Here is a 51939-nt window from a genome sequence, read left to right on the forward strand (position 1 = left end):
GCTATTAAATAATTTTTATGTAGTATCGGAGTGGCTTTTAGGTAATAAATAGGACTGGGTGTAGAATTCAAAGCAAATCACTTTAAATTACATTTTGCCTCTTTATCTGTTTGCGAATGACTCACAAACAACTGAAAATTTTGTCTTTGTCCCAAATTATTCACCAGGTAATTCCTACAAATAACTGTTTGATTGTAAATTGTTTCTGAACAGTTTGTGTTGTGTAGCAGGTCAGACTAAATAATCATAATGCTCTCTTCTGTTCTTAAATTCTATGACTCTATGAAACATCAACAGAAGAGCAGAAAAACCCCTATAAAATATTTTTAAAGGAATTTTAAAATAAATCTGACATATTGAAAGGGTGCTTTATCGGAAACTGTAATTTAAAAAAAATGAATTAATTTAAAACAAATTAGTTAACAGAGTTACTTTATATTACTTTTTTTTTGGGGGGGGTGGATTTTAGGTGGAGATTGAGCTCCTCCTACAGTTGAGGTTCCCATAATCAGTGTCAGAAATGAAGGCCTGCAGCTGAGCCTGGGACTAGCTAGCTCAGTCTCCAGGCAGACGAATGAACACAGATGGCTGAAGGGAACCAGCAGATGAGCTCTTAAACCCAGCAGCATGAGCATGTTGCTGGCTGCTCAGTGCTTACGCCTGCAGCTGTGATTATTCCTGTGCCTGCCTTGTTCCCAGACTTGCTCTGCTTCTGACTCTGGCTCTGAGCCTTGGCTCCGCTCTCTGTCTTCTCATTCTGGCTCTGACCCTTTGCTCCAATTACTGATTCCTGGCTCAGCTCCAACCTTTGTCTCTGATTAATGACTTCTGACTCTGGCTGTGACTCTTGGATCCAACTCCTCGCCCTGGGTCTGACCACTAGCCCAGACTCCAGCTCTAACCAATAAGTCAGACTGCTCACATCCCAGTTGCTGACAATAAGATCTTGCTTTCAGTTCCTTATAACTTTGTCAGATTTAAACAGTTCAGGCTGAAATTTCCCAGCTGGGTATTTGTGTCAGGTTGATGCATTTTTTTTTTAAGTATGTATCAATTTTTTGGAAATGACTACAAATAAATGGAGAAGTTTAAGGCAAATGGACATGTGTCAAACAACAAAAAGGCAAAGACTAATAAAAACAAATGGATAAACTAGGCAAGAGAAAAACCACTCCGCCACTGTTAGGGTCCTGGGCTGGGTTGTGGTGGAATTGAGCGGGCCCGTGTCCCCCGTCACCCCACCTCTTGGGTGGCAGTACTCACCTCTTCTTAGGCCAGGAGGCCTGCGCTCCTCACTAACCCTTACCTGAGCCCCATAGATTGCGTGGCGTGCTCACCCTTACTTGAGCCCCATAGAGTGGGCTGGTGCTGCAGCTCTGCCTGATTACAGGGCTGATGTTGTTGATCTGAAGCTGAGCAACAGATGTTGAAAGATGATATGAGGATGTTGCCAGAAGTCCCACCAAAGCAATTCTGCAGCCTGTATCCAATTACTCAAAAAAAAAAAAAATCCTAGTCCAATTGTTTTATTTTGCTTAGAATAAATTATTCAGTAAATTACTGTCTCCTGGTTGATTTCTGTTCAGACTCTTCTCGTGTTCTCTCTCAGTATTCTTCTCCCTATATTTTGTTACAAATAAATTCACAATTCTCCATCCTGCCTTTTCATTCTCCTGCTCTGAGACCTGATATTTGCAATTTTATTCTCTTTTGTCCATTTTTTTTCTTTTCTTTCCTTCTCCTTCGCCTCCTGCCAGGAGCAGCATGTTCACTCTGCTGTTCTGCTGGGAGCAGACCATTCATTCAACAGGCTGTTTGTGTGGTTCCCCATGGGATCAGCCACTCTGCTCTGCCATCTCGAGAAGGGGCAGCACTAACATTTTTCCATACCACAGCGGATGATCCTCTCCACTCCCCCATCTCCCTGCCTGTCCATCCTCCTGTCCCACCCGGAGAACTGCCTGTCACTCTCCCATCCCTCCAGGGAGCAGCCAGTCTGGTCTTCTCATGAGACAAAAATACAGCTCTACCCCGATATAACGTGACCTGATATAACATGAATTCGGATATAACAAGGTAAAGCAGCGCTCTGGAGGGCAGGTCTGTGCTCTCCGGCGGATCAGCGCGTCAGTGTGTCTGGCTCCAACACGCTGCTCTGAGCGGTGTGTTAAGGGTGCCGGGCCGGGGCCGAGGGGTTGGATAAGGGGCAGAGGGTCTCGGGGGATGGTCAGGGGACAGGGAGCAGGGCGGGTTGGATGGTTTGGAGGTTCTGGGGACGGGGGCGTTGGATAGGGCATGGGAGTCCTGGGGGGCCTGTCAGGCGGCGGGGCTGTTGATAGGGGTCGGGGCAGTCAGGGTACAGGGAGCAGGGGGTTGGGTAGGGGGTGGGGTCCTGGGAGTGATTAGGGACGGGAATAATCCAGCTTTGGATGGGAAGCAAGATCCTCCAGGGAAAGGAGAGAAGAGCCTCTAAGGGATGTCTAGGCAGTGGGGCTCAAGTTGGTCTGTACCAGTGGGATAAACCATCTTTTCTTCATTGAGATAGGGGAGTTGGAAGCACTGCAGCCAGTACTTCATGTTGTGATTCTCTGGTGGGCCAAGGTACCTCAGCAATCACCATTATACATGCTGCCCGCTTGCCTTTTGATACCACTTGTGTTTGAATTCAGCAAGCTACCAGGAAGCTACTGATAAGTCTTAAAATGTAATGTTTGTATTTCCCGATTTTTTTTTTCTCTACCTGCTGCAGATATGTATTGGTGGAAGAGGAAGACTGAAAACAGAACATTTCCCTGAACGCAGTTTAATTTGCCCATATGGAAATGCATTTTATTCATTTACTTTATTTGTTGCAGAAGAGTAATTTCTTCTTCAAGTAGTGTCTCTGTGAGTGCTCCACTGTAGGTGTGTCTGTGTCCCTGTACTGCTGATTGGAGAATTCAGTAGCACTGTTTGCGAGGCCCGCACAGGTGCTGTCTCTCCTCATGCACCATGAGGCTAGTCAGCTGACATGGGCTAACCATCCTCAGATCCTTCTCAACCACCACTGGCTAGAGACAGAGCTTTAGCTGCCTGTTTGTGGATTGTTAACGCTCTTACATTTGCTAACCTTTAGTTTCCTTTGAAGCCTCTCTTGTTTCTTTTCTCATTCTACTGTTTATTTGGCCATTTTCTTAAAAAAACCCCACACAAATAAAAAAAGAAGAAGAAAGGAGTTTGTTCTTTTGTCAATCCCCATGGGTGGGGGGAAGGGGGGAGGAAGCTGGGCAAGGGTGTGCCTGGCTCTTTGGGTTTCAAGAAGTGCCGCACTTGCAATGAGGCAATCACGGTTGTGGACAAGCATTTCCAGTGCATCCGCTGCCTCAGCAAGGGCCAAATCCCACAGAACTGTTCCCCTTTGCCAGCAGCTCTGGCCAAGATCCCGCAAGGACAGACAGCTTTGCCAAAAGAATCATCTTTATGGAGGCAGCTCTCCAAATCCAATCTTCGGCAGGCATGAGTCTTCCCCTCAACATTTGACTTCGAAGGGTAGAGGGTTGAAGAAATGGGCTGGGGACGCCTCTCACAAGTCAGAAAAGAGAGCGGGAAGTCCCCTCAGTGAGCCCAGGACTAGCCAAATGCAATTGTTATCTCGCTGGGTATCCTCAGCACCGCCAGCACTGAGACGACAATCTGGCACCCACGCTTCATGGCGACCGTCAGTATCCAGTCCCTCTGATAGCACAGGCCCCAGCTTTTCCCTTTGCCCGGGGGTGCTCAACCCCTGCTCAGCTGCACTCTTTCCCTCCTTGAAAATTGCTCTTCCAATCAATGAAGCCATCTTAGATCCAGTTAGAACAGTGTGGCAAACTCTGGCATCAGCAGCCCTGACGTGTAAGCATGCGGCCAAGAAATATTATGTCCCCACAAAGGAATCAGAGTTCCTTTTTTTCTCCCATCCGCCACCCAATTCCATCATAGTGGATGCTGTAAACTCTTGTGGCTGACAATATCATTCCAGGGCAACGCCCTATGACAGGGACTGGACGCGCCTCAATCTCTTTGGCAGGAAGGCATATTCCTCAGTCACCTTACAGTTTCATATTGCCAATTACCAGGTGCTCACAGTGAAATATGACCACATGAATTCCAACAAACTGCATGACTTTACTGATAAGCTGCCAGGGGGTCATCGAGAATCCTTCAAGACCAGCATTTAGGAGGGACAACTGGTGGTAAAAACATTGCTGCAACTGACCCTTAATGCCGCTGACACACCAGCTAGATCCATCTCCACGGCTGTGATGAGGAGATGGACATCATGACTTCACCTGTTGGGATTCCCGAAGAAGGTGCAAACATCAGTGGAGGACCTCTCCTTCGAGGGTGTGAAGCTCTTCACTGAGAAGGGCCTTCCTCCACACCTTGAAGGATTCAAGGGCCATCATCAGGTCGCTGGGAATATACATCCTGAAACAAAAGAGGCATTTTATCCCCCAATCCCAACACAGGCCTTACTCATCTCAATTCCAATCACAGAGAAAAAAGGGAAAATGTATGAAACGTAAACTGTCCAGTCCACAATCTTCGACCCAGCCCCCAGTCTATAAGCATCACTTTTGACGGGCAGATTGAGGTATCGCAAGACTACTCCCCACCACTGTCTATGATCATGCACCCATTTGACCACTGTTTGGCAGTGTTCTGCAGTGCCTGGGAACACATAACATCAGACTGATCAGTCCTAGATTTTGTCTGATCTGGATACTCCATCCACTTCACCTCCCTACCTCCTCCACAACACCCTTCTCTTTCCTTTTTCAGGGACCCTTCTCACAAGAGTCTACTATGACAGGAGATAGATCAACTCCTGCAATTAGGAGCAACAGAACCAGTACCTCAACATCTACAAGGCAAGGGATTCTGCTCGTTACTTCCTAATACCGAAAAGGAAGGGAGGTTGGAGACCCATTCAGGACCTCAAATCTCTCAAACAAGTTTGTCAAGGCTCAGAAATTCAAGATGGTCATCTTATCGATGATCATTCTATCACTGGAACAAGACGACTGGTTTTCGGCCCTTAAACTACAGGACACCTACTGTCATATTTCAATACTACTGGCTCATAGGCGTTTCCTCAGATTCACTGTGGGACATGACCATTATCAATACAGAGTCTTTCCCATTGGACTCTTGTCAGCCACGAGTGTATTTTCCAAAGTTCTCTCAGTGGTAGCCACTCATCTACGCTCGCAAGGGATAATGATCTACCTTTATCTGACACATTGTCTCCTCAGAGCCTGGTTGCTTCAGGAGGTTTGTCAAGCTACCGACACCACGATGCACTTGCTTACAGAACTGGACTTGCAGATCAACATTCAGAAGTCGACTCTCATGCCAGTGCAATGCCTGGAGTTCATAGGAGCTGACCCGGATGCTCTACAGGCCAAAGCCTTCCTACCTCAACACAGGTTCCTATCCCTGATCTCACTCAGACATGGCTCAATGCAGTCCTCAAGTACGAGCCAGACTCTGCTTTCAACTGCTGGGACATAGACTCATAGACTTTAAGGTCAGAAGGGACCATTATGATCGTCTGGTCCAGGGGTCTCAAACTCAAATGACCACGAGGGCCACATGAGGACTAGTGCACTGGCCTGAGGGCTGCATCACTGACACCCCACCCTTGCTGCCCCGCCCCCATTCCACCCCTTTCATGAGGCCCCGCCCCTGCCCCGCCTCTTCCCACCCCTCCCCGCCCCCATTCCAACCCATTCCCCGAAGTCCCCACCCCAACCCCGCCCCTACAGGGAGCAGGAGGGGTGCAGGGTATGGTGGGGGCTCAGGGCAGGGAGTTGGGGTGTGGGGTGCAGGAGGGGTGCGGCAGGGGGCTCAGGGCAGGGGGTGCAGGAGGTGTGCAGGGTGGCTCAGGGCAGGGAGTTGGGGTGTAGGGTGCAGGAGGGGTGAGAGGTGCAGGGAGCTGGGGTGCAGGGTGTGGCAGAGGGCTCAGGGCAGGGAGTTGGGGTGCGGGGTGCAGGCTCCGGCCCAGCGCCACTTACCTAGAGTGGCTCTGGGGTGGTAGCGGCGCGGACCGGGGCCAGGGCAGGTTTGCTGCCTGCCAGCCCTGGCCCCTTGCCCAGCGTCGCTCTGCTCTGCTCCAGGAAGCAGCCAGAAACACGTCCCTGGAGGTTGGGTGGGTGGGGGGGCACACGGCTCTGTGTGGTGCTCTTGCTGGTCCTCCATGTACCTCCCCGAAGCTCCCATTGGCCATGGTTCCCCGTCCCCGGACAGCGGGAGCTGCGGGGGGCGGTGCCTGGAAGTGAGAGTAACGCATGGAGCCCTCTCCCCCCCCCACCCCAGGGCCGCAGGGGCATGGTTCCAGCTGCTTCAGGGAGCAGCGCAGGGTTTGCAGTGCCACGGGGTACACAGAGGGGCATGCGGGAAGGGGGGCGCAGGGAGCTTGGCGGGTTGCACGAAAGAACCCAACTGGCCGTGTGTTTGAGACCCCTGGTCTAGTCTGACCTCCTGCACAACGCAGGCCACAGAATCTCACCCACCCACTCTTGTAACAAACCCCTGACCTATGTCTGAGCTATTGAAGCCTTCAACTCATGGTTTAAAGACTTCAAGGTGCAGAGAATCCTCCAGCAAGTGACCCGTGCCCCATGCTGCAGAGGAAGGTGAAAAACCCCCAGGGCCTCTGCCAATCTGCCCTGGAGGAAAATTCCTTCCCGACCCCAAATATGGCAATCATCTAAACCCTGAGCTTGTGGGCAAGACTCACCAGCCAGACACCCAGGAAAGAATTCTCTGTAGTAACTCAGATCCCACCCCATCTAACATCCCATCACAGGCCATTAGGCATATTTACCTCTAATAGTCAAAGATCAATTAATTGCCAAAATTAGGCTATCCCATCATACCATCCCCTCCATAAACTTATCAAGCTTAGTCTTGAAGCCAGATATGTCTTTTGCCTCCACTGCTCCCCTTGGAAGGCCATTCCAGAACTTCACTGCTCAGATGGTTAGAAACCTTCATCTAATTTCAAGTCTAAACTTCCTGATGGCCAGTTTATATCCATTTGTTCTTGTGTCCACATTGGTACTGAGCTTAAATAATTCCTCTCCATCCCTGATATTTATCCCTCTGATATATTTATAGAGAGAAATCATATCTTCCCTCAGCCTTCTTTTGGTAAGGCTAAACAAGCCAAGCTCTTTGAGTCTCCTTTCATAAGACAGGTTTTCCATTCCTCGGATCATCCTAGTAGTCCTTCTCTGTACCTGTTCCAGTTTGAATTCATCCTTCTTAAACATGGGAGACCAGAACTGCATAAATATTCCAGATGAGGTCTCACCAGTGCCTTGTATAATGGTACTAACACCTCCTTATCTCTACTGGAAATACCTCGCCTGATGCATCGCAAGACTGCATTAGCTTTTTTCACAGCCATATCACATTGGCGGCTCATAGTCATCCTGTGATCAACCAATACTCTGAGGTCCTTCTCTTCCTCTGTTACTTCCAAGTGATGCATCCCCAGTTTATAACAAAAATTCTTGTTATTAATCCCTAAATGCATAACCTTGCACTTTTCACTATTAAATTTCATCCTATTACTATTACTCCAGTTTACAAGGTCATGCAGATCTTCCTGTACGATATCCCGGTCTTCCTCTGTATTGGCAATACCTCCCAGCTTCGTGTCATCTGCGAACTTTATTAGCACATTCCCACTTTTTGTGCCAAGGTCAGTAATAAAAAGATTAAATAAGATTGGTCCCCAAACCGATCCCTGAGGAACTACATTAGTAACCTCCTTCCAGCCTGACAGTTCACCTTTCAGTGTGACCCGCTGTAGTCTCCCCTTTAACCAGTTCCTTATCCACCTTTCAATGTTCATATTGATCCCCATCTTTTCCAATTTAGCTAATAATTCCCCCATGTGGAACTATATCAAATGCCTTACTGAAATCGTGGTAAATTAGATCCACTGCATTCCCTTTGTCTAAAAAATCTGTTACCTTCTCAAAAAAGGAGATCAGGTTGGCTTGGCACAATCTACCTTTCGTAAAACCATGTTGTATTTTGTCCCAATTACCATTGACCTCAATGTCCTTAACTACTTTCTCCTTCAAAATTTTTTCCAAGACCTTGCATACTACAGATGTCAAACTAACAGGCCTGTAGTTACCCAGATCACTTTTTTTTCCTTTCTTAAAAATAGGAACTATATTAGCAATTCTCCAGTCATACGGTACAACCCCTGAGTTTTCAGATTCATTAAAAATTCTTGCTAATGGGTTTGCCATTTCATGTGCTAGTTCCTTTAATATTCTTGGATGAAGATTATCTGGGCCGCCTGATTTAGTCTCCTTAAGCTGTTCGAGTTTGGCTTCTACCTCGGATGTGGTAATATCTACCTCCATATCCTCATTCCCATTTGTCATCCTACCATTATCCCTAAGCTCCTCATTAAAGACTGAGACAAAGTATTTGTTTAGATATTGGGCCATGCCTAAATTATCCTTAACTTCCACTCCATCCTCCATGTTTAGCGCTCCCACTTCTTCTTTCTTTGTTTTCTTCTTATTTATATGGCTATAGAACCTTTTACTGTTGGTTTTAATTCCCTTTGCAAGGTCCACCTCTACATGGCTTTTGGCCTTTCTCACTTTATCCCTACATATTCTGACCTCAATAAGGTAGCTTTCCTTGCTGATCCCTCCCATCTTTCACTCCTTGTAGGCTTTCTGCTTTTTCTTAATCTCCTCTCTGAGATGCTTGCTCATCCAGCTTGGTCTACAACTCCTGCCTATGAGTTTTTTCCCCTTTCTTGGGATTCAGGCTTCTGATAGTTTCTGCAACCTTGACTTGAAGTAATTACAGGCCTCCTCCACCTTTAGATCCACAAGTTCTTCAGTCCAATCCACTTCCCTAACTAATTTCCTTAATTTTTTAAAGTTAGCCCTTTTGAAATAAAAAACCCTAGTCACAGATCTATTTTTGTTTATCCTTGGCAAGGTTCCTTACCCACTCTGCACTCTAGGGTACAGATGTGGGGACCTGCATGAAAGACCCCCTAAGCTTATTCTTACCAGCTTACGTTAAACTCTGCCACCACCAAAGTGTCTAACAATAACAACAGGGGAAGTGGCCACTTGGAAACGTCTCCCCCACAAAATCCCCCCAAGCACTACACCCCCTTTCCTGAGGAAGGCTTGATAAAAATCCTCACCAATTTGTATAGGTGAACACAGACCCAAACCCTTGGATCTTAAGAACAATGAAAAGCAATCAGGTTCTTAAAAGAAGAATTTTAATTAAAGAAAAAGTAAAAGAATCACCTCTGTAAAATCAGGAGGGTAAATACCTTACAGGGTAATCAGATTCAAAACATAGAAAATCCCTCTAGGCAAAACCGTATGTTACAAAAAGATACAAAAACAGGAATCCCTCTAGGCAAAACCGTATGTTACAAAAAGATACAAAAACAGGAATCTCCTTCCTTAGAGGTTTTTAAGGTCAGGCTTGACAAAGCCCTGGCTGGGATGATTTAACTGGGAATTGGTCCTGCTTCGAGCAGGGGGTTGGACTAGATGACCTTCTGGGGTCCCTTCCAACCCTTATATTCTATGATTCTATGAATATACATTCCATTCAACACAACTTATTTTATCAGCCATTTAAACAAAACAGAATCTAACGCATATCTAACTAGATTGTTTACTGACTTTTTACAGGAGTTCTGACCTGCATTCCTGCTCTGGTCCCGGCAAAAGCAACACACACACAGAGAAGACCTTTGTTTCTCCCCCCCTCTCCAGCTTTGAAAGTATCTTGTCTCCTCATTGGTCATTTTGGTCAGGTGCCAGCAAGGTTATCCTAGCTTCTTAACCCTTTACAGGTGAAAGGGTTTTTCCTCTGGCCAGGAGGGATTTAAAGGTGTTTACCCTTCCCTTTATATTTATGACAATCCTTCCATTTAGTCTGAACTGAATTAGCTCATGATTGCTCGAACCAAGGTTGTCCCCTACAACCATTTCTTCTATGAGATTCTCACTACTCACCAAAACCAAATCTAAAATGGCATCCCCTCTTGTTGGTTCAGCAACTACTTGGTGAAGGAATCCATCAGCTATCACATCTAGAAAAATCTGAGCCGTATTATTATTACTAGCACTTGTCCTCCAGTCTATATCTGGGAAGTTAAAGTCTCCCACGATCACACAATTCCCATTAGTATTTACTTAATTGAAAACATTAAAGAGGTCTCTATCCATATCCAAATCGGATCCCAGCGGTCTATAGCACACCCCAAGCACTGTCCCAGGGGAGGCTCTAGTAACTTTCTTCCCCAATGTGATTTTTGCCCAGACAGACTCTGTCTTATCCATTCCATCACTTCTTATTTCTTTACAGTCTACCTCATCAATGATATACAGTACTACTCCACCACCTTTGCTTTTATTTCTGTTTTTCCTAAACAGCACATACTCTTCAATCCCTGTACTCCAGTCATGACTACTATTCCACCATGTTTCCGTTATCCCTATAATATCTGGTTTCACTTCCTGCACCAATAGCTGTAGTTCCTCCATTTTGTTACCTAGGCTCCTTGCATTAGTGTACAAACTTCTTAATTTTTGCTGTTTGGCTTCTCTCACATTCTTTACCCGATTCGGCACAGACATTCTATCGCCAGTATCACTGATTAGACTGGTATCTACACTACCCTTCCTCTTTATGTCCAGTCTCCTACCCATGGCTGTATCCTTTCTTACTTCATTTTCTTCCCTCTCAATGTTAAAATCTGGCGTGGCGACTACCTGGGCATCTCCCAACCATATCCCCCAAATTCCTAGTTTAAAGCTCTCAATCAATTGTGCAGCCTTCACCCTAGAAGTCTATTTACCTCTCTACTCAGGTGAAGTCCATCCTGAGAGAACAGTCCTCTGTCCATGAATGCTTCCCAGTGGCCATACATCCCAAAGCCCTCCTTACAGCACCACTGCCTAAGCCATCTGTTGATCATCAGAATCTTGTCACACCTTTGTTGCTCTTCTCTAGGAACAGGCAGAATCCCACCGAAGATCACCTGAGCCTCGATTTCCTTAAGCGTCTTCCCCAGTCTGGAATAGTCTCCTTTGATACGTTCCAGCAAGAATCTAGCTGTATCATTTGTTCCCACATGAAAGACAATCAGTGGATTCTTTCCTGCTCCCTTTAACATCCTCTTCAGCCTCAGGTTCACATCCCGTATGTTAGGACCTGGCGGACAGCACACCCTTCTGTTCTCTGGATCAGCTCTGGTTACAGGCCTGTCTATTCTTCTCAGTAAGGAGTCCCCAATCACATAGACCTGCCTTTTCCTGGTTACGGTGCTATTCCCCAGTCTATCCCCTGTTCCCTCTGGCTGCAAGTCCTCTCAATTCCTATTGTCCCTTGCAATCCTCTGCAACCCATCCCGTATCCTCCTGGGGCTCATATTTGGTGTTATCTCCATTGACTCTTTCCTATAGGACTTGCCCTCCCACCTTCAGTGACCACCTGCTGTGCCCCTTCTTCATTTTCCAACTCTGCAAACCTGTTCCTGAGCTCTATTTCTCCTTCACTAGCCCGTCATTTCCTCTGCCTGGTTCTCTTAGTCACACGCATCCACTGTCCACTTTCCTCAGCAGTCTCCCCTCAAGAGTTCTTTGATCCTGCTTCCATCTGCAAGTCTGAGCTTTCCCTTCAGCCTCCTCATGTCTTTGCTCCATCATCTGCTTGATCCCCCTTCTGAACTCAACCAGAGTTTCCACCTGCATCTCCAATCCTCAGATCTTTTCTTCCATCAGTTCTAACAGGCGGCACTTCATGCAGATGAAACTCTTTTCAGGTACCCCCTCCAGGATCATGTACATGCCGCAGCTTCCACATCCAGTCATCTTCATTGAGTCTTCCACTGCTGGGTCACTATCACTGCTGCCTCTGTGTCTGTCATAGCCTTCTCACCTAAGTCCTGTTAGTCCGGGAAACACAAACCGAACAAAACACCACCACCCCCAGCAAAACAAACCCCCAACGAGCACCTAAACACTGCCAGGCCACCACACACTCCCTTCACTACCCTGTCTGTTCCTCTGCCTGGCTCTCTTAGTCTTCCCCCAAACTCCCCTTGCAAACTCCCACTCAAACGCCCTGTTTACAGCTCTGTTTGCTGGCTCCTGTGCCGCTGCAGCTGTCTATGCTGCTGCCTGGCTACCTTTATAGGACCCCTAGTTAGAGAAGCCCCACCCCCTAATCAGGGCTCAGCTTCTCTCCCAGCAAATGTGGCAGTGAGCACAGCTGTGATACCACAGGTCAGACTCCACATGCAAGGCCTCCAACTATGCTTTAGCTTGGTTTACAGATTGAACAGAGACTGTCTGGACCAGTGGTTCTCAACTTATTTACCACTGTGGGCTGCATCCAATACTACCTCTATGGCCCCGAGGAAGTCACATGGGCCACGACTGTGTGCTGATTGGGCCAGAATCAGCCCATGGGCTGCAGGTTGAGAACCACTGGACTATGGACAAATCCCTGTCACGACCCACTTGGGTGAGACAGACCTGGTACCCTTACCTGACACAGCTTGCGCTATGCCCTCCACTCTCCTTTCTGACCTCCTGAGTGGTTCTACCACCTAGAAAGCTCATGCTCAAAGGAAGTGAAAAAGGTTCTACGACACAGTAGAAATTTCTCCACATGACTTACTTACCTGCAAAAAGGTTTCAGATTTGGTTCATGTCCCAACAAACCTCTCCAATGTCTGCAACTCTTTCCCATATTCTGGAATATGCTCTGACCCTTAAAAAATTAGGGTTATCCCTGAGTTCTCTTAGGGTCCACCTCGCACGTATTACAGTTTTTCACCAGCCATAGATGGATACTCAATACTATCGCACTCAACCTCTACAAGCTTCCTTCAGGGTATAATAAACCTCTTCCCTCAACCTTGACTCCCTACCCTTTCATGGGCCCTAAACCCTGGTACAGAAAGGGTTGACTAGGCCCCTCTTTGAACCCATGACCACCTGTTCGCTAATGTACCGATCAACGAAAACAGCCTTTCTGATAGCAATTAACTTGGCTAGAAGAATAGGGGAGATAGCAGATTTCATAGGCATTGACTTTGTGTGTGCTCCAAGGCTGGAGCTCCCACGGGGAAAAAATGGTGGGTGCTGAACACCTACTGACAGCCAGCTCCCTGCCCTCCCCTGCAGTGCCTCCTGCCTGCCAGTGGCCCTGCCAATCAGCACCTCCACCTCCCTCCCAGTGCCTCCAGCCCGCAGCAGATCGGCTGTTCTGTGGTGTGCAGGAGGTGCTGGGGGCAGGGGCGGAGTGAGGGCAGGAAGAGATGGGGGTGGAGCAGGGTCGGAGTGTGGGCGGGAAGAGATGGGGCAGGGTGGGGGTTGAGGGGAAAGGGTGGAATGAGGGCAGGGCAAGGGCAGAGCTGGTGGGTTGAGCACCCCCAAGCAGATTAGAAAGTCATCGCCGCTGGCAGCTTTGGTGGCGTATCCCCCCTACACAGCATTCTTTCCTGACAAGGTTACACTCAGGCCGCATCCAAGGTTCATCTCTAAGGTAACCTCCCCTTTTCATATGAGTCAGTCAATCCATCTTCCCATTTTCTACCCCAAGCCTCTCCAAGACAACAGGGAGGCTATACTGCACACCTTAGATGTTAGGGGAGCCCTAGCATTCTACCTCAATAGGACAAAAGCCTTTCAGAAGTCCCTGAAACTTTTCCTCTCTATGGCGGAAAGATCCAAGGGGTCAGCAATATCAGCCCAAAAACTCTCTAAATGGGTCTAGAATTGCATCAGACAGTGCTACCAAATTCGTAACATGACCTGCTCCTGCCTTGATCCGTACACTTTCCACAAGATCAGTCTCATCTGTTGCCTTCCTTAAGGATGTCCCTATCACAGAGATCTGCAGAGCAGTGACATGGGCATCAGTCCACACCTTCGCAGAATACTATGCAATCACTGGGGACTCTGCTTCTGATGCCATCTTCAGCTCCACAGTGCTGTCATCTGTAACAGACTCAACTCCTAAGCCCAGCCGTCAAGAAGAGGTACTGCTCGGGAGTCACCTATCATGGAACAACCATAGGGACACTACTTGAAGAAGAGGTTACTCAACTTGTGCAGTAATGATGGTTGTTCAAGATGTGTCCCCCTGTGAGTGCTCCACAACCTACCCCCTCCCTTCTACTTTGGGGTTCTCGTTTATGACTATGCAGTAGAGAAGGAATTGAGGATGGTTAGCCCGGACAAGCTGACTAGCCTCGTGGCACAGCGGATACTGCTACCAAAGTTCTCCAATCAGCAGCGCAGGGACACAGACACACCTAGAATAAAAAGAATGAGGAGTACTTGTGGCACCTTAGAAACTAACCAATTTATTTGAGCATAAGTTTTCGTGGGCTAAAACCCACTTCATCGGATGCATGCAGTGGAAAATACAGTAGGAAGAGATAGCTTATGCTCAAATAAATTTGTTAGTTTCTAAGGCACCACAAGTACTCCTGTTCTTTTTGCTGATACAGACTAACACTCATGGAGCAGGTCCTCAAAGAATCAATCCTGAAGCACTTACATGAGAGGAAAGTGATCAGGAACAGTCAGCATGGATTCACCAAGGGAAGGTCATGCCTGACTAATCTAATCGCCTTCTATGATGAGATTACTGGTTCTGTGGATGAAGGGAAAGCAGTGGATGTATTGTATCTTGACTTTAGCAAAGCTTTTGACACAGTCTCCCAAAGTATTCTTGTCATCAAGTTAAAGAAGTATGGGCTGGATGAATGCACTATAAGGTGGGTAGAAAGTTGGCTAGATTGTCGGCCTCAACGGGTAGTGATCAATGGCTCCATGTCTAGTTGGCAGCCGGTGTCAAGTGGAGTGCCCCAGGGGTCGGTCCTGGGGCCGGTTTTGTTCAATATCTTCATAAATGATCTGGAGGATGGTGTGGATTGCACTCTCAGCAAATTTGCGGATGATACTAAACTGGGAGGAGTGGTAGATATGCTGGAGGGCAGGGATAGGATACAGAGGGACCTAGACAAATTGGAGGATTGGGCCAAAAGAAATCTGATGAGGTTCAATAAGGATAAGTGCAGGGTCCTGCACTTAGGACGGAAGAACCCAATGCACAGCTACAGGCTAGGGACCGAATGGCTAGGCAGCAGTTCTGCGGAAAAGGACCTAGGGGTCACAGTGGACGAGAAGCTGGATATGAGTCAGCAGTGTGCCCTTGTTGCCAAGAAGGCCAATGGCATTTTGGGATGTATAAGTAGGGGCATAGCGAGCAGATCGAGGGACGTGATCGTCCCCCTCTATTCGACATTGGTGAGGCCTCATCTGGAGTACTGTGTCCAGTTTTGGGCCCCACACTACAAGAAGGATATGGATAAATTGGAGAGAGTCCAGCGAAGGGCAACAAAAATGATTAGGGGTCTGGAACACATGACTTATGAGGAGAGGCTGAGGGAACTGGGATTGTTTAGTCTGCAGAAGAGAAGAATGAGGGGGGATTTGATAGCTGCTTTCAACTACCTGAGAGGTGGTTCCAGAGAGGATGGTTCTAGACTATTCTCAGTGGTGGAAGAGGACAGGACAAGGAGTAATGGTCTCAAGTTGCAGTGGGGGAGGTTTAGGTTGGATATTAGGAAAAACTTTTTCACTAGGAGGGTGGTGAAACACTGGAATGCGTTGCCTAGGGAGGTGGTGGAATCTCCTTCCTTAGAAGTTTTTAAGGTCAGGCTTGACAAAGCCTTGGCTGGGATGATTTAATTGGGGATGGGTCCTGCTTTTGAGCAGGGGGTTGGACTAGATGACCTCCTGAGGTCCCTTCCAACCCTGATATTCTATGATTCTATGAACACGGCTACCACTCTGAAACCTGACACCTAGAGTAGAGCACCCATAGGGGGACACATCTCAAAGAACCATCGTTACTGCACAAAGTGAGTAACTTCTTCATGCACTAAAATCACCACTGAAAAATTGAGAAATTATGGTTTGAAGTGTCTGCTTGCCTCCTTGTCTGTATTCAGTCATGTTTGTTAACTCTAGAACATGATCCAGGTCCCACTGAAGTCAATGGAAAGACTCCCATTGACTTCAATGGCTTCATATTAACTTCACCTGAGCAGGCCACAGGTGACAAATATATACAGTAATGTTTATTATGTTCATTAATCCTGCAGAACCAAAACAGCTTATGGAGAGTGAGCTGGATTCTGTTCTCTCTTATGCCTCATCAACAGCATTGCTTACTAAGCACCAATCAGTTACATCTATGCACGCACCAAAGGCAATTGGGTTGTGTATGTGTGACAGGCAGAACCTACTGTTGAAAAGGTCAGAGAAGGAAAGAACAGAGCTTGATTCTTAGCATCCTGATTGAGTTTACTGGGCTGGAAGCTAGAAAAAAAAAACACACCAAATTTTTTACTTGTAAAAAGTTGAGCACTTTTATTGCAGAAATGATTCAAGAGACAAACACGGAACCTTACAATGCCATTTTTCAGAGCAGAATTGCACCTGAAGGGGAATCTCCATACTCTATGTAATAGGTGGGTACAGTGTTTGAGAACTGTGGTTCATTCATATCAGGAGTTATTACAGCTATGGTAATGGAAGATCATGTGTCTGAAAGCTTTGTAAATGTACTGATTCTGGGTACAAATGAAACCACCACTTCTCCAAGCCTGTTGAGGAGCACGGTTTAAGTCTCCAATGCACGTCCACAGATCTTCATATCTCCAGGAAACACACCATTTAGAATGATCATAATAGGAATGGAAAGTGGAATTCCCTGGTGTCTTAATGAGGTTTATGTTGTAGACGTGGTGTTGGAGAGAGCAGTTTGAGGGAAGCTCCTGTCCATCATGCTGCCAGGATTCTGCTAACAAATCTGTCTGCAACTGTTGAGCCATCCAGGCTACGTAGATATCTGTGTAATTTCAGAAGATGTAGGAAAATGATGTTTAACAAAGACAACTGAACAAAAGTAGTTTGAAACAGTCTGACTAATATTCCCTTCCCCTCTCATTTTCTCAGCTCTCAATCTCTTAGTTTTTGAGATGTCAGTAGTCCTCCAACCACCTTAGAGTCTTCCAGAGAAGAGACAGCCTGAATCTCTAATGCAAGGAATAAGCAGGGAAAAGCAAGCAACCAACCAAACACACACTGGAAAAGAAATCGTTCATACCTTCTTTGTACATGCTGAAGCAGCAAAAAAGAAATACACAAGCCCATCTTTTTCCTTTGAGTAGTAAAAGTAGAGTAGTTTTAAGAAGATCCCTATACTGAACACCTTACAATACAAAGTGCCAAGCAGCTTTTCTCTTTGCTCTGTCTTGCTACTAGTATATCTCCTATTTTGTGTATTTGTTAGTGGTTTCCAAAAGTGTCAGTATTATGATGCAACAATGTTCCCTACCCACTGTTATGTTCCTGTCTGTGGTTGAACTTGTTTCCCTCCAAGAAAATGCTTTGTTTGTTTCCCAAGAACGTGTATTTGATAAGGACAGTTTTTCTTACCATCAACAAAAAAGCGTGATTTAGCAAAGTGGAGGAAGTTTTCTCCCTGGGCTGACTGGAGTTTGGAGAGGTGGCGCCAAGGGACTAGAGGCAGTGCAGAACCTACACAGAGCTTTTGCAGATTTGGGAGGTCAAGCTGAAAGATGTCAGGGATGGAGCAGTTGTAGATGTTTGGATTGTAGCATAACAACTGTTTGTCTGAACAAAACCAAAGACATTAACAAGTACAAGATTAGGAAATATTAAAGATAAGCGATTAAGTTCTAAAGTACGGTTCTAACCTGACAAGTGTAACTATAAATTTGGTGCCTTTTCACTCCTCACATCCTGTCTCTTTAGTATGTTCAAGGTCAGATTTACTGACTTTAGTGACAAAAAATATTTCTCCTGCTTTTTATTCCTATTAGCCCTGCAGGTCAACACAGCTGAGAGCGTAAGCTGGGTTCTATTTCCTCTTGTGCATCACTGACAGAACAGTGAGTGAAGGCCTCAGTCCTGCAGACACTTCACACACACAAGCAGGTCACATGTGTAAAGTTAAGCAAAGGCATGTCTGCAGGATCAGGTTCCAGTCATTCCACCTGTGAAACCCCTTTCCCAGCAATAGGGCTGCAGAAGGGTCACTGTGGGTAGATCCACAAAAAGATGTAAGTGTCTAACTCCCACTGTAGGTGCCTAAATTCAAAATTTAAATCCTCAAAACCCCTGCTTTGCTGCTGCCTTATACTGTAGGTACCTATGTTTCTACTGGTAAAGTCTTCTAGGTGCCTAATTTCTGTTGGTGAGCATGCGCAAAACCCCCTTGGCCTGGTGCCCAGCATCTAGCTCATGCATAAGCCCCAGCAGGATCCTCAGGTTGGCATTTCCCCACCTACCGGATCAGCACCAAAACACAGCTGGAGGCGGTGCAGCTCTTTTACCAAACAGCCAGAGCATTCACGCAGGATGTGGTCGATCCAGTTTCCCCTGCCGGATGTGGGGCAGGGACTTGAACTCAGGTCTCTTACTATCCAGGGGAGTTCCTTAATCAGTGGGCTATGGGGCAGTGGTGGGCCGCCGCTTCCTGCAGCTCCCATTGGCAGGGTACGGCGAACCGCGGCCACTGGGAATTGCGGGCGGCCGTGCCTGCAGACAGTCAATGTAAACAAACTGTCTCACGGCCTGCCAGCAGATTACCCTGACTTGGTCACATGCAGCCCACAGGTTGCCCACCACTGCTATGGGGTATCTGGGCTAGATGTTTCTCAGACCTTCCTGTTGAAGTTTGTACAAAATACTTACATATACATTGGGCCAGGGAAAAAGGGAGAATGGCTCTGTAGCCCAGTGGTTAGGGCACTCACCTGGGAGACTGAGGTTCCAGTCCCTGCTCCAGTGATGCTGGGCTTAAGGGCACCACCAGTGGTTTTTGCAAGAAAGGACTAACCTGGCTTAGACACTTAAATCTAGGAGAGTGAATCCCATGTAGCAGGACGTGCCTCCTGTTAGCTGCCTAGCTCTCTTTGAGGAACAGGACATAAACCCCACCCATCTCCTCAGCATTTCCTATTTGCTAATTTATATAGTTTCTCCACTCCAACATGTTGGTTTTTGTGAATCCCATTCTTAGGTGCCTATCCCTCCCAAGCATTGTACAGGGAGCCTGGGCACCTAACTCAGGGCTGTGGATTCCAATAACTGGCAGGGCACCTAAAATTCAGGGCATTGAGACACTGAGTTTATGTCCACCTTTGTGGATCCTTCTGCAGCCCTGTTGCTGGGAAAAGGGTTTCACAGGTGTAACTGATTAGAACTTAGACTGTGATCCAGGGATGTAATGTGGCCTGCAGCATCTTTATCACTGAAGATGTGTGATCAGGAAAGAACAGAATTTGACTTTCAGAATCCAGGTTGAGTTTGCAGCGCTGGTAATTCAGTGAGTCATCTCTTGACTTGTAAACCGAGCACACATGATATGAAAAGCATTGAGGGACAATGAACATTGCATCCCACAATGCTTTTTACAGTCACTTTTCAGCGCAGAATTACATTCTGAGATACCTGCCAGTAATCAAAAGAATTATTTCCATTTGTGTTAGTATTGATATTTTATGTGACAAAAGGTCCTCATATAAATTCCTGTCTTCCCACCCCTGCTATTACTACATGCCATATTTTACCTGGAGAAGAGCTCAATGTAGGTCGAAAACTTGTCTCTTTCACTGACAGAAGTTGGTCCAATAAAGGAAATTACCTCACCCAGTTTCGTCTCTCTGATACCTTGGGACAAACACGACTACAACATTGCAACATATTTCTGATGTATCAGTGCTGTTACTCCAGCTCCAACAACGCCCAGTGATGTTTTAAATCATGAAGAAAGTTTAAATTATTATTATTATTAATGACCATTATGCATTTTTACAAAGCTTTACATTTTCAAAGCCCTTTACACACAAACTGAGGAGGAGGTTGTCATACCTATTTCTGCAAACTGGTTATATCTGAACGTTATACAGATGGCCATCTGTGCATTTTGCTTTCCGGTTGGTGGATATCCATAACCCTCCTCAGGAAATGGAGGGAACAGAGGGATGCTGTGAATCCCCCAGAAACCTTGTGATTTGTCCAAGAGCAGAAATCCTGTCAAAGTACAGTTATTGCAGATAAATTAAGAAACCCATCTAGGAAATACAGAAGAACATTGTACTGTTCTAATACCAGAGGGCAATACAATTCAAGTTGGATGGTAATGTCCTATTTTAACTTTATTTATGCTACTATTATATATTACCTTAATAGATAATAAGTCAACAACAACACTTTGCACACCTACGGTGCCTCCCATTCAAGGATCTCTAAACTTTTCACAAATATTATTGCATTAATCCTTGTACCTCTTTTTGACCTTCGTACCTCTTTTAGACCCATTTTATAAATGTGGACTCCAAGGCATAGAGAGGGTAAGTGACTTGTCCATGGTGTCCCAGAAAGTTTGTGGCAGAGCTAGAAATACAACCCAGCTATTTTAGTTCCCATTGTATTGCCTTTCTACAGCATATTTTTTTCAAAGGATCCCAAAGCACTTTACAAACTATAAATACAGGAATCAGTTTACCTATCACCAAAGTGCAGCCATCTCTATGGAACAGAATCACTGATTCATGACAATGCTACATTACATGCTAGGAAAGAAAATGATTAATACATTCGCCAGTGGAACCTGACTGGAGCTGATCCCCTACTTCGGAAAAACACCATGGGATCTTTAACGAGCGCAAAGGCCAACACCTCCTTTCTACTTCCCATCCAAATTATATTTAGAAATCTAACAGCATAAGAATAATGGCATTGACTCTGTCTCCACATCATAGCACCTGATCCTCAGCCAGCCTGAAAGGGATTCATCATGTAAGAGAAAACTCACAATGTCAACATGGTGTCCACCACCATTGAGCAAATCCCTCCCCAAGCGGGGCTTAGAGGAGGCAGCAGGTGGGGGGAGAAATTGGTCTCACAGCAGGCATACTGCCGTGGAGGCAGAGAAGAGACAAGGTTTCCAGGGACCTCATCACATCTGCAATCTGAAGATTTAGGGGAGTCAAAGACTCTGCTCATTCTACAGGGAGTCTGACCAAATCTGGCCCCCTTCCTCCTTGGAACAATTAGAAATTCACTGAGTCCCCAATTCAGAAACCACATAAGCATGTGTTTAACTTTAAGCATGTGCTTAAGTCCCAGTGACTTCAGTGGGACTTAACCACATGCTTAAGTCATTTCCTGAATCGTGGGCTCAGTTCCTTAACTTCCTATGGAATTTTCCATCGGTAGAGCAGAATTTGGGGGTTTGTATTTCTCATTCTGTCACATAGGATAGTTGAAAAGCTGTTGCTGTCCCAGCCAGTGTTGCTGGCAGCACAATGCGCAACTGGGCAAAGGGCAGAGTGTGGCTTTCTCCTTGCAAAAAGTGAGGAATATCAATTTCAGCGCCTGTGAGAAGGGTGTAAGGGCACTACAGATGTGGAGCTGCTCTATAGCACAGATGCCGTGAAGAGAAATCCAAAAAAAGTAGATACAGCATTGGCATGTGTTAATATTACCCACACCACAAACACTACCACACAAACCGCTCTTTCGCTTTGGCCTAAACAGGGGTTTCATTTTCAATATATAGAGCCAGATAAAGACAGAAATTCTCATCCATAAAGAAAAAAACAGAGAACAGAACTATCCCTGTACCTTTAGTGTGTCCTTGTTTCCAGCTGTAATGCTTTGAGTGAGGGACATCATCATTGTATATCACATAGACAGTGCTGTCGTTCTGCAGAGAAATATCCAATTTGTGACACATTAAATTCGATGAAAGGAAAGAGTATTTCTATTTGTAACAGAATAAAGAACTTCAGAGATGGAAGACTTTGGGACAAATTCTCCTCTCACACTGCTGCAACCTCATTGATTGTAATGGGGTTAGCACTGGAATAAATTAGAACAGAATACAGCTTTGAGATTTTGATTCTTTCATGTAATATGAAATGCAACCAAAAAATGCATGTTCTCCTGAACAGTAGAAGAGGCCTTCCCAGAGAGATGGCTAGGTCAGATATGTGCAACAACACGATTTGTAAGCACTTTATTGGGTAACAACCTGCAGTGCAGCTTTTTCTTTTTCTTTGCAATCTGTTGTTGATTTACAACCAGATGTTGGAAAAGTGTTTATCAAATGCTTGTTTAGGAAATGCAGCCATGCCAACTGTTCTTCTTTAGGAGGAACAGTCCTAACTTTAACAAGGCACACATATTCCATCCTGTCCTTCCTAAAAGTTCTCTTTGCCTAATCCAGTGGTTCTCAAATGACGGCCCACAGGCCGCTTGCGGCCCAATCAGCACACAGCTGCGCCTGATGTAACATCCTCAGGGCCATACAGGTAGTATATACTATGTAGATGAGGGCCGCATAACACACAGAGAGCTTCATATGCAGCCCACAATGGTAAATAGGTTGAGAACCACTGGCCTAATAGTTTTCAGTAGAGTTTAGAGGTGTTTTTCTCCCCATATCTTGGCAGAACTGAAAGATTAGTAACTATTGGCTACATTCTGGGATTGTAAACAGCATCTTCCCCTTACAAAGCACAAGGATAATGCAAATATTTGATTGACTTCTTGAAATCTCTCCCATACACAAATTCAAATAAACTAAAAATGTTAAAATAATGTTACTGGTCTAATCTGAACCCACAAGAAAAATGCAAAGACATAGCCAAGATTAACACTCAGTGTCTAATTCACCCCTTTGTGACCAGAGATGGGGAAAAGTGATGGTACATTCTCTAGATTATGGACAGTTGTGAAGTTACTCAGAATTGTAGGACTAAGAACCACTGTGCTCAGAAAAGTAAGGAGGAAAATGTACATACTAGATTATATGGACAGCAAACAATAGTTACACACATAAAGCTTAATTCTGCCACCTGTATTCAGGTTGAGCTTGATTCTCCACTTCCTTGTACCTTGTATAGTCATTTATATCTGTATATAGTGGGTGTAAGATGTTTGGATCTAATACCATTTTCAACCACTTTGCGCAAGTCTAAATGACTATGCAAGGTGTGGAACAGTGGAATATCAGGCTCATCAAACAGTATGTTGCATTGCAAGTAGCCATATTGATTTCAGTGGGAGTACATGAAGATTCAAATACTGCTCAGCATGAGTAAGGATGACAAGACAGGACCCATAGGGACAGTGTAATAATCTGAATTTTGAATATCTTTTCTATTGGCAATATATTATTTATCATAATTCTTTAGTATTTGTATTGCGGTAGCACCTAGAAACCCATCATGGACAAGGAAACCATTGCACCAGGTGCTGTACAAATACAGTCCAAAAGACTTTTCCTGCCTGGAACTGGGCTCCCAGGAGAGCCAGCTGAGGTCACTCAATTAGGGTGAACTGCAAAGAATGGGGCAGACAATCCTCAAAACTGGTGGATATTCCAATACTTAGATTTAGTAAGCCAGCCCAAATTAGCTTCTGCTATACTTCACGGGTTACTCAGAAGTCCATAACACAGTTCCCTTAAAGTAATCCAGCCTCAAGCCTACACCTAGTTACCCAAATCAGATATAATGAGGATTAATAAAAATCTTATTTAATCATATAAGAGAAAAGGTTCTACCAATCCCAAAGGATTGGACACATTACCTCCCAGGTTAATGAACATTCCAGATCTCACCCAAATACAAGTTTACAGACAATTCTTATTAACTAAACTAAAATTTATTAAAAAAGAGAGAGTATGGTTGAAAGATCAATATACATACAGACATGAGTTCAATTCTTGAGATTCATATTCATAGCAGAGATGGTGAACTTCGTAGTTGCAAAGAGTTCTTTTAGAATTTAGTCCATAGGTTACAGTCCAATATCCAATATTATATTCAGGGTGTACCAGCTTAACTGGGATTTCAATCTTATGACTCAAACTTCCCCTGAGGTAGCTTAAGGAGATCTGAGATAAAAAGGATTGGGACCCAAGGGTCTTTTATACAGTTTTCTAGCAGCCACTTGACTGTACAGTCCTGGGTAAACAATAGGCTTTTGATGTAACCTTCTGTTTCCTAAGCACCACCAGTAATTAGTTACACAAATTAACATAAGGCAATTTATCCATTAGTTAGTCTATCACAAACTTCAAAGAGACATATAGACACTGACATTATTTCACGCAAGATTCATCTAAATATTAATATTCCATTTTGATTTCTGAATTAATAAGTGACAGACAGGAACTGTTTGTTTACACGGCTAACGTTTATGAGTACACACAGACAATTAGTATCACTTCTAACAATATTAGTTTGCATTTCAAAGTTCTAGCCAATCTAACATTGAATGGCCCTCATTACCATTCGCATACTTTCTAATATGACTTTAAAGGTTGGCTTTGGGTCATTCAGCCTGCAAACTGTTTGACCCTTTCTGGCCGTGTATTATACTTTGTATAAGATTTGTTGCAATTATATAACAGTGGTAGCAATAATGATTTGCATGATTATATTTTAATTAGACAATGTCACACTGTCCCAAAAAGCTTACAGTCTAAGGAATCCTTAGCAATATTTAAACTGTGAAAGGTTTTACAACCCAGAACTTGCTCAAATACATAGGGCCTTCCAGTAAACCTGCAAGCAATCTGCCCTCCTCTATGAATGTTTTCAGACCTGTGTTGGTGCAGATCAGTCAATGTATTCCTCTTTTTTATTAATATGAAATATTTTAGTTGAACCTCATCCATCAGGTCACACAATGCTTATAAACACTTATTTTGGCTCAGTCACTGGTTTCATTTCATTTACATTTTAGAAGTGTTTTTTAAACTATAATATAAAGAAAATGTGTTAAAATGATAATAAAATATGCCTTGCCTTGGATTTATGAGCTTCATAAAGTTGGTTTAATGTTTGCCCCAGGGCACTCTGTGTCATATTGATCAGGAATTTACTCAATTGCCAAGCTTGCGTCAAAGAATCCATGTAAATGTACTCCAGTCCAGTCCCGGGACTCTCTTTTCTGATATACTTTGGTAACTTGTAAAGAAGAAACCTGAAACAATGAAGGATTATTAGTAATTATAAATCAGTCCATTGGGATGGATAAGCCATAGCCCCTTCTGCCTTGTGTCACATGAGAGATTTGAGTCAACAGGGCCTCCCGCAGAGAGAACTGTATCCATGAAAATAAACTTCAACTGAAAACATTTTAAAAGTATGTTCCAAAAATATGTAAAACAGAAACATATCCACAGCGTGAGTCAGTGTTCTGTGATTGCCATTGTGGATGGCAGACTTACACAGCTTTGCTTCAGCGGAAACAAAAGCCTTAGGCAACACTCAGCCCTAATGTAAGTGTGTGTAATTCCATTGAAGTTAAGGGAGTTAAATCCACTTACAGTGCGCCTGACTTTGGCCCTTAGTATTCTAGACACCCTGAAGCACATCCATTGCTATTTAGAATAGTTTGCAGTGTAATTCTACACTGAAAATTGACACTGTCTTATTCAACAATTCTGCTCTCTGTTTGTGTCACATCTGGTGACAGAAAATCTTTTTTATTGCTTTTTACATGTTAGCCCTTCAGAGCCCTAACACAGCTAAAACAGAATGAGCAAGATTCTATTCCTCTTTGTGGTTCATAAACAGAACTGTTCAGTAAGTTTCAATCAGTTACACCTGTGAAAAGGTGCAGAAGGCAATGGGGTTTCACAGATGTTGCTAGGAGTCTAAGGCTATTTCTACACTTGCAGAGTTTTTGCACTGTAAGTTTCATCAGTGATAGGGAACCGGTGAAAGTAAAGCACTGGTTTGTGTACTCACTTAATTCCTCAGGCGTCAGAGAGCACTTCCATTACTGATGAGAACAGCACTCTAGGGCAGCTATTCCACAGTGCAGCTCTCTCCAGTTTGAAGATGGGTCTTGTGGGAAGGGGTGTGTGTGTGATCACGGCGCATCCTGGGTCCCTGCACAACCTCCTCTCCCCAAAGACTGATCAGCTCCAGTAGCTCAACATTGCTCCAAGCAGGAGATCGTTTGCTCCCTGGAACAGGCATTGTCACCTGGCCAGATAAGTGAGGACTTGCCAAGAAAACAGGAAGGGGAGTTCCAGGGGCTTTACTGGGGGAGGGGTGGATGTCTGTTTACCGGGCATCAGAGCAGCAGAGCTGCCAGCCAGAGTGGTCGCCTAGGCACTGGGGGAGATCCTCCGGAGGCTAAAAGCTGTGTAAATAGGAAGAATGTGTCTTCACTTGCACATCACTGCAAAAGCATCACCGGTAAGAGCTGTATGCCTCTCGTGGAGGTGGTTTTCTTTTTGTGGTGAAACTTCTGAGTTTCACTGCAAAAAGTCATTGGCAAGTGTAGATGCTCCCATGGTTTTTGCGCAAAAAAGGGACTTTTCCCACTTTAAATGGCAAAGTTATTGCCTGTGACTGAATTTTGAGTTAATAGAATTAATGTCTCCGCTCTTAACATTTTTTAGTGTGCTACTTACAAACTGAATATTTTAAATTACCATGTCCTTTGTTTGGACAATTATCAAGATACTGCCTAACCTTGGCTGCATCCTGGAGATGCTGAGTGCCTTCTGTGAGGTGCTGAGGGTCCCCAAATTCCGTTGACTTCAGTGGCCTTCAGGACACTAGCACCTTGAAACAGGAAATCAGCATCTTACATAATTTAACACCTTAGGTCCTGTTCCTATGAAAAGATTCCAGGCAGTATTCAAATGAATGAAGAAGAGGCACATTCTGCCCTCATTACAGATTACTGATTTTACAATCCTTTGTGCAGATTAAACTTTTATTGAGTACAGAGCAAGTTTTACACAAGTAAAGATTACAAGATTAGCTCCTAAATGTAATGTAAATACCTGGGGACATTTGACAACTTGTTCCCTTGAGACAGAGTTTATTCCAGATGAGTCTTGGGAACATAATTGTTGCCACAGTAAATCAGACAAGTGATCCATCTAGTTTAGTATGAAATGCTACAGAGGAAGGTGCAAGAATGCCAAAAATAAGCAACTATGGAATATTGTAGAATGAAACCAAAGATATTGAATACTCAATTCACCCTGCTGCTAACTGAATACTGTAATTAGAATTCAGTACAATTTGTTCTATAGCACGCAATTGTCTTTTGTGTGATAGGAAATTTTATGCAACAGTTTCACTTCTGCTCCTCATTGCTACTTCATACCACACAAAATCGGAATCAAGTAACCCTTGAATATTTTTTTAGCAACAGGCCTGAATTACCAAAAAAGTGAAGCGTGTGGCCTTCTTGGTCAAGGAGCCATACTTCAAAAGAAATTTCCCACTTTTCCCCCCTTAAAAACTTGATTCTTTGTATCTTTGGACCCAAACTTGTAAACTGATCTACACGGGTTCACACTGATGCAGGAGTCCACCTTCACAGATCATTTTGCAGGGTTGGGGCCTTAGCTACTTGTCTCTGAACATTTAAAATGTCTTAAATTGTCATAGAATCATTTCATTGCTAACACCCATGATTGTGTAATATAAACAATATAATTGAATAGCAAAAATGTACAGGCCTAAGGGATATGATGTCTCATAAATCTTTAATAACAAGCACAGGAGAGGAATTTTCCTGAGCATCTGGACTCTGTAAGTTTATGTGTTTAGACATGTACAAATCCTACGCTGAAGGGAATGAAAAGTGATGTTGTCTTTACCGTGTTGACAGGCTGTGCTAAGGATCTGACCCTGCAAACATTAATTATTATTTTAATTATTGTAGCACCTAGGATGAGAGCCCATTGTGCTAAGCAAACACAGAACAAAGACAGTCTTATGAACTATGAAGCATTGACTTCAACGGCACTAGTCATGTGCCGAAAGTAAAGCATGTGCTCATGTGTTAGCAGGATCAGGGCCTAATTTTACAAGTATGTTACTTGTATCAATCTGTAAGAAATGACTCTTTTCTTTCTAAAATTGGTTGATGTTTATCGTTGGTGATCAGTGTTTCTAACAGTACTTGTTCCATTGCTAAGACCTGTGATTAGATTTATGAATAATAATAATAGTTAACACTTTTCATGGTCAAGGTGCATTATCTAATTAATCAGTTTAGTGATTTAACACTGTAAGCACATTGCTGCCAGTTACTGCTGCCAGTTCTAGTACTGGCATTTCTGGAGACTGACTGCCCCAAGTGACCTACAGTCCCAGAAGATGACATAGAATCATAGAATATCAGGGTTGGAAGGGACCTCAGGAGGCCATCTAGTCCAACCCCCTGCTCAAAGCAGGACCAATCCCCAACTAAATCATCCCAGCCAGGGCTTTGTCAAGCCTGACCTTTAAAACTTCTAAAGAAGGAGATTCCACCACCTCCCTAGGTAATACATTCCAGTGTTTCACACCCTCCTAGTGAAAAAGCTTTTCCTAATATCCAACCTAAACCTCCCCCACTGCAACTTGAGACCATTACTCCTCGTTCTGTCATCTGCTACCACTGAGAACAGTCTAGATCCATCCTCTTTGGAACCCCCTTTCAGGTAGTTGAAAGCAGCTATCAAATCCCTCCTCATTCTTCTCTTCCGCAGACTAAACAATCCCAGTTCCCTCAGCCTCTCCTCATAAGTCATGTGTTCCAGTCCCCTAATCATTTTTGTTGCCCTCCGCTGGACTCTTTCCAATTTTTCCACATCCTTCTTGTAGTGTGGGGCCCAAAACTGGACACAGTACTCCAGATGAGGCCTGGACACAGTATTCCAGATGAGGCCTCACCAATGTCGAATAGAGTGGAACGATCACGTCCCTTGATCTGCTGGCAATGCCCCTACTTATACATCCCAAAATGCCATTGGCCTTCTTGGCAACAAGGGCACACTGTTGACTCATATCCAGCTTCTCGTCCACTGTAACCTCTAGGTCCTTTTCTGCAGAACTGCTGCCGAGCCATTCGGTCCCTAGTCCGTAGCGGTGCATGGGATTCTTCCATCCTAAGTGCAGGACTCTGCACTTGTCCTTGTTGAACCTCATCAGATTTCTTTTGGCCCAATCCTTTAATTTGTCTAGGTCCCTCTGTATCCTATCCCTATCCTCCAGTGTATCTACCTCTCCTCCCAGTTTAGTGTCATCTGCAAACTTGCTGAGGGCGCAATCCACAACATCCTACAGATCATTTATGAAGATATTGAACAAAATCGGCCCCAGGACCGACCCTTGGGGCACTCCACTTGATACCGGCTGCCAACTAGACATGGAGCCATTGATCACTACCCATTGAGCCCGACAATCTAGCCAACTTTCTATCCACCTTATAGTCCATTCATCCAGCCCATACTTCTTTAACTTGCTGGCAAGAATAATGTGGGAGACCGTGTCAAAAGCTTTGCTAAAGTCAAGGAACAACACGTCCACTGCTTTCCCCTCATCCACAGAGCCAGTTATCTTGTCCTAGAAGGCAATTAGCTTAGTCAGGCATGACTTGCCCTTGGTGAATCCATGCTGACTGTTCCTGATCACTTTCCTCTCCTCTAAGTGCTTCAGAATTGATTCCTTGAGGACCTGCTCCATGATATTTCCGGAGACTGAGGTGAGGCTGACTTGCCTGTAGTTCCCAGGATCCTCCTCCTTCCCTTTTTTAAAGGTGGGCACTACATTAGCCCATCCTCTCTTTAATCACAGAATAGCACTTTCCCACACTCTGCTTGCCAATATGCCTCAGCCTGGATCCATCTGGAGAGGGTTCAGTTTTATTTTTCAATCAATTCTTGGCCACTGAGCTGATATGGCTACGGAAGGGGGTCAATTCACGCCAATGTTTTGTTATGATACAGACACCTATGAGGACTGGCCTAAGACTGAGATAATAACAAAGAGTCCCAACTTTCCTACTTTCAACCAAGTTTCCTAGCAGTGAAAAGCCACTTTCGCAACAACTCACTGTAATCTGGGTCCTACCAATGTTGCTTGAAATGCACCTGACTCCCAGAGGCTTGCCATAAGAACACAGCTTGCATGCTCACTTTGATCATAGGAAATTAGGTTTTTTTTGTCAACCAATGATCATTTTGTAGTTAGTCATAATGCAATGATGAATTAGTTACAATGAAATTCAATCAGATTTCAGTAATCTACATTTCACTCGCCAGACATGGTTCAAAGGCTACCTCCAAAGTAAAAGAGACGGAGACACAAATTTATATGCATTACAGTTCTCTGATCCATCTACTTAATGATTTTACATTCCAAAACTTCTCCATACATGTTCTTTACCTACCAATCAACCGGGTCACCATCTTCACTTCTGCAGGAAATTTCAGCTGCCCACAGGGACCTGATGGAACAAAATAACAGCAAAAAAGCACAACTCCATAAAGATCTTGCAGTCATTTCTGGTCTCAGCTCTACAGAATGAGCAAACTGTAGATTTTAAAAGGAGAAGTTGTTTTGTGAAGTGCATTTCTCTTGTTTGATTCAGTTTCAACCCCGTCAGCCCTCAACACAATGTTTCACAGCAATAAAAACACATTTCCCAACCAGCTGCAGTGCTGCAAAGCACTAGTGTTCTTATGAGATGCTAAGCTATGGGGTCGTTCCCTTTTCCAGTACTATTTCTGCATACAGAGCATTGGCTCTCTCATCTGGTATTTGGTGCACAAAATGTGGATAATACATATTTTACATTTTGAAGAGATTGTTAGGTTTGGCTGACCTCTCCTATTGTGAATCTTTTTTGCATTTGATTGGACCGGACCCCCTGGATTCTGTAGCCCTAACTTTGGTTCCTGATCACTTGGTAGAAGTATGAATTCAGTTCTGGATCTGAACTTTGAAACTTGGGTCCCTCTTAAATTTTCTGGTGGAGTCTTTTGTCTGACAAAGCCAAAGCTGTTCTCACACCTGTCTGCAAGTACCTTTGTGGTAGGACAGCTGTGCACTGTTTCAGAATATAATAAATAATAAATAATAATACTTAGCTCTTATATAATTCTTTTAATCAGTAGATCTCAAAGAGCTTTATAAAGAAATATTGTTACAGCCATTTTACTTTTATCAGCTATTCTTTTACTCTACCAATTTCATATAGCCTAATTATGCCACACTGTGGACCAAATTCTCAGTCTCATTAATGAAACCTCATCTTTAGCCTTCTTCAGATCTTATTGTTCAATCAGACCAGCCACCAGGAGAGTTTTGACATTATGTCTTCTAACGGTCAAGTTACAGTAGTGGTTTTTCTCAATTCAGTGATTTTTGCTTGCCCTGTCCTTTTCTTGGTGTGAGTGCTATTATACCTAAGACTGTGTCTACGGTACAGAAACTACACCACCATTGCTATGTTGGCATAGCTATGCTGGCATAAACCCATAGTGTAGATGCAGCCTAGACCAATGGAAGGGGTTTTTCCATCCCTGTGGGAACACTACCGCTCAGAACAAAGTCTATATTGACAGAAGCACTTTTCTTTAGACAAAGCTACTAACTGGGGGTTAGCTGTGCCTACGGTGATCAGGGGTGTGGTACTGTCAACCTAACTTTTAAGTATAGGTCAAGCCTCAAGGATGAGTCCCTGATAAATGTGACTCTTTAGTTATTGTCACTTACTGTGCATGCTGACTAGGTGTTTAGAATGACAGAGCTAGAATTCAGTGACATCCACATCATCCATAAAATCCATTTTCATACAAAACATTTACGCTAAAAAGGACAAACTGTGCATGTTGTATTCTGTATGCCAATGTACATTATCATGTTATTTGTCTTCTTAAATCAAAACTATAGAACAATTTACTCTGGATATCTGCAAACACTTTATTTCATCATCTTGTCATGTGGTAAATGTCAAGACGTATTGTGGTAGCATCTAGAAAAAGACTAGTATAATGCAGCATATTTATTCTGGATAAATTTGTTTCTTTCTCAGTTCATTTTTTAAAAGTCACACTACAATGCACTGCAGTTTTATTTACAAATGTGCTTTTGATTTATAGAATGGAGTTCCCCATCTCCATTAATTTATCTTTGTTCCTGAAGGAATTCGCTTTTGTGAAGTCAAACAGAGTCAGTATGGTGAGCAAATTATAAATCATTTTCCAGCAGCATCATTACTACTTCCTTAATGTCTCTATTGATTAAAGACAAAGACAGGTTTAGAAATGGTTACAGGAGTTAATGCATTTAGAACAGGGGTCTCGAAGTCCCTTCTTGCAAGCCATCTGCGGCCCGAGAACCTCCTCACTGTGGCCCATGGAGGAGAGACCCATGCAGCCGTGCTGCTGGCTCTGTCTGCTGCAGGTGCCGCCCCCCACAGCTCCCATTGGCTGGGGGAGAGGGACAGAGATACCAATACTAGTCTCTGGGCAGAGTCAGCCGTGGAGGCAGCGTCACTTTTTTCCACAATGAATATAAATAAGTCAAAATACCGAACACAACTATCTGATGCCCACCTTGCTGCAATCCTGAAGGTTTCAACTACTCAGTCACTGAGGCCAAACATCAACAAACTGACAGAACTGAAGCGTTGCCAGGTGTCTGGCAAACACTAAAAACTCTATGGCAGGCGAAGAATTGTATAAAGTTGTATGACAGTTTTATTATTTCTAAGAAATTCAAAATAAAAAATGCAATATAAATGTTTTCTTTTCTGAACACCATCTTCAGTGACATTATTGGCCCGCTGGGAGGATTTGAGGACTGGCACTGGCCCTAAGGTAAATTGAGTTTGAGACCCCTGATTTAGAACACAATCTTAGGGTCACCATAGCTCTAAAACAAAGAAGGGGGTGGGCATTCAACATTTTTAATCTAAGTCTGATTCTGCATCCTTGTCCACTAAATCATGAGTGAACAAGTAAGGCAGGATCCAGCTTATGTATTTGTATAGTTTTCCAAAACACAAAACAATTACAATTGTACACAAAGCACTACAACTACAGAAACACAAGATTTAACTGTCTTCTGAAAATGACCTGCTCAGATTAATACATTGTAGTATAGCCAATGACTATCAGTATTACTGTAACAGTAATTACACTTCCAAAGACATTTTAAGTCCAACTGCCTAGTTTACACTAATACTGCAAAACTCCATGGATATGCCTTGGCTTTATTTCTAACAAGACAAAAATTCAATATGACAAATCAGGCCAGAAGAACCTCAACCTAACCTCAAAAATTTCACCCATATCTTCATGCAAGCAATTTTTCATATGTAAACACTCAAATGTGTGTGTGCAAATTCTGCATTCCTTGAATAACCAAAACTCACACTGACTTCAGTGAGAGTTTTGTGGGTGCTCAAGAAATGCAGAATTTCAGGCTATATTTACATATGTAAATTAGGGTGTTATTTCTCTAGATACCAATTTAAAAATACATATTCCAATAAGGGCTGTCAAGCAATTAAAAAAATTAATCATGATTAATTGTGCAATTAAAAAAATTAATCGTGATTAATCGTGCTGTTAAACAATAATAGAATACCATTTTTTAAAATATTTTTGGGTGTTTTCTACACTTTAAATATATTGATTTAAATTACAACACAGAATACAAAGTGTACAGTGCTCACTTTATATTATTATTTTTATTTCAAATATTTGTACTGTAAAAAACAAAAGAAATAGTATTTTTCAGTTCACCTAATACAAGTACTGTAGTGCAATCTCTTTACCATGAAAGTTGAACTTACAAATGTAGCTTTATGTACAAAAAATAACTGCATTCAAAAATAAAAAAATCTTAAACTTTAGAGCCTACAAATCCACTCAGTCCTACTTCAGCCAATTGCTCAGACAAAATAAGTTTGGTTACACTTTGCAGGAAATAATGCTGTCCGCTTCTTGCTTACAATGTCACCTGAAAGTGAGAACAGGTGTTCGCATGGCCAGTGTCACAAGATATTTATGTGCCAGATGCGCTAAAGATTAATATGTCCCTTCATGCGTCAATCACCATTCCAGAGGACATGCGTCCGTGCTGATGATGGGTTCTGCTTGATAATGATCCAAAGCAGAGCGGACCAACACATGTTCATTTTCATCATCTGAGTCAGATGCCACCAGCAGAAGGTTGATTTTCTTTTTTGGTGGTTTGGGTTCTGTAGTTTCCGCATTGGAGTGTTGCTCTTTTAAGACTTCTGAAAGCATGTGCCACACCTCATCCCTCTCTGATTTTGGACAGCACTTCAGATTCTTAAACCTGGGGTCGAGTGCTGTAGCTATCTTTAGAAATCTCATATTGGTACCTTTTTTGCGTTTTGTCAAATCTGCTGTGAAAGTGTTCTTAAAATGAACATGTGCTGGGTCATCATCCGAGCCTACTAACACATGAAATATATGGCAGAATGCGGGTAAAACAGAGCAGGGGATATACAATTTTCCCCCAAGGAGTTCAGTCACAAATTTAATTAATTCATTATTTTTTTTAACAAGCATCATCTTCATGGAAGCATGTCCTCTGGAATGGTGGCCGAAGCATGAAGGGGCATATGAATGTTTAGCATAACTGGCACGTAAATACCTTGCAATGCTGGCTACAAAAGGTCCTGTGAACGCCTGTTCTCACCTTCTCGTATTATAAATAAGAAGCAGGCAGCAGTATCTCCCGTAAACGTAAACAGACTTGTTTGTCTTAGCGATTAGCTGAACAAGAAATAGGACCGAGTGGACTTGTGGTCTCTACAGTTTTACATTATTTTGTTTTTGAGTGCAATTATGTAACAAAAAAAATCTACATTTGTAAGTTACACTTTCACAATAAAGAGATTGTACTACAATACTTGTATAAGGTGAACTGAAAAATACTTTTATCATTTTTTACAGTGAAAATATTTGTAATAAAAATAATAATATAAAGTGAGCGCTGTACACTTTGTATTCTGTGTTGTAAAAGAAATCAGTGTATTTGAAAATGTAGAAAAACATCCAACATATTTAATAAATTTCAATTGGTATTCTATTTTTTAACAGTGCGATTAATCACGATTAATTTTTTTAAGTTAATCGCGTGAGTTAACTGTGATTAATTGGCAGCCCTAATTCAAATTCATTGCTGTGACTGCCAACAAGAGTGCCCGTTAGATCCAAATGTGTTGGTGTTTTATGTGACATGGGCATGTAACTATTGGGAATTGGACTGAGATCACTACAGTGTTAAGCACAATGGGACTCAAAGTTCTAGGCAATGCTGCAATGCAAACGACAACAAAAAAAACTCATTAGCTACTGAACAGCCAACAGATAGTAACAACTTTTAATTGCTACTGGTTGAGGCTGGATTCAAACTCATAACCTAAAGATTAAAGACTTTGTAGTGCATTACTAATCCTATGACCCAACCAGTCTATTGCCTAGTTTACAGCCTTGTTAGAACTGGAAGGGACCTCTATGGGTTATGTAGCACATCCCCTTGCATCTTGACAGGATCAGTTTCATTTCTGAACAACTTTAAAAGGCTCATTCGGATTGCTTTTCTTGTATTTCTACCAGTAGAAAAGGCAGAATCAGATACAAATTTCTAGTGAATTATGACCTTGATTTTCTATGGAAAGAGATGTTTAAAATTAATAAAGACATTTAACTATTGCCACAAAGGAATCCTACAAAAAGGGGAAACATGGACAAATTGCTAAGGATGAGTACAAAAGATTTGAATAGCAAGGAAAGCAAAAAGGCTAGGGCCAAAGTGAGTTACTCATAGCAAGGAATATAAAGGGCAATAAAAAGAGGTCCTATAAATAAATTATGAAGAAGAGAAAGATGAAGGAAAGTGTAAGTCCTCTACTTAGTGCGGACAGAAGAACTAATAATGGATAACATCAAGAAGGCTTCAGTCTTCACTCTTTTGCTCCAGTCTCCAATAAAAAAGTAAATTGTAACAATAGACTTAACATAATTAATATTAACAACAAGAAGGAAGACATACAAGTCAAAAGAGGGGAAAAAGAGTTTAAAGACTGTTTAGAAGTTAAATGTAGTATAGTCATCAGGTCCTGATGACATTCATCATAGGGTACTTAAGGAACTAATTGAAGCACTCTTGGAACTGTTAGCAATTACTGTTGAGAACTCATGAAGGATAGATGAAGTCCCAATGGACTGGAGAAGGGCAAACATAGAACCAGTCTTTAATAAGGGGAATAAAGAGAACCTTAGAGAACTACAGACAAGTCAGCCTAACTTCAATACCTGGAAAGATACTGGAACAAATTACTAAACAATTGATTTGTAAGCATCTAGAAGATAATAGAGTTATAAGTAATAGCCAACATTGATTTGTCAAGAATGAATAATGCCAAACTAACCTAATTTCCTTTTTGACAGGGTTACTGGCCTAATGGATAGGAGGGAAGCTGTAGATATGATATATCTTGATTTTAGTAAGGCTTTTGGCACAGTCCCACAGGACATTCTCATAAACAAACTAGGGAAATGTGGTCTAGATGAAATGACTATAAGGAGGATGCAAAACTGATCGAAAGACCATACTCAAAGAGTAGTTATCAATGGTTCACTGTCAAACTAGGAGGAAATATCTAGTTGGGTCTGTCTTGGGACCAATACTATTCAATATTTTCATTAATGACTCAGATAATGTAGAGGAAAGTATGTTTATAAAATGTGTGGATGACACCAAGCTGGGAGGGATTTCTGGCACTTTGGAGGACAGGATTAGTCTTCAAAATGACCTTGACAAATTGGAAAATTGGTCTGAAATCAATAAGTTGAAATTCATTAAAGCCTAGTGCAAAGTACTACCACTCAAGAAGGAAAAGTCAAATGCACAACTAGAAAATGGGGAATAACTTGCTAAGCAGCAATACTTCAGAAAAGGGTTATAGTGGATCACAAATCGAATATGAGTCAAAATATGATGCAATTGTGAAAAAGGCTAATGTCATGCAGGGATATATCATTTTGCATGTAAGAGACAGGAGGTAATTGTCCCGGTCTACTTGGCACTGGTGAGACCTGAGATGGAATACTGTGTTCAGTTCTGGGCACTGCACTTTAAGAAAATTGTGGAGAAATTGGAGAAAGTCCACAGAAGAGCAACAAAAATGATAAGAGGTTTAGAAAACCTGACCTATGAGGAAAGGTTAAAAAACCTGGGCACGTTTAGTCTTGAGAAAAGAAGACTGAGGGGGGAACCTGATAACAATCTTCATATATGTTAAGGGCTGTTATAAAGAGGATGGTGATCCATTGTTCTCAGTGTCTACTGAAAGCAGAACAAGAAGTAAGGGGCAACAAGGTAGATGTAGGTTAGATATTAGGGGGAAAAATTCTAACAATAAGTATAGTTAGGCACTGGAATAGGCTTCCAAGGGAGGTTGTGGAATCCCTGTCATTGGCGGTGTTTAAGAATAGGTCGGAAAAACACCTGTCATGGATGGTCCAGGTATATGTGGTGGTGGTGGGGGGGTGGATTAGATGACCTCTTGACGTCCTTTCTAGCCCTACGATTTTGATTCTATTTTTTGGCAGCATGAACAGCATTGACTTTGGGTTCCTCATCCTTCTGGGAAAATTCCTTTTTGAACTTCCTTGCAAAAGCTAAGAAGGAAACCTTAATGAAATTAAAGAATTTATACCATTTTCTGGAAAAGCTCCTGGTTTTAATACACTGATAGGATTTCAGTTTTCAATGTCTAAAGACTCACTGCAACATGTATAAAAGCTAAAAATGTTAGCAAGCAAAGAACATGTACCCCAAGTCACCAGAATGACTTACCTTTTATTCTCAGTCTTGCTATCATGCAGCCCTTTAATAGATTTTTGGGGCTTACTGCACAGGTGAGGAGTAACGTATGCCATCATGTGCCAGCAATGCCCTTCTGCCATGTACATTGGTCAAACTGGACAGTCTCTACGTAAAAGAATAAATGGACACAAATCAGATATCAAGAATTATAACATTCATAAACCAGTCGGAGAACACTTCAATCTCTCTGGTCACGTGATTAAAGACATGAAAGTTGCAATATTACAAGAAAAAAACTTCAAATCCAGACTCCAGTGAGAAACTGTTGAATTGGAATTCATTTGCAAATTGGATACAATTACCTTAGGCTTGAATAGAGACTGGGAGTGGCTAAGTCATTATGCAAGGTAACCTATTTCCCCTTGCTTTTTCTACCCTCCCCCGAGGTTGTTAAACCCTGGATTTGTGCTGGAAATGGCCCACCTTGATTATCATGCGCATTGTAAGGAGAGTGGTCACTTTAGATAAGCTATTAGCAGCAGGAGAGTGGGTTTGTGTGTGTGTGGGGGTGTGTGTGTGAGAAAACCTGGATTTGTGCTGGAAATGGCCCAACTTGATTATCATACACATTGTAAGGAGAGTGATCACTTTAGATAAGCTATTACCAGCAGGAGAGTGGGGTGGGGGGAGGTATTTTTTCATGCTTTGTGTGTATAAAAAGATCTTCTACACTTTCCACAGTATGCATCCGATGAAGTGAGCTGTAGCTCACAAAAGCTTATGCTCAAATAAATTGGTTAGTCTCTAAGGTGCCACAGGTACTTCTTTACTTTTTGCGAATACAGACTAACACGGCTGTTACTCTGAAACCTAGAAAGGGTTTATAACCACTTCCTTTTTTCTTGCAAATAATTCTCTCTATCAAAATGTTCCTCCTACACAGCTTTGAAATTTACCTCTCAGTCAACGCTACATTTTACCTTTTCACTCTGCTAGTAAAAATGAGCTCTGTGAAAATTATTATAATCATAATTTTATTTCATTGCCAACACATCAAATGTTAAAACGCACAAAGCTTTTCATGTGCCAAAGAAAAGTCATGATTAAGTTAATTAATTCAAAATCTAACATGGGATGGCATAAAATAGGGGATTTTATCTTTTGATAAACATTTCATAGGTGCTCAGACAGAATTGTAATAAGCTTAAGATAAGATAAGATAAGATAAGATAAGATAAGATAAGATAAAAGAAATGCCCCTGGTAGCAGAGGAGCTGCTTAAATTGAGGCAGTGATACTTTACAGTAAGGAACATAAACTACATAAGAATGGCCATACTGGGTCAGACCAAAGGTCCATCTAGCCCAGCATTCTGTCTTCCACAGCAGCCAATGTCAGATGCCCCAGAGGGAACAGAACAGGTAATCATCAAGTGATCCATCCCCTGTCACCCATTCCCAGTTTCTGGCAAACAGAGGCTAGGGACACCATCCCTGCCCATCCTGGTTAATAGCCAGTGATGGACCTATCCTCCATGAATTTATCTAGTTCTTTTTTTACCCCTGTTTTAGTCTTGGCCTTCACAACATCCTCTGGCAACGAGTTCCACAGGTTGACTGTGCGTTGTGTGAATAAATACTTCCTTTTGTTTGTTTTAAACCTGCTGCCTATTAATTTCATTTGGTGACCCCTAGTTCTTATGTTATCAGAAGAAGTAAAGAATACCTCCTTATTTACTTTCTGCACACCAGTCATGATTTTAAAGACCTCTATCATATCACCCATTAGTCATCTCTTTTCTAAACTGAAAAGTCCCAATCTTATTAATATCTCCTCATATGGAAGCTGTTCCATACCCCTAATAATTTTCATTGCCCTTTTCTGAATCTTTTCGAATTCCAATATATCTTTTTTGAGATGAGGGCGACTACATCTGCATGCAGTATTCAAGATGTGGGCATACCATGGATCTATATAGAGGCAATATGATATTTTCTGTCTCATTATCTATCCCTTTCTTAATGATTCCGAACATTCTGTTTGCTTTTTTGACTGCTGCTGCACATTGAGTGGATGTTTTCAGAGAACTATCCACAATGACTCCAAGATCTCTTTCTTGAGTGTTAACAGACAATTTAGACCCCATCATTTTATATGCTAGGCATATGAAACAAGCAGTTTCATTGCTCGTACCTGCAATGCATGACTATTTGCATAGCACTGTCTAAACTCCTTCAGTCCTGTCCATGCATGCACAGGGCTCTCCTTGGAAATATTATCTGAGGGCAGTCTTTTCTTTAGTTGCTCCAAAGTCCTGGTAAGAAATGGAGTAAATTATAGGAAATTATAGATAGAACTCCTTAGACAAGACTAAAACAGTAACAAAAATAATGCAAAGAATAAAAATTAGAATGTTATATGCAAAATAAAATATGATTATTCAGATGAGATAACAATCCATTTTAATATCTTATACACAAAGTGGCCAATATTTCAAAAGTAAAAAATTCCATTACAGTCTTTTTTTTTAAATTTAGTCTTACAAAGGCAAGAGCTACTACAGCTAAGAGATAGTGATTCGGACACAGCTTGACTTTTAGAGCCTATACAGAGCTGGAGTTAGGACTGTTCAAATGTAGTTTTGAAAATCACTGACAGAGAATAAATATCATGATTGGAGCTGGTCAGGAAATTGGTTTTCTTCTAAAAAAAGTCAAATTTTACTAAAAAAAATATTTGGGTTTTAGTAAAAAAATTTCAACAAAAACATTTTATGTGGAAAGCAGACATTTTTCATGAAAAATTTTGTTTTGTCAAAAATCCTATTTTCTATAAAAAACAGTTTTGATAGAAAACCTTAAACCATCCCTATTCATGATGCCATTTTTACACAATCATTTTTCAGAATACAAGCACCCTGGAAAAAATTATATCCCACTACCAATCCCTTGAGTCATCCAGTCCCTATCAGCAGAAAGAAGTTTATCTGTGTCTGGTTTAGAAGAGTAGACTCCTTTTTGGACCTGTATAGCCTCAGTTTTGGAGACATCTGGATGTAGTTACACGGCTGATTTCACATGCTGTACATACATCGTATAGATATGTGTTTCTCCAGTGCTTAGAAAATGAAATACTACTCAACTGTCACTAGTGATAACTCTTAAGTATCTTAATAGAAAGATTTGTGACACATCAACCATTAAGGAATTCCACCATGATTTCAACAACTTCCATCCCATCATCAACCTCAGCCTGGTCCAGTCCACACAAGAGATCCACTTCCTGGACACTACAGTGCTAATAAACAATGGTCACATAAACACCACCCTATACGGAAACCTACTGACCGCTATTCCTACCTACATGCCTCCAGCTTTCACCCTGACCACACCACACGATCCATCGTCTACAGCCAAGCTCTGCGATACAACCGCATTTGCTCCAACCCCTCAGACAGAGACAAACACCTACAAGATCTCTGTCAAGCTTTCTTACAACTACAATACCCACCTGCGGAAGTGAAGAAACAGATTGATAGAGCCAGAAGAGTTCCCAGAAGTCTCCTACTCCAGGACAGGCCTAACAAAGAAAATAACAGAACGCCACTAGCCGTCACCTTCAGCCCCCAACTAAAACCCCTCCAATGCATTATTAAGGATCTACAACCTATCCTGAAGGATGACCCAACACTCTCACAAATCTTGGGAGACAGGCCAGTCCTTGCCTACAGACAGCCCCGCAACCTGAAGCAAATACTCACCAACAACCACATACCACACAACAGAACCACTAACCCAGGAACTTATCCTTGCAACAAAGCCCGTTGCCAACTGTGCCCACATATCTATTCAGGGGACACCATCACAGGGCCTAATAACATCAGCCACACTATCAGAGGCTCGTTCACCTGCACATCCACCAATGTGATATATGCCATCATGTGCCAGCAATGCCCCTCTGCCATGTACATTGGTCAAACTGGACAGTCTCTACGTAAAAGAATAAATGGATACAAATCAGACATCAAGAATGATAACATTCATAAACCAGTCGGAGAACACTTCAATCTCTCTGGTCACGCAATCACAGACACGAAGGTCGCTATCTTAAAACAAAAAAACTTCAAATCCAGACTCCAGCGAGAAACTGCTGAATTGGAATTCATTTGCAAATTGGATACTATTAATTTAGGCTTAAATAGAGACTGGGAGTGGCTAAGTCATTATGCAAGGTAGCCTATTTCCCCTTGTTTTTTCCTACCCCACCCCCCAGACGTTCTGGTTAAACTTGGATTTAAACTTGGAGAGTGGTCAGTTTGGATGAGCTATTGCCAGCAGGAGAGTGAGTTTGTGTGTGTGTGTGTGTGTGTGTGTGTGTGTCCCCGGGAAAAAAAAGGGGGGGGGGGGTGAGAAAGCCTGGATTTGTGCTGGACATGGCCCACCTTGATTACCATGCACATTGTAGGGAGAGTGGTCACTTTGGATGAGCTATTACCAGCAGGAGAGTGAGTTTGTGTGTGTATGGGGGTGGGAGGGTGAGAAAACCTGGATTTGTGCTGGAAATGGCCCACCTTGATTATCATGCACATTGTAGGGAGAGTGGTCACTTTGGATGAGCTATTACCAGCAGGATAGTGAATTTGTGTGTGTGTTTTTTGGAGAGGGGTGAGGGGGTGAGAGAACCTGGATTTGTGCAGGAAATGGCCCAACTTGATTATCATACACATTGTGTAGAGAGTTGTCACTTTGGATGGGCTATTACCAGCAGGAGAGTGAGTTTGTGTGTGGGGGGGTGGAGGGTGAGAAAACCTGGATTTATGCTGGAAATGGCCCAACTTGATGATCACTTTAGATAAGCTATTACCAGCAGGACAGTGGGGTGGGAGGAAGTATTGTTTCATGTTCTCTGTGTGTATATAAAGTCTGCTGCAGTTTCCACGGTATGCATCCGATGAAGTGAGCTGTAGCTCACGAAAGGTCATGCTCAAATAAATTGGTTAGTCTCTAAGGTGCCACAAGTACTCCTTTTCTTTTTGCGAATACAGACTAACACGGCTGTTACTCTGAAACCTATGGGGAAATAGTTTTGCTTTGTGTAGTGACCCATCCACTCCCAGTCTTTATTCAAGACAGTCTCTACGTAAAAGTATAAATGGACACAAATCAGACGTCAAGAATTATAACTTTCAAAAACCAGTCGGAGAACACTTCAATCTCTTTGGTCACTCAATTACAGACCTAAAAGTGGCAATTCTTCAACAAGAAAACATCAGAAACAGACTCCAATGAGAGACTGCCGAACCGGAATTAATTTGCAAACTGGATACAATTAACTTAGGCTTGAATAAAGACTGGGAGTGAATGGGTCGTTGCACAAGGTAAAACTATTTCCCCATGTTTATTCCCCCCTCACCCCCACTGTTCCTCAGATGTTCTTGTCAACTGCTGGAAATGGCCCACCTTGATTATCACTACAAAAGGTTCTCCCCCCCACCCACTCTCCTGCTGGCAATAGCTCACCTTACCTGATCACTCTTGTTACAGTGTGTATGGTAACACTCATTATTTCATGGTCTCTGTGTATATAAATCTCCCCACTGTATTTTCCACTGCATGCATCCGATGAAGTGAGCTGTAGCTCACGAAAGCTTATGCTCAAATAAATTGGTTAGTCTCTAAGGTGCCACAAGTACTCCTTTTCTTTTATCAACCATTCATGCACCTGAAAGAGGTTTGATTGTCACCTGGGGCCAAACAAAAATCTAGCTTCCCTTGCTCAGAAAAATCTTAGTCCCATAGTGAAACAAAAGTTAATTTTCAGTTATCAGTGTAATCAAAAGGATTAGACATATGAAACTTCCCAATGTGATCATCCAAAAGAGCTTCTCAAATAAAAAGTCCAGAAATCTCCTGGTTGGTATTCAGAAGACTACAATCCTCACAATGCTACAGGGATCTGCAGTAGTAAGTTTTAAATGCAGCACTAGAGGTCAAGACTGAAAGTACCAACTGTCAACTTGAAGCTGTGGGTACAAAAACCAGTATCTGCAAGTAATCCAAATTGCAAGTGTTCACGTTGGCTACTTGCCATGCAAATCTAACACATGAGAACTCATACTGGACTAGATGTGAAAGAGGGACTTTAGATAGGGTTCTAGTCTATGTATAGTGTATTTCCTACAATACTACTTTTCATTTATGGGTCGGAAAAGCCCTCTTAATCACCCTCTTGTGCCACATCACCTATGGCCCAATTCAATTCCCATTGAAGTCAATGGGAGTCCTTCCATTGATTTCAGTGAGAGCTGAAACAAGTCCTAGCTCTTTCTAACAGGCTGATCTAAAAAGATAAGGTGTGTAGTGCTCTCAACTCCCATTGACTTTAATGGGAGCTGGATTGGGAATTTGCCATTCCTTAAAGGAGGGCTCAGCACCTTTTCAGGATTAAACTGTAATTTTTAATGTATAGAATTTGGTGCTCAGTCACATATGTCTGTGTGCTTAATTTTTAAAAATACCTAGGTAACACACAAATGCATAAAATTGCACCTTGGAGTGAATGCTCTATGGCTAGGCAATTGACATCAGCTTGCTTTTTGTTATGATTAAAACTGCCTTATTTAAATTCTCTGGGCCTAATTTTCACATTTGCTGAGCACCCACAGCTCCCATTGACTTCAGCTGAAGTTGTGAGTGTTCAAGTGTTTCTGAAAATAAGGCTCTGACTGCTAGATTGTCAGTTGTGTAAACTAGCATAGCTCCAATGTGGAGCTGTGTCAATTTACACCAGCTGAGGATCTGGACTGAGCAGTTTGTATTTGAATACAGAGCATCTCTGCAAATAAATGAAGTTGCATCAGAATTGCTAAATACCTTAAATAAAATGCTTCTTTGCAATATTATAGGGTTGGGAGGTGGTCTGAGCGGGAAGGCAGGGGAGAGGGCTTACTACAAACCCTGTGTAAAATAAAATGTTTCGTCAGTAATTTTAGATCTTTCCCTTAAAAATATTATTTGAAAGTATACTGTTCATGAGTGTGTCCTTGAGGCATTTTCTGGGCCACCAACCTCTGGGGAATACTCACCCTTTCACCAGAAGACTGTCAATGATATTCAGATGCTCACCCTGGCAAGAGTTCCACAGGTATCTTTTTCACCATTTAATATTTAGCTCATGAAACAAATACAGTCGTGGGATCCACTGAGAAGTTCAGGCTGAGCCCATTTGTCTAGATAACCTAAGTAAAACATGAAACTGCCCAGAGAGGCAGCTACCTGTTTTGGAAAAGTGAGAATGCAGAGAAAATGCAGAGCGCTTCCTGTAAAAATAATGGGAATGAAGGGCCCTTAGCACATCACAGGAGTAGACTCAGAAACAAAAGGGAAGAATGCTACAGAATAATGTTCAAGTGTTCCTAAAATGGGTCTATTTTATCCTCTGCTGCACTCCCCTTCCTTTTGTGACCTTTCAATTGTTTTTCTTTATAACTGATGGAAACTTTATCAGACTATCATGTTGGAAAGTAGTGGCACACTTATTTTATGGTTTCAGATACAGGAGACTGAAGTCATTTTGAACAACTTTTATTATGACATCATAGATCTGAAGAAAGAGGGACTGACTAACAAGATGGTGAGGGAATGTTTAAAATATTAAATGCATGGGGTCATCTACAAAACCCAACTCACTAGAAAAGGAACTGTAGCCAGGTAATTTAAATAGAATAGACATAAGGGATTAATACTCACAGTATGAAGGGAAGGGTGGGGAAAATGGAGTCTCTCTGTCTCTGTGCCCAAGGTTCAATCTTCCATGCAAGGGAGTTTTGCCTGCATATAGAGGGCAGGATCAAGCTCATCATCTTCAAGGTGCTGCTGATAAGGGCGCATATAGGTAGGTTATTGTAGAGTGGAACCCACTCTAGATCAAAGAACATTTTTCTAATTGCCACTAAGGAAAGCATTATTGCAACAGAATTAATTACTCTTTTCTCTATTGAATTTGATTCTCAATGAGGATGTTGACCTGCAAGGTGCTTTGCTCATAACAAATCCTAAGTAGGTCTTACACATTCTTATTATTGTTAATTAATGCATTAATGCAGTCTTCCTGTTAACACTAAAAATAATTTATAAGTGTAAGGGGACGGTTGCCCCCTTACTAACATTCAGTGAGGTGTTTTGCTTGGCTAGCTCCCAGTACTAAAAGGGGAAGGGTCTATGGGAAATCAGGACCCCGAGACTGACAGCCCCCAGGAACAATGGGGAAAGGCCAATGCTCCAGGTCAGCCTGAATGACAGGGCAAGCAGGCTAATCAGGGAGTCAGGAGGCCAGGGAGATCCCATCCTCTGTGTGAGCTGGAATTGCCCTGTGAGACAGAGTGGGGCCCAAGCTGAGCTGGGGAGCAGAGCTGTGCCAGATCCAGAGGGACCAGAAAAGCAGCCCAGAGAGAGCAGGCCCTGTCCTGGGAGCAGAGCTGCAGCCCCAAAGCCAGAGGCACAGCCCAGAGAGAGCAGACTTGCCCTGGGAGGAGAGCTGCAGCAACCAGAGCCAGAGGAGCTAGAAAAGAGGCCCAGGAAGCAGGTCAATGCTGGGAGCAGAGTCACAGAAGCAGCCTGTAGAGCAGACCTGTCCTGGGAGCAGAGCTACAGCAACCAGAGCCAGGGGAGCCAGAGAAGCAGCCCAGGGAGCTGGAGGCAGAGCAGCAGCAGCAGTGCTGAGACCGAGTGGTGGAGCTGGGGCTAGAGCAGTCTGGAGCTGGGTGCGGTGAGCACCTGGGGAGACCGAGGTGGACCCTGGGCAGCAGGCCCAGCACAGGGAGATGCCTCAGCCAAGAGGCTCTGCAGGCCAGGCTTGGATCCTAACCCCGACAGGGCGGGGGTGACACTGGGAAGAAGGGTCCTACCACTTAGAGCCGGAGAGCGTGTGACCACCACCAGAGCGAGTGTCCAACCCACAGCATCCCTGCAGCACAGCCAGGGCCTGAGAAGAAGGCCTGGGACTTACAAGGAACAGACTGTGAACTGCCCTGGCATTCCAGAGACACTGTTTGTGATGTTCCCTGCCACAGAGCGGATTGATGTGTTTTCTTTAACCTTTCCCATTTTTCCTTATTCTTTTTAAAATTAATTGTTGATTAAATAACTTGCATTTGCTTTAACTTGTATGTAATGGTCAGTGGGTCAGAGAAGTGCCCAGTGCAGAGAGAGTACCCTGGAGTGGGGACACCCTAGCCCTGTCCTAGGTGACCACAGCAGGGTTGCGGGTCAAGCCCCCCAGGAATCCTGGGCCCAGCCTTGTTGGGGTTACGAGGACTCTGCCAGACAGGAGAGTGGAAGGGGAGTCCTCAAGGGCAGGGAGGGCACTGGGTAAAGGAAGTGGGAGCGAGGACTCAGATCCTTTCGCTAGCCCACTTCACTGCGGTAGTGCAGAAGCCAGGAAAGTTCCCCACAAGAGTGGGACTATTCCCCCGCTTACATAAGCATGAAACCAAATCCTTAGGTGGTGTAAACTGGCATGACTTCAATGGACTACAGTGATTTACATAGCCTAGGATCTGACACAATGCTTGTAAATTTAATAAGAGAGAATTATTACTTGCATTTCCAATGTAAAGTCTATTGGACACTGATTTCTTCATGAAGCAAATGATTAAATAAAACCAAATTTTACCTACCTATATATTATATCTTGTTTACAATATTAATGGTACAAACACTGATGAATTTCCACATAAGTGTTCTGATTACACAGCTGTTGCATTATTGCTAATCAAGCCACCAGTTATGGGAATTATGCAGCTATACAATTGTTTCTGTGTTAAGCACTGAAATGCTTAAAGGCATTGGGTTGTCTCGGTAGGGTTCTTCAGATCTTCTGTAATTTAATAATATTGTCATGATTTTTGAGCAGGCAGGAGTCAACCCGAGAAGTGAGCTAGTCCTTTTTTTGAGGAAAAAATAGGTAGACAGAGTCTACTTTATTTACAACTCAGTTAAAATGTTTAGTTACACCAGGACATACCTTTGTGCAGAGATATTAAATAGGAATAATCCCTTTTACACCAACATGCTCACAACATGCAGTTGATACATCCACAAGCTAAACTGTGCCAAACTCCCATCAGCTTGTAATTGCTGCCTTTAGTTTCCAAGGGCAGGATTTTCAAAAGCGCCCAAGTGACACAAGTGCTTAAATCCAATGGGATGTTTGCGTAAGCCACTTAAAAGTGCTTTTGAAAATCCCAACCCAAAAGCCTTTGCACATTAAATTCTTCACACAATACATTTAGACTTGTTTTCTCTACTGGGTAGGTTCACATGCTATGAGTGGCACTGAAAATTGGGGAACACATCCTGAATGGGTGCTTGGGAAACTGAGGTTGCCTTGATCTTACAAACCCCTCCCTGGTCTGTTGCATGGGCAGCTCAATTACGCTACATGCAAAGATGGGCCTGCAGGAGGCCCTGAAGGTTAACTAATCCAGACTGCTGTGACCCAGGGAAAGAAGTCCATAAATCAAAGATATCTCATGGAGGACACACCCACTGTCATCAGTTTGCATTCTTTAATATTGAGGGTATGTCAGCTGATCTCCATTGATCTCAAATGCAGTAGGATGGGATGAGGAAGTTGTGATATCTCACCAGGTAGCCAGGTACCAAACTGTTTAGGACCTTATATGTTAAAGTCAACAACTCGGATTCCATTTGAAAGCTTATAGGCAGCCACAGCTCCTGATGTAAAACCCCACTTAATAAGCACAGTATTGACAACCTCAAGAGATCAACATTTAGAAGTCGGACCCCTCAAGAGATCAAAAATAATGAATTATGGAATCATTCCTGAATATATTCCTGATACCTAGAGATTTCCTGGCAACAAGGCAGCATGATTTTAATGTGCAGCTTGGTTGCTAAAACACTGATTATGCAAAAATGGAAAAGTCAATCCCCATCAAATATTGATGCCTGACTCAGTGATATGGCTGACCACACAGATAATGCACAACTGGCATTCCACAGAAAGGGAATGCCTGAAAAATTCAAAGGAATTTGGGCTGACATTTTAGAGGTCTATGTTTAATGTGAACCCTGAAGATAGATATGTTGCTTCCCCTTCCCTCCCTTCATCCTAATTCTCTTCATTTACTTTGTGTATGAGGAATAAACCGGTATTTTGGTATATGTTGTAATATTTGGAAAAAATCATAAATAAAAAAAAATCATGAGTCAGACCCCCAAAATCATGAGTTTGGCCCAAAGAATCCAGAAATTTTCAAGAAAGATTAAATTGTGTGGTTTTTGGTGTGTGTCTTGATTTTTTTGAATTTGCCATGCCCATTCCCAGTATGGCTGTGCCAATTACTGTTGCCCACTCTACCAAATATATTAAGGTGATTGTGGCCTTGTTGCAGGAGTTCTCAACACCACTTCTGCTCATCCCCAGCTCAGAAGTCAATAACGTCCCCAACCCCATAAATTCAGCTCTCCCTTTGTTTTCCCTGGGGGTCCTTCACCTCCCCCTCTCAGGCTTGGGATTCCCTCTCCCTTTTCCCAGGCTGAGAGAGGCAGCTCTGTGGTCTCTTCATCCTAGGGTTACCACCTTTGACATGCAAAAAACCTGGCACCCCCACATACAAACGGCAAGCCCACCGCAACCCTAACCCTGAAGGCAACTCTGCAATGCCCCCCTTCAACAGCCACTTATGGTATCTAGAGAGGTAACATATATAGATAAGCTTGATAACATCATTGATAACAAACAGGCATTTGTTTGATCAGTACATTTTGCCAGACAGTTTTTGTAGTTGGTTTTGTTTAGTCAGTTGTCATTGAATGTGCAGTTTCTGATGTGAGCTTTTTTTTTTCTGAGGGTGTAGTAGGATCACTTGCACCAACACTGTGATCTTGCATTATTTAATATCCCTTGCACATCTCCTCACTCTGTGAGATCAAACCCTCTCTCACACACATGCGTGATGCGCTCATGGCTGGATTAACCTTTTGTGGGCCCGGCACCAAAGGAGCATGGCATGGGGAGGTCGGTCCCCAGAGTAAGGGGCCAGCCAGGGGCAATGGGGCATAGCATGGTGGGGCCGGCCCTGCTCCACCCAGCCCAGTGCAAGGGCACTGTACACAAACCGACAGTTGCCAGATGCACACTGGCCCGCCCAACCCTGTACTGCTAGCGCACCCCTTCCCCTCGGGGGTGGGCCCATGCCATGCCACACAGCCCCTGACTCTCTATGCCCAATGTCCCCCGGCGCTGCTATGTCCAGCAGCCCCCACACACAGCCCCTCCACCACAAATGCACAGCAGCCTGCACTCACAGCCACACCACTACTGCCCAATGCACTTCCCCACAACCCACCACCACAACTACGCAGCACCCCACTTAGACCCTCCACTGACCAGCATCCCAACACACAGACCTCCCCCACCGCCCACCAAGAGGCCCCCCCACTGGCCAGCGGCCCCCCCACTGGCCAGCAGCCCCCCCACCTCCAGAGACCCACTCCCTCACACCGTGCCCCCTGGCCACACTCACCGGCCCTGCTGGAAGGTGACGGCATCTGCCAGGCTGAGCTGGCGGTGCAGCTGAGGTCCAGTACCAGGGCAGGGAATCACTCTAACTTCTCAGGAGTGGTGCGATTAGCCAGGTCAGTGTCTGCCCCAGCCCTGGCCAGACTCCCTCAGGACCCACTCGCCTGGAGATAGGATGACCATACGTCCCTCTTTTGCTGGGACAGTTCCCTTTTTAAGCTCTGTCTCGGCCATCCTGACTTTTTTTTTACAAAAACGGGCATTTATCCCGTTTGCTCTTGCCAACTGATCTTGCCAGTGGTGCCATGGTAAAGCCGGTACTGGATGCGCTTGTGTGTTGGTGGGCAAACAATTGCTGTATTTTCAATAGTTTTGATCTGTTATTGCTTAAAGTGCACAATTGGGAACACTGCAGCATCTTTAGCTGGACATAGAAACTTTTAACATTAGCAAATTAAAATCCTAGTGTATTGTGATGATAATGCAAATCTTTAGACCCACTTAAAAAAATAAAAAACCCAATAGATTAAATTATTTTTCTGGCAACTGGCAAATCCGTAAAAAAAACAACCAAGCCTGTCAAATACCAGCCAGGTAGTAACCCCACTTCATGCCCCCTTTGGTCCTTCCCAGGCCGGGTGCTGCAGGAAGGGAGAAAGAAGGGAGGAGGAGCAGAGGCACCATCCCATTACCATTGCTTACAGGAGGAGAGGGGGTGGATGGAGTAGAGCCAGGCTGAGCTACTGGCCCTTTAGTTCCCTCCTCCCTTCCTGTGCAGATCGTGGGACAGAAAGCTCTTCCTGTTGCTGCTCTGTTTGGCTGCTCAGCACCAGGAGGCAGCAAGTGGGCAGGCAGGCAGGCAATCAGAGGGCTCAAATTTACTAGACGGCTGGAGCACCTGTTATCACCAGACTGGCTCCAGCCCCAGCCAAAATCATGTCACAGGTGAAAAATCATGAGAGCTGGCAGCACTGTAAGCATGCAGCTGCTCTTGCTTCTGTTTCTGAGTCACTCACCGTGCAGCCCCTTGTAGAGCGCATTGCAGCAAGATAATCACGTGAGAAAAGCATGGGAAAGATGGCAAGGTCAGTGAGAGATGTTCACGTTTGCTCCACCAAGCACAGATGAAAAAAAGTGCTCTTGGCTTCCACTTCGACTTGGATGACCAGCCCCAGAGCTAACAGAACACCCTAGCAGCCAGCACCTTTGCCACACCTGGCAGTTCTACACCCTCCAATAGGGGCACTGATACAAGTTTGGCCAAATCTTCTGGTTAGTTTCCCCCAGTCCACTAACATCTCGGTCTTGTCTGGATTGAGTTGCATCCAAATAGGCTTCATCTAGTCTCAAACCTCATCCAGGCACTGGCATAATAATTCCACTGCACCAGCCAAATCAGACCTGATGGAGCTGTACAGCTAGGAATTAAACTATGAGGCGAGTAAGGGAGCATGCATCCCCTTTGTCTGCTAGCAGGGTCAGCTGGTGAAATGAGGACTCACTGGGCAGGGAGATTTAAAGCAGAAGTAGCAGAAGGTGATGGTTGACTGCTCTGGATTTTCTGGTGCCCCCAACCGTTCAGCCAGTAGATGGAGCAGCAGTAC

General features: G+C 43.4%; 1 protein-coding gene across 2 annotated transcripts; it reads right to left on the reverse strand.

Annotated features, from left to right (window-relative positions):
* Positions 1–16490: 16490 nt before the first annotated feature.
* DNASE2B (deoxyribonuclease 2 beta) lies at positions 16491–45647 on the reverse strand. 2 transcript variants are annotated; one of them, XM_048862465.2, is made up of 9 exons: positions 45538–45647; positions 39983–40103; positions 37820–37954; positions 30363–30419; positions 24977–25154; positions 21783–21864; positions 20025–20186; positions 17565–17762; positions 16491–16974 (listed from the first exon to the last, which is right to left on the reverse strand). In XM_048862465.2, exons 3-9 carry the CDS (start codon positions 37933–37935, stop codon positions 16631–16633), a joined length of 1137 nt encoding a protein of 378 aa, XP_048718422.1. In that variant the 5' UTR covers positions 37936–37954; positions 39983–40103; positions 45538–45647; the 3' UTR covers positions 16491–16630. The 2 variants fall into 2 exon arrangements, with proteins under 2 accessions (XP_048718422.1, XP_048718423.1); XM_048862466.2 differs by lacking the exons at positions 30363–30419; positions 37820–37954; positions 39983–40103; positions 45538–45647 and adding an exon at positions 26660–26747.
* Positions 45648–51939: the final 6292 nt, after the last annotated feature.

The sequence above is a fragment of the Caretta caretta genome, chromosome 8 (assembly GCF_965140235.1).
Source record: "Caretta caretta isolate rCarCar2 chromosome 8, rCarCar1.hap1, whole genome shotgun sequence".
NCBI lineage: Eukaryota > Metazoa > Chordata > Testudines > Cheloniidae > Caretta > Caretta caretta.

Bases quoted from the DNA above. Each gene is read 5' to 3' on its own strand.
- DNASE2B (XM_048862465.2), bottom strand. From the start codon at position 37,935: ATGTACATGGCAGAAGGGCATTGCTGGCACATGATGGCATACGTTACT. The intron at 21,865-24,976 runs GCAAGGCATATT...ATTTCTCTGCAG, and splicing joins ATGAAGCTCATAAATCCAAG to AACGACAGCACTGTCTATGT. The intron at 17,763-20,024 runs GTATGACAACCT...GGTTTTGTTCAG, and splicing joins TAACCAGTTTGCAGAAATAG to ACAAACAGTTGTTATGCTAC.